Source organism: Chenopodium album, chromosome 8 (assembly GCF_948465745.1).
Source record: "Chenopodium album chromosome 8, dcCheAlbu1.1, whole genome shotgun sequence".
NCBI lineage: Eukaryota > Viridiplantae > Streptophyta > Magnoliopsida > Caryophyllales > Amaranthaceae > Chenopodium > Chenopodium album.
The window spans coordinates 23,152,498-23,224,586 of NC_137841.1; the positions used below are offsets into that span (position 1 = coordinate 23,152,498).

At 36.4% G+C, this 72,089-nt stretch overlaps 1 protein-coding gene and 1 non-coding gene across 5 annotated transcripts; both read right to left on the reverse strand.

Annotated features, from left to right (window-relative positions):
* Positions 1-26,144: 26,144 nt before the first annotated feature.
* On the reverse strand, positions 26,145-32,697 carry LOC145641766 (pentatricopeptide repeat-containing protein At3g29290-like). 4 transcript variants are annotated; one of them, XM_081692710.1, is made up of 6 exons: positions 32,560-32,697; positions 30,795-32,249; positions 30,328-30,515; positions 29,880-30,061; positions 26,789-27,036; positions 26,145-26,665 (listed from the first exon to the last, which is right to left on the reverse strand). In XM_081692710.1, the coding sequence occupies exons 2-4, from the start codon at positions 32,238-32,240 to the stop codon at positions 30,019-30,021; spliced, it is 1,677 nt and encodes a 558-aa protein (XP_081548836.1). In that variant the 5' UTR covers positions 32,241-32,249; positions 32,560-32,697; the 3' UTR covers positions 26,145-26,665; positions 26,789-27,036; positions 29,880-30,018. The 4 variants fall into 4 exon arrangements, with proteins under 4 accessions (XP_081548836.1, XP_081548837.1, XP_081548838.1 ...); XM_081692711.1 differs by lacking the exon at positions 32,560-32,697 and adding an exon at positions 27,473-27,591 and having other exon boundaries at positions 30,795-32,553; XM_081692712.1 differs by lacking the exon at positions 32,560-32,697 and having other exon boundaries at positions 26,145-26,662; positions 30,795-32,553.
* Positions 32,698-53,249: 20,552 nt separating this feature from the next.
* LOC145556962 (small nucleolar RNA R71) lies at positions 53,250-53,356 on the reverse strand. Its single transcript, XR_014092051.1, has one exon. It is a non-coding gene; the product is annotated as a small nucleolar RNA R71 (small nucleolar RNA).
* Positions 53,357-72,089: the final 18,733 nt, after the last annotated feature.

Consider the following 72,089-nt stretch of genomic DNA (forward strand, 5'->3'; position numbering starts at 1 on the left):
ATTATAAAGACTACAAAGATCAACTATCCTAATCTGAGAGACTTCATAATCTTCAAGTCTTGACGGCCTTCCTTGATAGAACATTCTGATACAGATTTCTTGAATGCTTTGATTCAAAAGAACTTCATATTGCCTCAAGTACTTGGGATAGCTGTTCCTGTTCAAAATGTCAGTTGATATAATATAAAACCAACAAGAACCAGCTAGTCAGCTGTTTGTCATCACTCAAAACCTTAAGTGACTCAACACCATCGCCCGATGGGTGAGGTGTGCGCGCAAGCCACGAGGAATCCTACGTTGATTATAACTCTTTCAATCGACCAATTATATCACGACTTATGTAATTGCTATTTTCTGATTTTATTTTATTTATTTATCTTTAGATTAGTTTTAGGATGATATAAATACTCGAAGGGATTTCATTTTCCCCTTATGCCTTTTGAGGCCTTTTTATACTTTTTATTTTACGTTCGTTTTCGTTTTCTCTCTAGCCCTAGTTTTTCCTGGACAACTCCATGGATTCCTCCATAGATTTGTCCTTGAATTTGTTACTTTAATTTATAGAGGTAATTTATTTCCTTACTTTTAATTATGCTTTCTTTATTATTTCTAGTTTTTATTATTTATTTCATGCTAGAGTAGTTTATTTCTAGGGTTTGGGAATCCATATTTATATTATGAATCTTGATTGATGTTTTTAATATTTTAATTATTGATTTCTCTAATTGATAGTGTTTTATTGTTAATCTTGCAACCTGATCAATTGTTTGGTTAATTATTGTTAATAACAGTTTGAATCGAAAGATCTTGCTTTTAGAGGCTTACCTACAATTAGCAATTTTGATTATGTTAGCGACCGAACTACATATGTTGAATTGAGAGCGTTAAGACCAGACCGTAGGCTTAGAAAATGCTCTAGATAATTGATTGATTGAATTGTTATTGATGTTTGATAGATTTAGAATTATAAGCATGGTGAACCTTAACCCTATGTCTTTTTATTAATTGTTTTAGGAAAATTTGTCAGAAAAAACCTTTTAAATGACTCATTTTGCAAGAAAAAACCTTATAAAGCATTCTTTGTAAAAAAAAACCACCACAACGACTTTTTTTGTATAATGAAACCTGGGCCCTCTGATAGGTTGTCGTACACTTGTCAAAAATAATTTCCTAACAAAACCAACTAATAATGTAGTAGGGTAAGTAGGGTCGAATCCACAGAGAGATGGCTATTCAATCTAGCTTTCAAGGTATGGAGAAACTAAACTATGTCGCGAAATTGGGATAAAAATATAGTCTAAATTAAAAGAGGGAAAAAATAATAAATAAAAAGACCTAGGGTTATGGTTTACCATGTTTATAGTTCTAAATCTATCAAATATCAATAACAATTCAATCAATCAATTATCTAGAGCAATTGCTAAGCCTACGTTCGGGTCTTAACGCTCTCAATTCAACATATGTAGTTCGGTCGCTAACATAATCAGAATTGCTAATTGTAGGTAAGCCTCTAAAAGTAAGATCTTTCGATTCAAACTCTTATTAACATGAATTAATCAAACAATTGATCAGGTTGCAGGATTAATAGTAAAACACTATCAATTAGAGAAATCAATAATCAAAATATCAATAATATCAAACAAGATTCATTATATAAACATGGATTTCCAAACCCTAAAAATAAACTAGTCTAGCATGAAATAAATAAATAAAACTAGATCTAAGAAATAAAACATAATTAAAAGCAAGAATATAGAAATAAAATACCTCAATGAATTAAAATAGTAAACCCAAGAATCATCCATGGAGGAATTCATGGAGATGCCATGAGAAACTAGGGTTCAAAAGAGAAAACTAAAAAGAACGTGATAAAAAGGCATAATATCCCTTGAGATATTTATAAACTTCCTAAATCTAATATAAAAATAAATAAAGAAAAGAAATAAGAAAATAATATTTACAAAAGTTGCAATGCTATTGGATTATAAAATATGACGTGGCACGAATAAGATCGATAAATCAAGGAACGAGTGAAGATGTGTAGAGACGAAGCCTCGTGGGCTGCCTTGGCTGCTCGGCAAAACCTGCGGCCGCAGGGTGGTGGCCGCGCCCTGGCAGTAGCAGCAGCGACCATCGGGTGGCCGCGGGATATGGTCGCAGGCTACATAGCTCGGATTAAAACGAACATAACTTTTTTTCTAGAAAGCTTCTTGGGGCGTATGACCTATCATTGGAAAGATCTTCAAGTCTAGTTTCCAACGCAATTTGAATCGCTTCAATCCGATCTCTAGAACTCAAGTTATGATCAAAAGAGTGATCAAAGGTCTGTTTTGCCACTTTACAAACCTTCGTTTTTCTTCGTTTCTAACTCAAATTCATTTCCGTAAAGTACATAACGACCCTTGTGAATGCTATATTCCTGTCTCATGCACATATTAATCAAAATCAACATCCACAAACATGGGATCTCCAATTAATAAACTCAATTCATCGGCTTCCATCCAAATATCATCCGAATCAACTCCAAACACTACGAAAGCGTCCAAATGTCTATCAAATCACCTGAAACATTAAGAAAAAAACAAACGGAGTGTAATAGAGTACAAAACAAACAACTTTTGTATTTACGACCTAAAAAGCGACTAAAAGACCTAAAAAGCAACTATAAACTTAGCATAAACGTGCCTATAAATCCTATATAAATGTGATTCATCAAATTCCCCCAAGCTAAACCGTTGCTTGTCCCCAAGCAACACTAGACTCAAGACGGAGAAACAAGACAAATAAGACTTCCAGGGAACCAGAATAAGACCGACCTGACTCTCGAGCAAACAATCAAACCAAAGTTATTAAGACCAAAATTTAGCTCGGATACAAATAGAACCACTTAACATCACGATCCACAATTGAAACCAAACTTGGCCACAAACGATTTCCCAATCAAGCTAGTTGTCGCCGCACACCTTGTAGAATATAAATATTTGATGCAACAAAGGGTAACTTGACGATAGCAAGAAATAACGTTCACTCAATCACAAAATACACATGCCGATCAAAAGGACTTTACAAGCTTGTAATAGGGCAAAGGTAAAGGGGTAGGATAATATTTAGGAAAATGTGAGTAAAGAGCCAACTTGAGGAGCAAAAACATAAACGCGATCAAATAATGATCTAACTCCAATTGACATCACCAACTTTCTCCAAACATAATAAAAAACCAAGATTGAAATCAACTATACATCGTCATGAATAATTTTTTCTTTCTTTTTCCTTTTTCTTTGCCTTTTTCTTTCATTTCTTCGGCTTTTTCAATGAAGTACACATAAACAAGATTTTTATTTTTATTTTTATTTTATTCTTTTTTTTTTCCTTCTTTCTTTTTTCCAAGTAACACTTCTCAACTATAGAAACAATTTTTTTTTTCAATATATATTCCACCATATTTTGCATAAATTAAAGCTTGACACTCAAACAACAACACCACATCAATAAGCTCCCCAAGCTAGCTAGACTTGGGAATAGTAACCAATGGGGCTAAAGTGGCTTGTAATGTAGCTATATATCAATAAATGGACAAGGCAACAACATGGGTGACCAAAGGGAACAAATGTATCTAAATATGATATGAAGGTTACCTAAAGAACATGACCTTTATCATGTGCGGCATGCGTGAATCATAATCAAATTACTAATAAATCTCAAGCCAAAGTCATTGAAATAAGAAATTGCATCAATCACACAAACACAAAGTAAGGTGACCTAGCAAGAGAATTGGCTAGCTATACTTGATATGGGACAACCAATCTTTCCACAAACCATTCAATTGATTCACATAATGTCAAGTAGTTAGCAATGTATAGCACAAACCGACTGAATTTTAGAATTATAACTAAGATCAAAAGAAGCTTAAGAGAGTCAAACCAAATCCGCACACGGTTCGAAGTCAAAAATATGAAAAATAGACACAAGTATGCACTATCAAAACAACTAAAAAAAACTAAGAAAGCAATACATTGTTTTTCGTTGTATGTAAACTCCCACTCCTAATGAATGGTACAAACCATACAACACCTAAAAAGCAATAAAAAAAATAAACTAAACACAACTAACATGCACAAAGTGATGATTATAATCATCCTCCCCCAAGCTAAACATCACATTGTCCTCAATGTGAACAAAGAGGAACTAAAGCATAAATAAGGGAGAGACACAACTCACAAAGGGGCGGGTAAGCGAAGGGAGCGTCAAAGGTATAGACACCTCCACCACAATTGGTAGTTGTAGTTGGGTAGCCGACGTAGCCAAGGAACTTAGCTATGTTTGTACCTAGAAAAAGACGTCATCACTAGAACATACATTAGCATTATTATTTAAATAATGAAAAAAAATTGAAATAAAAAAAAACAAAGAAAATTGGGTTGCTTCCCAATTAGCGCTGGTTTTTAAGGTCCCGCACGACCTTACTCAATTCGTCAATCGGAAGAATCCAATGCCTTGAGTAACTTATCATACGCCCCTGCAAACATATCATTGAGCACCACATATGGCTTGACTACAAGCACACAAAACTTGAAATACAGGGGGTTAGAAAAAATAAAAGAAAAATTATCGAAAGAAGAAAAGTTAAAATAATAAGAAAAAGGAGAGTATATACAACTTACCTTTGCTTGCTCCTTAGGCAATGGAGAAAGAAAAGCTAGGGTTCAACAATGGAGAGAAAAAAACTAAGAAGCATTTAATCTAGAAAATAAAGCATAAAAAGAGGAAAATAAAATCTAGGGTATATACAACTTACCTTTGCTTGCTCTTTATTTATTTTATTAATTATGAATTCAAGTTTATTTATCTCTTTTGTTTTGTTTATTTCAATTATGAGTGAGTATTCGTTTTTTAGGGTTAAGCGAGGGAAGCCATGTTTATACCATGATTATTTGTGCTTAATTATTTATAAATTTATGAATTAGGGTTTGAATAATTCCAATTGATTTGTGCTTTATTTTTTGATTCATGTAATTGACCAATATCATGAGTTAATTATTTAGCTAATAAAAATTAGAATTGAAAGATCATATTTTTAGAGGCTTAATTACAATTGGCGAATTTGATTATGTTAGCGACCGAACTACATATGTTAATTCGTAAGTGTTAATTCCCGATCGTAGGATTAACAAGTGCTTTAATTATTCGACCTAGTTTGTTTATTAATGGATTGTTTGCATTTCTTGGTTTGGTATAAGCATTGTGGACCGAACATATGCCCTAGACTTTAATTTATCTGTGAACAACCTTATTTTCATTATTGTCATTCTTTAGTTAATTAATCATCAAATCACTCTTCGTTTATTGAAACAGTTTATAATAATTAGGCAAAAACTAATATAACCTGTCTCCCTGTGGGATTCGACCCGTATTTGCTAAGTCTCTGCTAACAACAGACACCGTGCACTTGCGGTATAACTTTTTATTCATCAACCCTCTTCTTTCTTGACCTCCCTGGTCCTATTTTAATGGGAGGTGGGTCAAGGGGGCAGGCAATTTTAGGCCAATATCTTTCACCCTCTAAGGGTGGAATTGAACCTGGCCACATGTGTATACATTCAAATAAGCACATATAGTATAGAAAGTAACCAATTTATCACATACAACACATGTACAATAACTCAAGGAAGAGAAAGAAAGTATATATACCTGCATATGCTTTGAGATAATTATCTGTAGTGTAACAAGAGTCCACATACTCTTCAGCTTCTCTCTGTAAAAAGAAGATGACTGCACATGCATGGCAGTAGGGAATGCCCATCATGTCCTATTTCCTGCAGGTACAAGTCTTTGCATCCAAATTCACTACTACTTGATCAAGGCAGTAGGAGACATTGAAGAGAGTCTCTGAAGAAGGGAAGACCTCATAGTAAGCAACCTTATCTTTCTCCTTGTTTAACTTTGACTGTATTCTAGGGCAAAGAACAGAGTTGGACTTGAGCATTTCTTGCCTCTTCTTCACAAGACTTTGCATAAGACCACACCTTATCTCCTCAAGCATGTACAGAAGATGCTTGGTTCTAGCTTGAATAATGTAACCATTGAAGGTTTCAACAATGTTGGAGGTGATGGCATCTGTCTTGGTTTCAGCTTTAAGGTAAGCTCTACAAAAGGAGGGTGGGTTGTACTGCTTGAAAGCCTCTGCTGCATCAATGTACATTACAACCAACTCTGCTAAAGCAACCTCATAGGCTGCCTTATTATAACACTTGGCAATTTTCTAAAACTACAACTTGAACTCATCTCCCCTGTAGGTCTTGTGCCAGTGTGTAAACACATGCCTAGCACAATGCCTATGTTTTTCTTTTAGCAGAAAATTTAACACAACATTAAGGATGGCCTGTCACATTCAAAGTAAAACAACATCAACAAATAACATTAGGCTTCATCATCATCAACAACAACAACAACAACAAATAACATTATTAGTAACACAAAGGAGTATGACATACTTGGTGCCCATCAGAAATGATAGCAGCTCCATCTCCTTCTCCCAAGTCCAAGCATTGTTGAAGATGTTTGAAGAACCATTCCCAACTCAAGTTGTTTACTCCATCTACAGCAGCCTAAGCCACATGATACATTTGATCATTTGCATCCCTCCCAACAGCACAAAGAAGTTGGCCACCAAAAAATGTATTTAGGAAACAAGCATCCACAACCAAGAATCTTCCACAAACTTCCTTCCACCCTTTAGCTAGGCCCTCTAAACATATGAACAGTCTTTGGAGAATTGGAGGAGCAATCTTCCCATTACTGTGACTAGCTCAGTATGACTTCTGGGGCTGTTTTGTTTCAAACAAGCCAAGTAACCTCCTACCTTCTGATAATGCTCAAACATACTCCCATGAAGAAGTATGTGTGCTTCATACTTCACCTTGTATGAAAAAACCCTAGTCACTATAATCTTGTAAGCCCTCTTAATGCACTCTATAATCTCCTTGGCAGGCCAATGGGGTCTAGTTTTGATCACATCAATGAACTGTTAAGCCACCCATCTGGCTTTCAAATGCCTATTCTTTTGCATGTTTATATGACAAGTATGCTTATTACAAATTCTTTTGACTAGCAATGCAGCCTTCCCAGTATGCCAAGAAAAGTACACCCCTAAAAGGACAAATTTTTATGCATTTTGCTCCAATTCTCTAACCCTTCTCTTATTGTTGTCATTAATCACAAGATTCTTACCCTAGAACACTGCATACTTTGAAACTGCCTCCTTGAAGTCATCCCTTTTAGCAAATCTCAATCCCAATCTCCAATTGAATTGAGAAAAGTCTGTGTTTGGGCTAACTAACAACCCAGGTCTCCTAATCATGTTAGCCTCTACTCCTTCATCTTCTGTTGTTGGTGGAGTATCCTCCTCGTATGAACTATCTTTATCTTCTGAAACACTGTCACTCTCCTTTGCTTCCCCTACTTGATTCTCAAAACTCATCTTCCCTTCTACTGCTTCTTTAGCAAACTGAGCAGCTACTTGTACTACTTGTGTCGTGCAAGCCTTAACTATCTCTCTAACCTGAGTGTATTTCTCATCACTAATGTCAGAGTCATAAAGTTCCTCATCATCAACTATGGCCTGAGTATATACATCATCTAACTCAGCATCTAATCCCTCCAATCCTCCTACTAAATCTTCATCTTCTAACTCATCATCATCTCCATCAGTTGACTCATCAGTACAAACTCCCTGAAAGAAGTTTCTTTCACCAATACCCTTCTCCTTCTTACTACTCTCTATTAACACACCTTTCCCTTTATCTACTGCAGGGTTATAAGGGGGTCCTATTCATCACTTCTGTCACTATTATACCCATACAGAAGATCATCAAGCCTCAGAGGACTATTAGGTATATTATCAAACCACTCATAATCATCTGGCACAACATTTGTTTTTACCACAACAGTAGGTTGTGATTTAATGTTTTTTTGAGGAGTTGAGTGCTTTGCCTGGAAATGAAGTAGTATGGGAAATAATGGGTGAACTTGGGGCAGGTTTTTGTTTGGTTGATGTGGCAGATTTTTAATGGGCAGCTGCTGGTAAAGAGTATTTGGTTCTTTTATAATCAATGGTGGGCCATTGCTTTTTTTTAGTCCTAGGACTTGACCTTACTTGAGTAAATAAAGTTGGTGGTCCCCTCCTTGGTATAATTTTCTTTTATTTTTTTTAAATGTGTGTGGGGCAGCCTGTGAAACTTGTGTTAGCTGTTGGAAGTGTGTTTGAACAGGTGGGGGCTCTTTGGGTTTTAATTCTGGTAATTCCATACCATGGTGTATATATAGCTCCACACATCTATACTTAACACCCAAAGCTGCTACCTCTAAAGCATCTTCATCACCTTCCAACCTCCTCAATCCATTCACCATACTAAGCCTAGGAACCAAGAACAAAACACCTTTCACTTCTTTACTCCCACTAACCTCCTTGGCTAACTCAACAAGGTCAAAGAGTAACTAACTAAGTATGTATCAATGGCTTTAGTTCTGCCAACACCACCCTCATACACCAAATCACCATTGTTCATGGTTTTGAACAACCCACTATGCCAAAATTTCAAATTTATCATATCATCCATTGCAACCTAAAGTCTAAATGCAAACAAAACAACAATTACAAATCTAAAATCATGCTATCACTAGTAAAAGAGAGAATCAAACTGCAATCAAGAAAAATTAAACCCAGAAATTCGAGGAGGAAATTCAATTATTTCAAATTAAATCACAATAAAACACACACAATTCACACAATTCGACCATAATTCTAGGTTATTTACTAGTACATGATTAAATTACAAGAACAAAGATAAAAATTGCAACTTTATATGATTTAGGGTTTACCTTGTTCACCCAGTTAAGCTATAATGACGTGTTCAAGTACTTCCTTCACCGTCGTTTTTTTTTTCCCACAAATGGAAACCCGTTTTTATAGAAATTTTATAAAGTTTTTGGTAAAAAAATTATGGTTGAGAAGCTTTAATGGAAAAGAGGAAGCAATTATGGCGGGCTTCACTTTTTTGCAGAGAGTATTTGAATGAGTGAGAAAGAGAGGAACTTGGATATTTAGGAGGGAAAGGAATTAAAACACCTCAACTACTGTTTAATTCAAGTCAGACCCCACGTCATCATTTCATTAAAAAAAAAAATCAAAAGGTGACTTGTTTAATCGGTACCCAGTCAAGTAGGACTACTCTTGGTAAATACCCCCAATAATTAGGATTATTAGATAATAAAAATAGTTGGGCTTATTAAAAGTAAATCAGCAAAAGTTGGGATTAATAATGTGTATTTTTCCAAATTGAAATAATAAAATAAATTACTAAAATACCCTTTTTAGAAAATACTAATTAATTAATTAAAAAATATGTCTAAAAAATACGGGGCATTACAGAAAGTGTTATGCCTTGAGACCTCAACTTGGCTGAATTTTTTTTGGTGTGGTCAATGTCAAACAATTTAATTTTTCCTTTTTTGAACACTCTATTAATTAATTCATTATTGCTTATATTATTCGTTGATTTTTGCCATTATTTTTATGATTTTAACTATATCTAAATCCATGTTTATTATGCTAAAATGCTAATTTATAAGATATTTGTATGGTTAGGTATTAGATATTCTTTATAACATTGTTAAATGATTGAAAAATATACAGTGTAATCGAGAAAAAATTGCGTAAAACAAAGATAAGTATTAGATATTCTTTATAACATTGTTAAATGATTGAAAAATATACAGTGTAATCGAGAAAAAATTACGTAAAACAAAGATAAGTTCGATTTTAGTTGGAGAAAGAATGAGGTGAATAGATTTAGAAATCATATGTGTTTTTTTATTTTATTTTTTTAAAAATTTTTTTACGAGATTACAAATCAGATGTTAATTGGGGCATGTTAGCATTTTCTTAATTATGTTTTATTTTTATACAAATAACTTAAATATTAATGAAATTTGCCTATTTTGAAATATTTTAAATATATGCCTACAACATACAACATTGTTGTTATAAAGAGCAACTCGGATAAAATGGGCTCAAGAAGGCATATTTGAGAAAAACAAATATACTTTAATTGATATTACTAATTTGGTTAAGTGAAATTTATTCATTTGTTACCGATATTTGTGAGGTTTTTGAAAGAAAAATGATAGGACACCAATTAAGAGTGATAATATATTTTTATTTTTATTTATAAATGAAGTTAATGATAGAAGTAGATAATTGGTAATAAAAAATACTAGATTATAAAACCCGTAGATAATGTATGTAATTGACTTAGAGAAAATATTAATATCGTCAATATTAATATAGTTACCTTATTTATATACTACGTATATAGTGACTTCTGTGTAAATGTTGTCAAATTTGATATCATGATATGGTTACCTTTATATTTATATATAGTGACATCTGTGCAAACACCATCAAAATTGATATAGTTACCTTATTTCTATATATAGTGACCTTGGTGTAAATAACATCAAAATTAATAAAACTTGATATAGTTACCTAATTTTTGTATATAAGGACCTCTTTGTAGGTGTCAAAATAATATAATTACCTTTGTTTTACATATAGTGACCTTTGTATAAAAGTTGTCAAATTAATATAATTACCTTATTTTTGTATATAGTGACCTTTGTGTAAATGTTGTAAAATTGTCTCTATTTTTGTATATAGTGAGTTATATGTAATGTTACCATAATTTAAATAATTACCTTATCGTATAGGTTTTTTCTCACCATTAGATAATCTAATGAACATTCAACGGCTAAAATTGCTTGTTTTTAGTTTTCACCATAAGCTTTGTTTTCAGCGGAACCTCCCCAAATATATATATATATTAAACGATGATTCGAGTACAAGGTATTAAAAAGTTTATCTACCTTTCTCTATTTTTTTTTTTATATAAATTTAGTCTGTGATAATACAAGGTTAAAGATAATATAAAAAGAATAAGTAGTTTATTGATATACTTAATGTGACATTATAATGTGTACATATAGTTACATGTAATTTATTAATATTTAAATAATTTTAATAAAGTTTGTTTCATGTTGATTGATTAGTAACAAAAATGAGATACGTTATTTTTTATTACACTTTTAAAAAAATATAATAAGACATATTGTTAAAGTTCTAATTATATTATTGAAATGTAGGTATGATACCATTATCATGTAATTACATTTTATGTAATTAAGTATAGTATGAAAATTAATATATATCGTGTATAAAAGTCTATATTTTTTTCAAAATCTTATGAGCGACTCAATGCAAATATGACAGGAATTGATTATGTTTTAAATATGATGATAACATTTGTAAATTTTTGTTAATATGAAAGATTTAAACCTATGAAAATATATTTTATTATTTTCACAGCATTAATGTATCAGTGTAAAACAAATTATGAGAGAAAAAAAAAAGATAAGCTAGTTCCTCGAAACTTGTGTTATAAATCTAGATACATATGTTTTAACTTTCTTCTCAAATTGATAAATCAATGTTTGCTTGTAATTTAGTTTTGTGAAGAGCATCGCCAGGAAGAACTGGATCGATATTCGTATGCATGGGCACAACGATCTAATGAGGTACTGTCTTCCTGTCAATTTACACTTCCTGCACTTGAGCCTCACATCAGCCTTTAGCAGTGCATCCAAATATTTCTTGAAAAGCCGTGCATTGATAACCTTCCATTCATTGCCAAGAAATTGGTATGTCGGTAGCTGGTAAGCCGCAACTGAAAAATGAAAAATTAACAATTAGGTTGTTGTAGGAAATATTTCAAGCGTTAATCCCTTGCTTGAACCCCACTGTGATCATACACTACAGTACGGTGGCGTCCAAAGGGAAAGAAGATAGAGCAAAAGAGTCGCCAACAAGTTTTTTAGGAACTTGTAAACCGTTCACGAGGTGAAGGTTACACCCCTTAACGATCCAAGAGATCTTCAACTCCATAAGGTCTTGAACCATGACTGGTAGTTCGGGGATGAAGGTACAAATCCAACCTAATAGATATTGAACTTTCCCTAATAATAGGCCTCTACTTTATTTTGATCGTATTCATGTGCGCTTTCTGACTAACATGCAATCAATAGGTTTACCCTAAACCTGTTTATCTATGTTGTTTGAATATTAATGCACAAATAAAACTATTATTGGCGATCACTTGAGTTATAATCAAATTAACCCTAAACAAGATTATAAATTATCTTATTAAGCGTGATTACAAGTACCAATTCCCTTTAAACATGCATAAAAGGTGTGATCAAGCAATAACAATAAATAAACATCAAGCAACATAATAAATAATCATCAAGATAATAATCATAAATTATAAAAATCATAAATCATAAAAATAATCATAAAAAAGTTAAAGCATAATAATAGCAAGACCCTAGGCATGATACTAACAATATTAATAACAAACCCTAGCATGTCACTAAACAATAAAAATCAAAGTTTTAACCCTAACATGATACTAACATGAATATTAGGAAAGAAAATAGAAGGCATCATAACAATCATACTTAGTATTAAAGTTACCCTAGACGTGATACTAGGAATCAAAATAACAATCTAAGCATGATTTCTACATAATAACATCAATAAAACAATTAAAGCACTTACTTTGATGCGTCGTACCTCTTTCTAATAACAAAATACACACATTAGTAACTTCAAGGAAAATAATAATCAAACAATTAAATTAAATAATAATTGAAAGAGAGATTTGGGACCAAACCCTCATAAATTAAACCTTTCACGTCTAGAGTGAAGACAACTTCGAATATGGCTAGGTGTATCTAGATCTAATAATGAATGCGGAATTTTTATATTTGAGAAAAGACTAGTTTAGAAAAGAGAGAGAGAGAGTAATCAAGAAAATCTTGATGAGAGTTGGTGAGAATTGATGAAAATAAGAATTGATGAGAATTGGTTAAAATAAGAATTGATGAGAATTGATGAATCAAAACGGAGTTTTTACGAGAATATTTATAAAGAAAATCAACCAAAAAGATAAAATATCAAAATAGAGTTCTGACGCAAATAAAATTGGATTAGCGCCAACGCTGGCTATTGGCGCCAGACTCCAACATTAGCGCCAGGCGCTACAGCTGGCGTTTGGCGCTGATTCAGAAATTCACGCGTTTTTAAAATCAGATAGAAATTGCCGTACAGGAGGATAAAATCGTATTTTCCTCAAAAAACGTTCTTTAGTTTTAGTTAAAACTCTAAAAAGTCAACAAAAGTCAATTTATCAATGCTAATTGAATTAGGAATGAAAAGAACTTTCTAGAAGAATCTAGAAGACTAAAACCATTCCTAATTGCATTAGGAATGATAAATCCATATTAGGCCCTCCCCTAGATCATTGGGCCGCATATAAGGCTCAAACCGGGCCCAGTTCAGTAAATTGGCCATAACTTCCTCAATATTCATCGGAATTGGGCTTATAATATATCGTTGGAAAGCTCTTGTCAAGCCCCATCCAACTACACTACTATTGGACCCATATCATGGACCAACAAAACTGGATTGGCTGTTTTCTTAAAATAAGTTTTCAAAAACAGAGAGAAGAGAAAAGAAATTAAAACTATCCGCAACACCAGACTTTCCACACTTTTACTTTATTCGATTATGATTCGACGTGAAAGGTACTCATCACTGGGTTTGGTTTTGGGGAGACACAAATGGGTGTCTACAGTTGTCATTTCAGATAAACATCCAATAATTCTACATGCAATAAAAGGATTATGTTCTTGCTCTGTTTCTTTGGTTTTAAACATATTAGCTAGATAGACTACTATTGGTTAGCTTAGTTTTTTAAACAAAAAAAGCTCTCAAATAACAATTTTTTTTTGTTTTCTACTCCATCCTTCACTTCATTACATTATCTTTGTAATAAGTGCAAATAACTGATTCTAGTGGGTCATTTTCAATACTATCTTTCATTGTTAATCTGTTTTCTTATATTTCTTTCTTTTTCTCTATTTCAGATCATAAGCTTTGTTTTCTTATATTTCTCTATTATTATTATAAATTAGTCTGTCACTAATAGAAAAACATTTATTTGCAAAAAATGATTTAATTGCTGCGTTTTTGGAGTGGCAGCAAATGCTAGGGCAGCAAATAAATCAATTAATTTGCTATAGTTGGTTAATCGCATCAAATCAATTGATTTATTTGCAGCGGTTTTTGCCATTAACCTCCGCAAATAAATACTTTTTTAAAAAAATTATTTAAAATTGTATTCACTATGTTATTTTTGTCTAACCTGGTACTAATCTATTGTCCAACCAAAAAAGAACAAAAAACAAAACTTTTATTTGCACTAGTAGAAACTTAAAAATTGCACCTTACATTAACACACAAGAAAAGGATTTATATATATTGTATACAAACTTTGAATATTTCAAAATAAAAAATTGTTTTTATAAAATTTCATTAAAAAAAAAATACAATTGGACGCGTTGGACCTTTCAATGGCTTAACTCACTATAGTTAGAGCACATCAGCACCATATGGTAAGCAATAGAAACCAGTAACAGACTTTGTGATCTGATGATCAAAGAAGTAATAGAAGGCTTAAGGCAGCAACAACAACAGAAACATGGAGCCAAGTGAGCAGTAGCAGCACTGGCGTCAAGTGGGCTGTAGAACCAATACTGTCAAGCATGCAGGAGCACGAGCATCGTCCAGTAGGCAGCTAAAAATGATCCTCCATTAACAAACATTGCAAGAGACTAAATATCCATATCCTGCAAAAAAATGGCATGATCATAATACCAATGTAACCTAAATTTACTACAATATAAGCAGCGCATCTTTGCCTTGTTTTTGAACTTCTTTTTCTTGAGCCTTAGAGCAAACTTAGCCGCCTTGCAATAATAGGTTTTTTGGAGCTCTTGGACAACTTCCTTGTTTGTTCCGATTGTTGGTAAGTCGCATCTTAATTGCAACGTATTACGAGTGGAGTGAGCTTAAAAGCATATGAGCCGCTTGCTCATCCTCCACCGGTTTACCAATCAGTTTCAGATGGTTAAATAACCTTGTCATCTTTTGCGCATTAAGTCTTGCACTATAGACCCTAGCCCATACTTCTTGTCTTTCTTTGCTAAGACATCCATCTTACGGTGGCTTGATCGCGAAAACAACCCCGACCCAAAGAACCACTCGCAATTAATAAAACCATAAAGCATAAATAAATTAATCACAAGATTAAGACAAGATAATTACCTTTGGAGCGTGCTTCGCCCAAACGGAACGGACTCTTACTTGAAAGCTTTAGCCCTGCTAACACGAGAGCCTCCAACGAAAGTCCGCCCGCAACCCGACCACCGAAATTGGTCCAATGCCTTGGAGTTAGCAAGGCCCGACCAAAAACCCGAGTGATTAATGAGTTAAAAGGTTTTCACAATGGTGATGCCTTTTTCAACTCTCACTCAAGTGATTTTCCCAATACCCCAACTTGGGTATTTATAGGGAAAATAAGAGAGTGAAAAGCTCTCCCATCAATGTGGGAGAATTTGATTTTTTTCATTTTATTTTAAAGCTAAAATAAAAGTAATAATCAAACTAGTAATAAATCAACAAGTGGCAAGCTCATGTGAGAGGTTAGGTGAGGACCATTTGGAGGAAGGGGGACCAAACTTGCTCCCCACTCCCTCTCCAAAAATCGGCCAACATACCCTTTCAACCTCCTCTAAAATCGCGCCACATGGCACCCACACTTGGGCACCAAGGCACCCAAGGTGGGCTGCCTAGCCGCGGCTACCCAGCATGCCCAGCATGCCTAGCATAAAGCGTGCGGGCTGCTAGCGCTGCAAGCCAGCAAGCCCAGCAGCTTGTGCGGGCTGCTCGTGCTCTCAGCCAGCGAGCCACGCACCAAAGATGTGGGCTGCTGTTGAGAGCTGCTGCTGGCCTTGTGCCTTAGCCCAGCAGTGATGCGGTTGGCGCGGCTAGCCTTGCGATGCTAGCATTGGTGCGCTAGCATGCACCAGCCAGCGTAGGCTTGGCTTGGTGCGCATGCTAGCCACCATGCTAGGTCATATGCCCCTAGCACTTGGTTTGTTCGGGGCATCCCGATGCTAGGGGTATTTTGGTCTTTGTTGATTTATTATTATTTTCATGTCTCGTCTTTTACTATTTTTCGACTCAACTTCCGACGTTCGGTTTCGACGCTCTAAGCTTGAATTCCCGAAGTCTAAATATTAATTACTCGGTTGACTTATTAATTAATTCATAATTAATTAGTCGCTTCGATTCGTTAGTTGCTTGGGTGTGACCCGAAGGGTTCATTCAAGATTAAGTTGTAATATTAATTATGCATTAATGTAGACACCCAAATGTGTCTCCCCAAAACCAAACCTAGTGATGAATACCTTTCACGTCATTTGATTATCGAACAAAGCGAAAGTGTGAAAATTCTAGTGATGAGGATGTTTTTATTAAAATATCTCTTCTTTCTGTTTTTGAAAATATTTCTTTTTTTATCCTATTTTTGAAAAATGTGCATTCCAGTTTAGTTTGGTCCATGATAAGGGTCCAATAATGGTGTAGTTGGATGGGGCTTGAAAAGACCTTTCCAACGATATATTATAAGCCCAATTCCGATGAATAATGAGGAAGTTATGGCCAAAATACTAAACTGAGCCCAAACCGATTTTTACCTATGACCCAATGATCATGTGGAGGGTCCAAAGGTTTAATCTTATCCCTAAAATAATTAGGATTAGAGATGTCAATTCGGGTAAATGGGTCGGGTTTGAGTCGGGTTAGTGTGGGTCGGGTCATCTCGGGTTGGGTCAGTACGGATTAATGTCGGGACCTATGCGGGTCGGGTTCGGGTTGGGTCATGCTTGAGTCGGGTCACGTCGGGTCATACATCTTATCGGGTTTGTGTCGGGTTTAGGTCGAGTCAAAAAAAGGTCGGGTTACATTCGGGTCGGGTGAAAAACAGGTCGGGTTACATTCGGGTTTTTACGGGTTTAAACGAGTTAGGGTCCTGTTCGGGTTCGATTCGGGTTCGGTTCAAGTCAATTATTTGCGGGTTATAATCAGGTCGGGTCATTATCGGGTTCGAGTCGGGTTTGGTTCAAGTCAATAATTTGCGGGTTATAATCACGTCGGGTCATTTCCTAGTCGGGTCATTCTCGGGTTCGAGTCGGGTTCGGTTCAAGTCAATAAATTTTTTAAATTTTTTTTTTTTAAAGCTCCAAATCAAATTGCATAATTTAATTAAAACATTTAAAAAAATATTAAAATAAACAAGTGAATACTAACATTTGAAAAAAAGGATCAATAAAAGGATTATAAGTAGTTATATGGAAGTTTATTTTGAAGATAAATTTAGAAAAAAATAAATAAATCATTTGGCTGATTTAATTAGACAAAATCACTATCATCGATTCACCTCACTCACCTCATATAGCCTCAAATACGTTTGAATTCGGGTTAGTAATAGGTCGAGTTTAAATTCAGGTTAGTAATAGGTCGAGTTTAAATTCGGGTCGGGGCAATAACAAGTCGGGTTGAATTTGGGTCGGATCAATAACAAGTCGGATTGATTTCGGGTCGGGTTTGTAACAGGTCGGGTTTAAATTTGAGTCGGGTTAGGAACGGGTCGGGTTAGTAACAGGTCGGGTTGAATTCGGGTTTTGACGGGTTAAATCGGGATTGGGTCATTCTCGGGTTCGAGTCGGGTTCGGTTCAGGTCAATAGTTTACGGGTCACATTCGGGTCGGGTCCTCTCTAGGTCGGGTTATGGTCGGGTTCGGGTCTCAAATACTCGGGTCAACTCGGGTCTAGGATTGGTTTCAGGTCGGGTTAGGTCGGGTTCGGGTCACCATTTTTTTCGGGTTCAGACGGGTTAGGGTTAGGGTCGGTATTTCGGGTCGGGTCAGCTTTTGACAGCTCTATTTAGGATTAATTAGAAGCTTCTATAAGTTTCTAAAAGATCTTAATAACCTTTTTGAAAAGATAAGATTAAAGAATTTGAGTTAAATAAAAAACTTTCCTTTTTTAAAACTTTCTTTTTTTCTTAAATTCTAATTCTATTCGAATTTAAAGATGTTCAAAGACAGTCAAATTTTATTTTTGTGCCGCATAGTATTTATCCAAGTTTTATATGGTTGGATAGATCTTGAAATTATCTTTCTAATGATATATTAGAATATTAAATCCGATCTATAACGAAAAAGATATGAATGAGATATGAAACTCTATCCAAAACTGACACCGTCCTATTATTTCGGCCATATCTTTTTATTTACAAAATATTTTAATCTGATTCTAATTGTGATGTGAATTATTGATCCGAAAATCAACAAAACACAAGAGATATGTTTAAGTCTAATTCTATACAGGAAATCCACCAAGAATTAAACAAAAACTAAGATTAATCAATTAAGAATCCACCTAATTAATCAATCCAAACGAATGTTTTAACTAAAACAAGCAAAACAGCAATTGATCGCAATCAACCAAAACTCAAGTATGCAACTTAAGAAATAAATCTGAATATTAATCTATGTATCTTTATTTGTGTGTTTACAGCCCTATTTATAAGACTTAGTTTACCTAGGAAGATTAGGACAAGTCCCTAATTCAATCCTAATTAAACTAGAATTCTAACTTGCTTGAAGAGCAAGCACCTTGGCGCACAAGCATACACCAAACTGATTTATTTTGCTAACTAACTGATTTTTAAAGCAACTAAATAAATAAATAAAAATTAAAGAATTAAATAAAGATTAAAGATCCTAATGCTTGAACCAAGAAAAACCCTTTCAAGTGAAAGGTAAAAACTTGTAAGCAAAATCTAAGTAAAGAAAATTCAAGAAAGTTCAAGAAAGTGAACTAGACTCCAAGAAAAGCCACTAAGCAAACCGTGGCTTTGCTTTGATATCCAAGAAAGTGTCCATGCAATGCTTGGCTTGAATGAATGTTTAGGGACAAGTTATCTTGATGCATGATAAGCAAATCTTCGAAGTTCTCCATGCTTAGACTTGCATCAAATTGGGTTGGAAAGTAGAATTCAAGAGCTTTCCAACGACATATTATATGCCTTATTTGCACTTGTGGATCAAAAGATATGATAAAAACATAATCCGCAAAAACTGTTGTCCATCGAGTTCTATTTCGATTCGAATTCGGATTCTCTTCTTATTCTTCGACCCTCTTTTTTCTCTATAAATAGAGATCATATCTCCCCTTTTTCAATCATCAACTCTCATCAAGAATTTCTTGATTCTCTCTCTCTTTCTAGCCTAGCCTTTTACAAACACAATTCCTCATACATAGCACTAGACACACCTAGCATTGTTCGAAGTTGCCTTCGCCCTAGACGTGAAAGAAAGAGGTACGAGGCATCCAAGTAAGTGCTTTAATGGTTTTATTGATATTATGATTTAGAAATCATGTCTAGGTTTTTATTATGATTCCTAGTATCATGTTAGGGCATTTTGATCTTCCTAGTATCATGTTTAGGGTAACTTTAATATCAAATATGACAATTATGATTCCTACGATGATTCCTATTTTCTTTCCTAATATTCATGTTAGTATCATGTTAGGGCTATAGCTTTGATTCTTATTGTTCAGTGACATGCTAGGGTTTGTTATTAATCTTGTTGGTATCATGCCTAGGATCTTGCTATTATTATGCTTTATTTTTAACATGAACATGATTATGAATATTATTATTATTATTATTATTATTATTATTATTATTATTATTATTATTATTATTATTATTATTATTATTATTATTATTATTATTATTATTATTATTATTATTATTATTATTATTATTATTATTATTATTATTATTATTATTATTATTATTATTATTATTATTATTATTATTATTATTTATGATTATTATTATTGTTGCTTGATATTGTTATTACTTGATCACGCCTTTTATTGCATGTTTAAAGGGAATTTGTACTTGTAATCACGATTATAAGATAATTAATAATCTTGTTTAGGGTTAATTTGATTATTTTTTTTTTTTTTTTTTTGACAAAAGGGTTAATTTGATTATAATTCAAGTGATCACCAATAATAGTTTGTTTGTGCATTAATATTCAACCAACATAGATAAACAGGTTTAGGGTTAATCCTATTGATTGTATGTTAGTCAGAAAGCGCACATGAATACGATCAGAATAAAGTAGAGGCCTATTATTAGGGTAGGTTCAATCTCTTTTAGGTTGGATTTGTACCTTCATCCCCGAACTACCAGTCATGGTTCCAGACCTATTGGAGTTAACGATCTCTTGGATCGTTGAGGGGTGTAACCTTCACCTCGTGAACGGTTTACAAGTTTCTAAAACTTGTTGGCGACTCTTTTGCTCTATCTTCTTTCCCTTTGGACGCCACCGTACTTTAGTGTATGATCACAGTGGGGTTCAAGCTCGGGATAATGCTTAAAATATTCCCTACAATTAATATTACTGATCGGAAGCGGCCTCCACCCAGGCATTCCGATCACTTGACCTTATTGAATATATTAGCTTTCTAATAATTCTGAACCCACTAACGGAATAGTACACTTGTTCGAAGGACACCATTCCTTTCACTCAGGTATAATGTTATAAACATTTTAACTTTCACTTAGGTATGTGATACCAAATTGCAGTGCTTAACATTATTAATGTTGCGTAGGAACTGCAAACAAGTGAGGCTAGCATGGAGATGGAGCTTGAAGGTGCACTAGAAGTTTTGAGTGGCCAGAGATAGTTTCATAGTTTTGATTTCTGATTAGTTTATCATGACATTAGAAAAATTTCCGTTTTTAATGAGACAATATTTTGGTTTTCTTGTTTTGAATACTGAATTTGGTTTACTTGGATTGGACAAGTGTTGATCCATGACCAAGGTAGTAAATTATTTTCATTTTGCTAGATATGAGTTAATTTTGTTTTATGACATTAATATAAGTAGATCATAAAAGCAATTTAGATGATTTAAAATAAACTTGCTTACAACAAAGTAAGATTTGGTCACATAACCAATTTGCACATCCAAAGTTACATTGGACGGACTCTTATTCTAAATTGATTATGAATCACTTGGGAATTAGAAGTCATGCTTGATAAGGTGAAATGACCAAGTCACCTTTTAGTTGAAAGGGTGAAAGAGCTAACGACCTTTTGAAACTCATACATATGATGTGTGTGGACCATAGTTCAAGAATTAGCAAAGAGATTTAACTATTTCATTGTTTTTACTAACGATTTAAGTAACTATATTTATAATTAACTAATGAAGTAAAGCTTGGAATCATTGAAATGTTTAAAATTACAAAATAAAATGTAAAATCAGTGTGAGATAAACAATTTAACACCACAATATGATTGTTGCGAGAAATATTTAACTCAAAATCAATTATCATCTAAAGGAATTGTTGAATTAGTTCACAATCCAGAAACAATACAATTAAAATGTATGAAGAAGGAATCAAACTTTGCTTGCCATTGTTAGATCCAAGATTTAATGATTTACAAATATCGTTTTGAGGATATGCATTAGAACAACAACAATTGCGAATACACTAAACAGAAAACTTAACCAAAGCAGTAGAAAAGATGTCAAAAGAGTTATGTTTTGGAAATGTTCCAAAGTTATCTTTTCTAAACAGGATTAAGGGTTATGAAGTCAATGTAAAATGTTTACAAAGATGACATAATGCACCCTAAATCAGAAAAATGGTTCTTCATGGGTTTTCTCATGGAAACTGAGAGATATTATTCCTACAATCACATAGAAAACAAAATGTTTGTTGCTTGCGATAATGTCTTTATAGAAAGAAATCTCTTCCTACAAAGCCAAGTGAGAGTAAAGTTAGATCTCGATGAGATTCGAGACGAGCAAGACGAGCAACACATGGTTGTGAATAACACCACATTAGAGACAAAGGCATATGAAATCAGCTAATTTGATAAACCATATGTCGAAGCAAGCTAATTCCACTAGCAAGGCTTCTATCGTCCCACTTGAATGAAAGGCTTCAAATATTTGAAGAGAATAATTCTATTGTTGCTCATACCTATCGTAGGTTACTTGGGATCAAAACAAACAGTTTGTTGAAATTATGAGAAAATGTGGATTCTAAAATTTTCCTATTAGAATGGTTGGAATCCACGCCCTACAAGCAAGCTTTGGATAAGTGCCAACTCAAGAAATGGCTTAAAGCCATAAAATCTAGAATGGACTCCATGTCTGTAAAGATGTGCTAGCTTAGTCCATGATAGTTTTACAAATAGGGTCAAACCTATTAGATGCGTAAGCCTATTCGAATTCTTCTAGTGATTGCTGATTTCGATTATGAAGTTTAGCATTAGATATCAAAATCACCTTCGTGAAATGTTCTTGATGGGGGATATGTATATGATACAACCTAAGAGTTTTGAAATCCAGAAATCCTAGAGAGTTTTGCAAACTTCAGAAATTCATTTATGGATTAAATTAAACATCAGGGAGTTGGAACATTCGTTTCGATTAATCAAACAGTTTGATTTCCTTAAAGAGCGAAAAGGAATCTTGTAGAGACAAGAAGTTTAGTGGGAGCAATTGGTGTTCTTGGTCATGTATGTAGATGACATACAATTCATAGGAAATGACATATCAATGCTTGAATCGGTCAAGTAGTGGTTAAAGAGTTATTTCTATATGAAAGACTTAGGAGATGTTGAGTACATATTGGGAATCAAAGTCCATGAAGTGAATCTTGAAGAATGATTGGACTTAATCAAGAGACTTATGTTGATAAGATTTTTGACAAGTTCAAGATGCAAGACTCTAAGAAAGGATATCTTCCCATGTCTCATGATATTACACTCAGTAAAACTCATTGCTTTCAAAAGCTAATAGAGTTGAGTCGTATGGATAATGTACCTTATGCTTCTGCAAAAGGGTCCATTATATGTGCGATGAAATGTACAAAGCAAGTTGTTACATGTGACTTGTGCATATGTATCAGTTTTCAAGCAAATACAGAATAAACATACTAAAAGCTGTCAAGAACAAATCCTTGAGTACTTGAGAAGCACTAAAGGAATTTTTCTAATTTATGGTGTTAAAGGTAAACAAGTCAAAAGGTTGTATGGATGCAAGTTTTCCAAACAGGAAAGATAATTCTAAATGTTGATCTAGATGCATATTTGTGCCTGTATGGTGAAGTACAGTGAGCTCAAAAAGATCAAAGCCGAATGTTGTTGCATACTCAATATCAGAATATGTGTAGAGAGGGAGTTCAGATCAAATTGTCATGTGACTAAATGGATGCCTTTGCCAAAAAAAAAGGAGCTAGAGTCACATCATAAATCCAAACTAATAGATATGAGATATCACCTCAGTTATGAGATCAATGACAAGCGGGATGTCGTGATCTGCAAAGTTTTATTATGAGTGAGAAATCACTAAACCCCTTCCATAGACTAAGGTATGAAAGTCGTATTAAAGTCTTGGATTGAAGCAAGTTATGTAATTTAGGTTATGTATGTTTTAAGAAAACATATTACTTAAGTGATGCATCAATTTGCAGAATAATGTTTAAAACAGAAATTATTATTTCTCTTATTTAATCATGGTTTTGGAAATTAAATAAAATGTCCAAAATAATTATGAATTGATGGGCTCATCAGGTTGATGACCTGGTGAATGAAACCCCACAGTTGAACAAAATTCATATATTATTTAAGTTCCTAGTTCGAGATCATTAAAGTGGACATAAATGATTTCAATAAATGGACTAACATGTAAGATTGATTGGATAGCACAGTTTCATGTGCTATAGGGGCATAATGATGCTCGGCCAATCACTTGGATATGCATGAATGATGCATGATCGAACTATTGACCTACTTTGAAGTTCAAGTATAGAGCTTCCGGATATATCAGTGGATTCCTTTGACATGAGTGGATCATTGAGTTCATTCAATGGATGTTATGACCGTGGAACACTCAAACGTCTTGGCGTAACTGGAGATTATAAAGAGTGTTTCCTGGTTATTTCAAAAGTTGTGTGGGAGCCTTGTTGTCACAAGATTGAATACAGTCTACCTATTAAATTAGGAAATGTGTCATGGCTGCTTGAAGAGGGAGAATTCAGAAAATACGTGGCCGCGTTCAAATGCATTACTCAGTAATCATTTGGTTTTGTAATTCTAACTCAGATTTCAAGAAACGATTTGTAGATTAATATGATCTCGACATGTGATGCAATCATATTATCAAATCGACACATATTGACTTAAGGAATTTGAATATTGCACACTTGTCTTCGTCGTGTGCAATTACTAGATATATAAATAGATCAAATTATAGAGATAATTAAGTTCGTACATTTGGTTCGTCGTTTTATCATTGCTAGAGGTACTAACGATCTTTGGGCTAGTAAAATAGCCCAAAGCTCAATTGGACGGACCCTAAAAGGTCACACAAAGGGTCTAGATCGGGCATGAGAGGACAAGGCCCATGATGGGCCTCATCCTCTAGTATGGCCGGCCATGAGAGTAGGTTTGAGGATTTTGGGCTTCCTAACCCTAGTCTAATTATAATGTGATTATAAATAGACTAGGTGTCTAGGGTTTGCTACTAGTAAGTAAGCAATTCAGTGATCAGTAAGATCAAACCCGAATTAGCAAACACGAAATCAATCCCTCTCAAACTCTCCTCTCTCTCACGGCTCTCTCTCCTCCTTCGGCTCCAGTGTAGTGGTTCGTGGTGGTGGTGGTTCGTGGTGGTCGGCTTAGTCAATTAAAGGTGGTGATCGCGGTTTTCCTTAATCACTTGATCAATCTAGTATTGGTGGACGGCTCGTTCGAATCTCGTGGACTAAGTAGAGGAGCAACATTTAGAGCTCTATTCTCTCCCTGATTTGCTTGTCGAATAGCTACGTAGAATTCACGCTTCAAAGGTATGATTATGTGTCTTTGTGTGTTATGCATGTGATTCTTGGGATTAGGTGCTTTATTGAATATGATTCATATTATTTCCGCTGCGTAGTACCTATAAACTCCTACACGTTCTTCTGGAGGCTTCTTTTCTCTCTCTCTCTTTTTTTTTTTTTTTTGAAAACTTTGGTCGGGAAAAATGAAAAGTGGTAAAAACTTTTATTGGCCGACATTAGATGGTAAATCGGTCGGTATGTATTTAATTTGAAATGACCATTTTACCTACCGAATTTCTGTCGGTTATATTTAAAAACGGTCGGTAATTACCGACATACGGTCGGTAATATTTAAAAACGGTCGGTAATTACCGACATACTTAAAATCAGTTGGTACAATTTAAAATTACCGATTGATATTATTCGGTCGGTGATTTAGTCAATATAAACGCGATTTTTTTGTTGTGCACCACGCCCTTCGGCTTTCGATCTCCTTCTCCTTCGTCGCCACGTTCTCCTTCGGCACCACTTTCTTGGCCTTTTCCACCAATTTTCTTGGGCTTCTTCATCACTAATTGTTCAGAAACTCCACCTGATTCTATTTTATTCCTCTTGTTCACCTCCCTACGATCGTGATTCCCCCGAAACCAGCTCCCTCAGCCCTAAATGAAACCCCCTCCCCTAATCTCTGCCCTCAAATTCTTAATCTTTCCTCCCCAAACGAAATCAACTCATGGGAAAATTATAAATTGTCGCTTCTGCTGAATTTTGGTTCAAAATCTTCCTAATTTGATCCTCGAAATGGGATTTGCATGAGAGAATTGGGGAAATTTATAAGGGCTAGGGTTGGGGTAGAAATCTGGGAGTGGGAAAAGGGATGGGGAATCGGGGTGGATGAAATGGGAGAAGGTATGGTGACCGACAAGGGAGCAAGGCACCGCTGGCCCGAGGAGAGGCCAGGTGGTGGCTGTGTATGTGGGGGAGGGTAGGAGGGGGTTGGGTTTTTTTCTTAAAAAAAATTAATTTCAAAATCATTTTATTATTAAAAAAATAAATAATTTACCATGGTTAAATATTTTTATTAAAAATAACTATTATCTTTGGTCAGGATAATAAGAATTTTCAACATTCACCACTTAGAAAAATAAAACCATAGTGTTATCAAAGAGAGTTTAAAAAAAAAAATTAAAAATAAATAAAAATAAATAAATAAAACGTCAATTTCAATTATTTAAAGCTATTGCTGTAAAAATTGTCTTCCTCGTATAACTAGAGTATGTGTGCTTATCGACTCCCCTAGCCCAATACCAGTTTCTGCTACCATAATTGTGTTCAAATGGTAGTAGTTCATGCCAACAAGGTAGAGACATATTTGACAGTAAACTCACCAATTTGCATTATCAGATCTACATCCAAGGCAGACGCTATTGCATGAACTTTGATGAATTGATAAGGATCCAAAATCCCAAACTCTTTACGTACAACTGTTACAAGATCTATGAATGCCGCTCCTCATTTCTCAAGTTAGGAGTGCAGGTGATACATTATCAATAAAATCACTGCTCCTGTCATGCTACTTTAATTTCCTCAGAGACTTCATCCAACTTGATGGCTGAATCTTAGTTCTGACTCTCTTCCTGAGAAGGTGACTCCTCTTCTATCTTTATGTCTATTTGAACGGAAAGACATTGGAAACTTGTCTGCTCTGGAAGTGAGAATAGCTTCTTCTGGCCAATCAACAATAATGTCAATATCTCATGTAAATAATCACTTAGCAATTAGAGGCCTAATAAACAAAGTTAAACTGTTTTCCTTCATTTACGATCATACCAAGACAATTTATCATTTACCTTCATATGAGATGAAGATGATAGGTCTTTTTGGCCAATCAATACTTTGTCAATCCATCGATTATGACTTTCAATACTGTAATTCTAGTTCTTTGCATGCATGAAGGAGCTACCTAACTCCTTATATTCTCAATTTTGGTAACGTAAGATGTTTTGTCTACAGAAAGCATGACACTGGTTTATCAACAAGCAGAGCAGGTCCTTGGTCCTTCCCATCATTTGTCAACTGCGTATGATATATTCGTTCCCTACACAGATGCAAAATAACACATTAATTAAAAAACAGATAAAATAAAATAAAGTACAAAAAAAGACTTTAAAGTGTCAATAAGCTAAGCAGATGAGCAGAATACGTAGTATACTTAGTATACCAGTCATTTACTGCATTTAAAGGAAATCTGTTCTTATTCATTCAAATACCAAACATGAATTACATAGGAAAAGGATATGACAATAAAAGATCAAAGATCGATTTGTAACACGGAAACTCCTGAAAGTTCAAGTGTAGTTAAAAGATCAAAGATTGTTTTTTTGATGTATCAACCGAATTGTTTTCTATGGAACTTAAAAGAATCAATCGAAGACATGTTTAATACTTTTATTGATATCATTATAACACTAACTTCTCCTGGTAAGGATTAACTCTCCAAAGGCAACAGGTACAAAAGGTACTACATAACCTACCACAAATTGCTTGGTTGGCTATGTTGATAGCTTTATAAGAAACAAAGAGTTCAACTTGGAAGTTGGAGCAGCTTGCAGGTTCCTTAATGACTTGCAAACTTCACTTGGTTACCAAAATCCTGAATTTATTAAGAATAAAGTGATTGCACTTAAGGCTGAGGATGTTGAGGAGTCTGCACTCGTCATTCATATATTCAGAAAGATGTGCATGCATATTTAATAAAAAATTTCTAACCAAAAGTTTTATCCCAGTTGCAAAAAATGAAGACTGTAGAAGTCTTGAACACACAATTAAGGAATTTTTCACAAGATTGCTTTGTAAACACGAAGATCATGGTTTTGTAGACCACTTCATTTGCTAATTAGATGAGATTTAACGTCATGATTATCAATGATTTATACATAGCATCATAAACATAAGAAGTAACTGGACCAAAGCTCTAAAATTTTACAAAAAGTTATAAGATTTGAGATAAATGAAAAATCGATTGAAGCTTAACCCCTCTGTCAGGTCAAGTGATCTTTGCAGAACATAAAAACTAATGTCCTTTTGTAATTAGCTCTAGAGTATTGACTTCAGTTGGTTAGATCCTTAAACATAAGGTGCTATACAATATACTCAACTAGTATGCAAATATTGACCAAGAAAATGAATTGACTGCTAATTAGAAGTACTCACAGCTCACAGGAGAACATCTGAACATCTAGATAATCAATGTTCTATATTAACCTAAAGAAGCAATACTTGCAGCATATACTGCATCTACAGAATAATTGAGCTGAAAAACTGTTCAATTTTATTTACTTGTTTTATTTTTTATATTGAAGAATGAAACCAGAAAGAAGTGAACGATACAATTGAAACACACGTTGGAAATTGTTGATGTAAAACAAAGAATGAGAGAGAAAACAAAGTGAGAAAAAGTCCCACATTAAAAGAAAAAGAGAGAGTATTCTGACATTTATATATTGGAGTACTTTTAGTTTACTTAGTTGAAGAAGTGGGTGGTGGGTTTTTATACCACACACACGCGCGCTGGCCAGGCTAGGATCGGGACTTGGGTCTTGGGGAATGTGTGTGGTTTGGGGCCCTCTATCTTTTGGGTACGTTTATGGACTGCTCTTGTTGTTTGAATATTGTAACAGTTACAATATTTATTCTTTTGACTGATGTTACAATATTTTTTATATTCATCAATTGCCAGCTGTTAGTCTAAAGTCTAAACACACAGTCATACACACAAAATACTCCTCTCCAACTTAATCTTTCGTTTTTTTGGTAAGTGTTCGGAGTCGGGTTTGTGAGTGCACACAAGCTCTTGTATAACACATGTGACATGCCTCTAGAATTAGCCAAACATAAAATTGGCACTTGCAACTGTGACAAAATGAAAGTAAACACAACATTTCTCACAACCAACCACAAAAAGAGTTGAGTTTACTGACTCTAAAAATATTAGAGTTAATGAGAAAAGGCAAGTACCTCATAGCCTGACTAAAAACAGTTTTTGGTGATATAATCAACAAATGACTTTGTGAGGTAACAAAGCATAATCTAGGTCTTCTATTACTAGGACATCACCATTAACACTAGCGCTACTCCCGATCTGACCAGCTTTCTTGCAAAAATCACTAACTTCATTAATAACGCAAACCAAGAGTAAAAAACGCTTGATTCTTGATTCAAACTTAACAATTTTGGATGATCACTTCCTACCAAGAATCATTATCTTAAATGCATAAGGAGGATACCATTAACCTGTCCTTTGATAGGGCTAAGTAAGGCCAATGTCAATAAGGAACACCATTCCAGTCTATAAGACAAATTCTAGCTAGCAACATGAGAGGTTAATTGTTAAACTGAACTATGGTTCACTACTGCACTTTCACCAGGATCCAGGAAACATATATGCGGAACTAGAAGTTGTCTATAATGCAATGGAAATGACGTACTAAGAGTTTCACAAGCATGAAAGGTTTTGCCTGATTCATTCTGATAATATCTGCCTATCAGTCAACTTTCCTTCAGGCTGTGTAATAGTTTTCAACTAGGTGAGTAGGCCAAGGAGCACATTTAAAAATATAAATATATAAAAATAAAATATATGAAAAAAAAACAGATGTAGCTTAGTTAGGGCACAACGGCCTGACAGAGATTATCAAAGGAAACGATACTGCTTAGCATGCAAATGAATTCAAATCAGATTCATTATCTCATACCCAGTCACTAATGACCCATGAAAATTCTATAATACAAATAATAAGATTTGGGCGAATCAAAGAAATGGTGTCAGCAACTTATGCATGATAGGAGAACAGAAAGACAAAAGGAAACACATATAAGAGGATGAAATCAAGCAGTACGCAGATATTACTCATCAAAGCACTCAGAACAACAATTTTATACCTATAGACTTCTGCATTCTTGTCTGAAGAAGCCCTGCAGTTCATGAGCTAGCACTTGATAACATGGAACCACGTTACAGGGTCTTCTACAACTTCCAGTTGTAATTGGCTTAGAGGATGCATCTATTGGCTTGTTTTTCTTAACTTCTCCTCCTTCGCTGTCTTTTTGCAGGTACTGCCGACCTTTAAAGCAGAAAAGGATAAGTGGTCTTCGTATATACTGAAAGAAACAGTAACATGACTAATCTGATAGCAATTGCTGGCTTTTCTTTTCCAATCAAGAGATAGATGTAGAGTAAAGGAATTTTTAGTATTGAATATTTGTATAGCTAGATCTCAGTATTTTATTGATGCCCTTGATGGGTTTACTCTTTAGGACATCCCAAGATAATATATGTGAATACTATTTCTAGAAGAAGAGGACATATTAATAAACAAGTATTTTCTACCTGCTCTTTTTTAACTGCCTTGAGTTGACACGTTGCAGATATTGAAGCATCAATGCCCGTGTTTTCCCATCAGGTACAAGGCCAACGTCACGCAATTTCATGTATAGTCTCTTGGCTGACTCAATCCTCCCTCTAAGACACATTCCATGAATTGCAGCATTATAAAGAGATACATCAAGTGATGACTCCTGCCAAAGGGGACAGCAACGAATCTTGAAGCCAAACAATAAAAATAAAAAGGCAACAAAAAAACTGTCATAGAAGAAGATAAAGGAAAATTAACCAGTCAAAGAATCTGACACATTTAACATGGGCCAGTTCAAATAATTGTTTACATACTGGAGTTAATAGATATAGCATGCCAGCTTGACAAATAATACGGTTGGATTTTGCATGATACATAAGATCTATTTAAAATTAGTTGACATCCGGCAAAAATAGCCAACTTCAGAAAAGTATGAACTTACATTTAAAATGTCCTCCACTTCATCCCATAGATCTCCCCAAATGCAGCTTCTGATTAGAGACAAATGTGTGAAAGTATCTGGGGCACACTTCTTCTGATCCATGTGCTTATAAACCTGTAATGCAACTTTTGGTTTTCTAGCAACCTCACAAGCACCAATAACTATATTGTACGATGAAGTTGAAACTAACATTCCGGAATTTTCCATTTTCCAAAGAAACTGCAGAGCTTTCTCCCAAAAACCAAGCCTCTGGCAACACATTAAAGCAGTGTTGTATAGCTGTAAATTTGGTTCAAAGCTCCAATCTTTCTGTATGCTTTCAAAGAACTGGAGAGCAAAAGCGTATTGATTGGTCTTATAGAAAGCAGCTAGCAAGGCATTCCATGTGTACGTATCAGGTGTATGGCCCAAGGATTTCATATGTTTATAAACCTTAAATGCTTCTTTAAGCTTACCGGCTTTCCCTAGTGAGTTTATCAAAGAATTACAAGAAATTAGATTTGGCTTCAATCCACTATTTAGCATACTTTGGAACACATTTAAAGCTAAATCCCACTTCTCTTCTTTGGTGTAAGCACCTATGACAGCATGCATTGTATCACACCCAGGATTTAGTCCATTCTGAAGCATCTCAGCATAGGCCTGGATAGCCATCTCATACTGACCACAACGGACAAATGTACAAACAAGTAGACGATAAGTAACTTCCGTCCCAATAACCCCATTTCCCTTCATAGCATTCCATATCCTCTCCATTTGAACCCAATTATTCTCCTTAGCGCATATAGACATCATAGTATTATAAACAATCGCATCAAAACATTGCTTCATCTCACTTTCAATCTCCCATTGATAAAAAAATTCCAAGGCTATATCACTACCGCGATAACTTGCAACTGCTTTCAATACTAAACTACATGAATGCCCCGAAATTATCTTCTCACGTTTCATGAATGCAAACACTCTCAGCATATCATCCAACATCTTATTCCTCAAAAGACAAGCTAATAAAGAATTACAGGCATGTAAATCAGGCCGTAATCCAGCAAACTCCATCGACCTAAACAATTGCAAAGCACTCTTTCTCTTATTGGTTCGACTAAGACCCAAAATTCGTTTAGACAATTCCCCTTCATCCCTTTCCTCTAAATAGCAAAATTTCATCTCACCCCCTTTCGAACCCAACGTATGATACAATTGCTGTGCCACACCTTCATCTTCAATAAATGGAATCCCACCTTGCTGAGAAACCAACCTATTTTCAATACTACCAACCATAGTCTTAAAATTGACAGACTTTCGCCGTCTTTCGGACCAATTTAGCAAACAAACCCCCCATAATCTTGCTCCTATACCATGAAATTTAGTAATAGTATCAGGCCCGTCTCCGAGCGGGGGCAAGAGGGGTGGCCGCCCGGGGCCGAGGGAGAAAAGGTCCATTTTCATAGTTACTTCCTACAATAAAGGGCTATAATTAACAGCCTTACAATACATCAACAACCAAATTTTACTTTATTATCAAATTAAGCTCCAAAAATCACATTAACAATAAAATTTGACTCAATTATCAATTTAGTCTCTAAAAATAACATTAAATTCTTCTCCCTCAATTATATCAATGTAAATTGCACATAACAAAATTCTAGCAACAAAATTGATTGTTATAACCTTCCATAACTTCAGTAATTATGACCAGAAGTTCAATTACCAAATCAACGATAATATAATGACTTAATAAAGGATTAAAAAATAAAATACGTCTTACCTCAGAAGCTGCTGCAATGGAGAAGAGAGGGGGTGTACTGGTGTAGATAACGTAGGTGGATGATTAATGGCAACCGTCAGTTCAGCATAATTCAACGGTCATGATTTTATCTATAGATTGACCCGAGTAGAATTTGAAGAGGTTGCTCCAATTAATCTCCGTTGAAAATCGCTACTTTACAATTAAACCGTTACTTCATAAAAATAAAGTAGTCCCTCCGTCCCTAATTATTAGTCACTTTTGCTATAAAATCACGGGAATTAAGGAGAAATAAAGAAAGTACATTGAAAAAGTAAATTAAAGTACATGAAAAATTTAAATTCCATTGAGAGTAATTAAAGTATGTTAACATTTGCACAAATATTTTAATTACTTTAACATTTGCATGAAAGTAACAAAAATTCTCTAACAATTGCTCATATACCGTGAAAGTAATTAAAATACAAATTGTAATTAAAATACATGAAAAAGTTTAAATTTGTGCAAATGTTAAAGTAATTAAAATTTTGCAAATTAATTATGTCTCCACCTTCATCCCTTTCCTCTAACAATTCCCCTTCATCCATTTCCCATGTATTTTAAATTTGTGCAAATTAAAGTAGAAAGTAATTAAACATTTGCACAAATTTAAACTTTAACATTTGCTCCTATACCATTTGTTAGAGAATTAAAGTACATGGGAAAGTTAAATTTACAAAAATATTTTTACAAATGTATTAGAGAATTTTGGTAAAAAATATAATATTAATGGTACTTTTTTTTTTTTTTTGAGGGGATATTAATGGTACTTGAAAAAAGCAAATGTGACTAACATTTTAAGTCACCAAAATTGGCAAAAGTGACTATTAATCGGGGACGGAGGGAGTAATAAACTTGAATTTTCTCGAATAATGTTAGATGATTGAACAAGTATGTTAAACTATTATGGAACACTTTCCATTTAGCCTCTCTAATAAATAAGATTCGTTTATCATAAGACAAAATCGCTACTTCATAGTGATAAACTTGAATCTAATACTAGTATATAATTTTAGTGTCAATCAAAAACATAACTTTAGGAATAATCGATAGTTGGGATTAATTAGAGTAAATAATTTTAGGGTTTTGATAAAATTCAACACCCCTTGAACTTGGGATTATTAAGAAATAATCGATAGTTGGGATTATTTACAATAAATGACCAAAAAAAATTAGGAAATTTTGAAAAGAGTAATCCCATATTTGACACATCTTCTTAAAATTACCCCACATTTGCGTATTCCAGAAATAATTCCATCTTTGTTCCCCATATTCTCAAAATAATCCTTTTTACTTTTAACTTGTAAAACAGGTTAGATTTTTTTTTTTTTTTTTAAAAAAAAAAAAAAAAAAAAAAACCATTAATCTCTCTTCTCTCACCTCACCCCCTCCATCCCTGTCAACCACCTCCACACCACCACCACACACTAACTCTCACACAAACACCACCCCTGCTCCACCGTCCATAACAACAACCACAACTCACAAGCCACGGCTAATCCCCACCTTCTACAACCCCCATACTCAACCTCAACACAGATTTCCAACTCCCCTGCCCCTGCCTTCTCTTACCAATGCACATCAATTGCGAGCTCAACCACCACTAACCCCCAATCCTACGAGCTTAGCCACCGCTCAAAATCCTCTTTCTCTTTCTCCTCCTCCTTTGAAGCTCATCAAACCTCCTACCTTCGTCACTCCTTCAATGGCAGAATTGGGGCTTCAATTAATCTGAAATTGGGCTGAATTGGGGCTTCGATTAATCTGAAATTGGGCTGAATTAGGGCTTCAATTAATTTGAAATTGGGCTGAATTGAGGCTTCAATTAATCTGAAATCGGGCTAAATTGGCTAACCAAAAGTATAATGCGGCTGTTTTTGACCGATTTGATGTTATACGTGGCAGAAGAGGTGCTGCTGGAGGTGTTGGTTTGCGGCAATGGTAGTCTGGTAGCTGGTTGGCTGCGCTTTTGTTGTTGTCGATTTGGGTGAATGGTTTAGGTGGGGAGTGAGTGAGTGACGGGGAAGGGAAGTTAATGTTTGGGTTTTTTTCCGGTGTGTGGGTGGTTGGATGTGGTGGTGGTGGTGGTGAATTAGGTGGGAGGGAATCAAGGAGGTCGGCTGTGGTTGGGTCTGATTGGCCGGCTTTTGGCTGTTTCGGCGGGCAGCTGATCTGACGAGGGAGGGGTGGCTCTAGTAGGGTAGCAGAGTAGGGATGGCAATGGGTCGGATCTGGACCGGGTCCGGATGGATCCGGATCTAGATCTGTTTTTGTAACAAGGATCCAGATCCGACCCGGATCCGTCCGGTCTCGAAAATTGAGACCCGAATCCAGATCCGACGGGTCCAATGGATCCGAGTTTGAATCTGGGTAACAAGGATCCAGATTCGACCCAAGACTGTCGGGTATTGAAAATGGAGACCTGGATCCAGATCCGACTGGTCCAATGGATCTGGGTCCAATATATCTTACCTAATTTTTTGCAATAAATGTAATGTTTGGGTCAAGAAATGCATTTCAAACTTTCGTCGGGTTATTAAGTTCAACCTGTAGACATCTACTTTTGGCCTCCTGTCCCGACAGGAAGTGTAATGACGATAAATAAAGGCATCTTCGTGTTGGATCAAAGTGAAGAATACTTATGGATAACTGGTTAAGCCACAAAACACAAAAGACTAGCCCAAATTAATGAAAAGCCAAAACAAGTTCCAATTAACTAAACCAGATCATAATTAGGCTTAAGCCCGTGCTTAAACCCTAATAATGACGGATTTAGGAGCGCCTAGGTTAAAACTTAGTGCTGCCGCAGAAAAAGCCGCGCGCATCTCACAAAGTTGCGCTGGGCTGCCGCGCGCAACTATTTCAGTTGATTTGTAATTATTCGGAAATTATACGGAAAATATAAAATCGAATCTTACCATAAAGCCGCGCGCAAGACAAATAGTTGCGCTGCACATATATAGCAGCGCAACACTATAACTTGCGCTGGGTTGCCGCACGCAACTTCATCTGTTGCGCGCGACACCTGCTGCGGCAGATTGCTCGAAACCCTAAACCTAATCCTTCTCTATAAATACGAGCTTAAACCAAGGCTTCAACAGACAGAAATTAACCTAAAAACTCTAGCGAAATAACTTGTGAACTTGTGTAACCTAGCCCTCTTGTCCTAAACACTCACCCTTTCGATACTTTGTTAATACGGTGGAGGTTCCCCAACAAGAAGGTGTCCATAAGTGTTCTAAACGGAGATATAGCAAAGAGAAGGGGTAAATTCCCGAGCACTTAGTTAAATCACCTTTATTTTCTTGTTTAAAAGGACTTTAATTAATTAATTAGTGTTGTTTGATCACTTTTAAAGTAATTAATTAATCAATTCCACATAGTTTCTTGCGTTAAATAAAGACTAGAATTGAATTAAATAATTGTTGGTTGATCACCTAAGCCAAGGCGAATCTTGTTTATTTATTGTTCTTTCACGAATATTATTAAATAAGAATAACGACCTTGCAATGTAATTCCTACGTGAACTAATGCTTGTAAATAAAATCAACTAACATAGTTTTAGGTATCGCGTTGCATATATTGTTTGGTGATGAAATTGTAAAAAAGGAAGAGCTAGTAGAGGTCGTACTAGGGCTAGGATGACGATTCCCCTCTAAAAGGAACGTTATCTTAGTACCCTCGCTCCCGAACTCATTTCTGGTTTATAGACCAATTTGGGCATGGGTAAACTTATGATTTGTGCTAATTATTCCATGAACTCCACATGGAAGAAAGGCATGAACGAGGTTTATGAGTTTTTCCTAAAACTCATTGGCAATTCCTACTTGTTTCTTATAAAAAAGCGTGATGATGGAATCAATTCTAATTCAAGGTCCCCTAAACAGTCAGGAATTCAAATCCTACTACACCCTAACAAGTGTAAAGTCCTAGGCTTTTAAGTGGCCAAGGGCATTTAAGGAGAGTACCCCTTACGATGGGATCACCCTCCTTACAGTGGCGACTCTACTGGGGATTTAGAGGTTACATGAATAATTCGTAGTTATGGTCCAAGGTATCCAACACTAGGTTGCCTATGGGTTGTAACGAGAATTAACTTGGATAATCTCTAGTTAGAGAGCGAGACTTGAACGCATAATATCTTCATTTTGCACAAAAGTAAAAACCAAATAAGCAACATTGCATCATGCATAAGCATAGCACACTTAAACCATTGGGGATTAGCTCATTGACTAGGGGTCGCCAACACTAGGCGTCTATCCCAAAATCAATAACAATCATCCCACCCATATCACCAACAAAATGTTGGGAGGGCGATGCCATGGGTCAACACGTTGAGTGATTGATTTATGCGTCGTTTCTTAAGGTATGCTATGGTACCTTTGGACACTCAAGCCTTTTTTGACCTTAGAATGACATTGTGTGAATCTTGACTTATAACATGCTTATGTGATTATGTGACTATGTGCAACGTGTTAGGATAGTCTTCTTTTTCTTTTTTTACTTTGGTCTAGGTTCCCAATTACGAAGTTGTCTCTTTGTGATTTAGCGTCATATTCAAAGGATAACATAAAAAAATAAAAAAAATAAAAAAGAGGTCAAATGAAAAAAATTCGATTAAAAAAAACGCTCCAATAAAAAAAAATACTACGAGCAGGTCGCGCGCGCAACTCACGAAGTTGCGCGACCCCTCCCAGCGCAAGTCATTTTGTTGCGCGTGACAACCGCGCGCAACTTAGTAACTTGCACGCGCCCACTGGACGAGCCAGTTTTGATTTCTCAAAAAAAAAAAACAAATTGACTCGTCCGAATAATATCTTCATTGAAGAATTGTTAAGGGCGATGTTATCCGTTTGAGTATATTTTGCGTCTTTTTTTTTTTTTTCTTCAAAAGCAAGCGCATCGATTTACTTATCCTTTCGTACTCCTTTAGGGCTGGTTTTCAAGCTTGGGAAAGAGGACCCCCGGGCACTCGCATTCTACGTTTACCACCCTAAGATCAACCCCTTTCAAACCGCTTTCATTCGACAACTAATCCTAGTCCAACAACAATGACAACCGTCGAAGAACTTCAACAAGAGATTCTTCGTATGAGAGAGGAAAAGGCTCAAGAGGCCGAGGAGTGGAGAATTAAGAAGATGGAAAATGCTGAAAAGAAAAAAGTTGAAGCATTAGCCTTACAAGAAAAGATGGAGCAACTATCCATCAAAGAAAAGTCGTTAGAGAAGCTAGTTCTTCGTTCTACAATGGGGAACAAGTACTTTGATGCAGAAAAGTTTGTTCCTCCCCCACGACTTGCTTTACCAGAAAAGTTCGTAGCTACGAACTTGCCAATATTTAAGGTGACCAATAATCCACAAAATCACTTAATGTGTTTTACTAGCACTATGGCACTAAAGGGAGTTGATCCTAAGCTTTATGCTTTGACTTTCCCTTTATCACTGGACCCAACCGCGAGAGAGTGGTACTATGGGCTAGATCCAAAATTCAAAGCAACATGGGAAGATGTAGTTTCGTCTTTCATCACCCAATACGAAAGTAACGTAGAGTTCAAGTCAACTTTACGTGAACTCGAGATGCTTAAGCAAGGAGACGATGAAGGTTTCCTTGCTTTCTATGGTAGATGGCGAGAAAAGGCGGCCCACCTTGCCCAAAGGCCTCCTGAACTCGAGTTAGTACAAAAATTCATTGACAATTGTCATGAAAGGTACAATAAACATCTACGTTACCTTGGTCTAGACACTTTTTAAAAGGTCTATTATGTGGCTACTAGGATTGAAGATGATCTTGCTAAGGAAAAATCAAACAAACCTCATTATCATCATCAACCTAAGAATAACTACAAAAAGGGGAATGATAATGCATCATCCTTTATTGACGTATTTGCGACTTCCACGCAATATAATAACACTAATCAATATGATGATCCTGGGAAAAGATGGACAAAAGAGAGAAAATTTACTCCATTTCCTATAAGCTATAAAGAATTGCTAGAAAAACTAAATGAAAAAGGCTTACTTGCCCCAACAGGGCCAACACCACCCACTCCACCAGTAAAGAGGTTTCCTCAATGGAATGGTAGTGCTTATTGTGCTTATCATAGGGGTGTTGGACACGATACTGAACGTTGCTATGTTTTAAAGCAAAAAATACAAGATTTAGTAGACGATGGGAGAATCCCACGCCTAAACCTAACAATAATGCATCCCCCTTAGGGGTGTTTCACATCGAGGAAGACCATATGGGAAGCGACACCTTCAATCCTTTGGACTATATCACACCCATAGGAGAACCTCTATCCACAATACTCATAGGGGTAACTAATGAAGTATGTGGACTATGGGACGACGACTTTCAAGACTTATATGTCTCTAAGTATGTCGCCGTCCCACCTCCATCTTGTTTGCAAAATGAAACAAATGGAGCGCTTGATTGGGATCATTTCTTGGGGAAATCGCAAGACTTATCGAATCTCTCCTTGGATGAACAATGGCATCAAGAACAACTCATGGAGCATCTTGAAATGGAGGCACATCCAAAGCCTCTAGAAGAAAGTTGGTTTATGAGTCCTATGACTAACCAAAATGAGATAGATCATTTAACTCGTTCTGGGCGAGTCTACCAAGCACCACCACCAAATGGACCTTCGACCACACAAAATCAAACTCAAGGTCAAACACAAAATACAATACCACCTTCACTTGAGGTGGAAGATCCATTGGTCAAACAACTTCGCCAATCCAAGGAGAATGTTAGCATTTGGGAACTCCTAAGTACTTCTAAAGAACATAGGAATTCTCTCATGAACGCTCTAACGACTTTGTTTGTAAGTATGGACACAACCCCTTAGGATCTCGTTAGCTTTCTTATTAGCGAAAAATCCGACAAGTCAATCGTTTTCACTAATGATAATTTGCCTGTAAAGGACAATACCCACAACAATGTGTTATACTTAACTGTGGGATGCAAGGGATACAACATCCCTCTAACTTTGGTAGACAATGGGTCGGCTGTAAACGTATGCCCATTACGAACGGCAAAATACTTAGGCCTAAATCCAGAAAAAGATTTCCAATCAACAAAACAAAGCATAAGGGCCTATGACAATTCGAGAAGATCGGTGTGTGGAATTGTTAAGCTACCAATTACCACAGGCCCAATTCAAAAGATGGTTGAATTCCATGTTATGGACATAAAACCTACATTCAACCTTTTACTTGGACGTCCTTGGATACACGAGCTTGGTGCAATACCATCCTCACTTCATTAAATGATTAGGTTGAACTATCAAGGGCTTCCTATGACTATACATGCTTCTCCACTCAAAATAGCAATAAATGATCAATCACTCTTAGAAATAAACCATGATAATGATGAAGAGGACATGTGGGGATTTGCCGTGGAGCCAATCTTCACAATCGAAATGGAAGAAGACTTGGAAGAACCATTCAAGCTTGATCCATATTCAACTCGGATAGTAAACAACATCTTGCTCAAGAGTAGTTACTTTCCTGGGATGCCTTTGGGAATAGGAATGAAGAAATCTCTCTTACTTCCTATCCTAAAGAAAAGCTTCTCCTTTGGATTGGGATATAAACCAACCAAAGAAGAATTGGAGTCTCACGATGCCAAAAACAAAGCACGTAGAGACAATAATAAGAAAGGGATAATCACTTTACTCCCATCCTATCAACGAACCCTTAATGGACAACTCATTAGGGAGGGAGAAGATTACCCATGCTACGACTTTCCGGAACCCTTAGTTTTGGAAGGAATCAAGAATCCTGGATTTGAGATATTTCATGATTGCTACTTCTTGGATGAGGATCTTAGTATCGTTAAATCAAAACACCCAACTCTAGGGTGCTATGATGGGCAAGCATTTAACTTGCTATTTGGACTAGAACAAAATTATGTCGCAACAATGACCAATCAAAATATCATTCAAGATGAAGCCTTTGACCCAACCTTGTTGATCACCCCTTCAAACAAAACTTTTGAGCATGGATGGAGGAAATCTTTCAAATGGATCAATCACAAAGGCGATAAACTGGAGATCGTCACGAGCGAAGGGAAGATGTTTGAAGAATCGGACGATGAATCCATTGTAGACTCTATGGAAGCTGAAAATCTAGGGCTTGTGGCCATTACTGAGTCTTTATTTTCTAGTTCTAAGGACGAAGATCCCAAAAAGGATTCTTCTCTTGATGTACTCTCTTTTGATTTTAATAATATGAGCTCTATTTCCGAGTATATGCCTTCTCTTGAATCTTTCGAATGCTCTAACAATCAATCTAATGAAGATGATAACATTAATAAATTGGTTGAATTAGTGAATGAACGAGAACAAAAGAACCCTATTGTTGAAGAAACTGAAATAGTTAATATAGGAACTAACGAAAATAAGAGAGAAGTCAAAATTGGATTAACTCTAAATCCGGAAGAGCGATCAACCCTCATATCGACGCTCAAAGAATTCGAAGACGTGTTTGCTTGGTCATACAAGGACATGCCTGGAATAGATAGGGAAATCGCGGAACATACCATTCCCTTGAACCCTACTTCTAAACCAGTAAAACAAAAACTTCGACGAATGAAACCTGATGTCGCATTAAAAATAAAAGAAAAAGTACAAAAACAGTTGGACGCCGGTTTTATTCGCGTATGTAATTACCCAGAATGGGTAGCGAACATCGTTCCAGTCCCTAAAAAGGATGGACGAGTTCGTGTGTGTGTCGATTTTAGGGATCTTAATAAAGCTAGCCCTAAAGACGATTTTCCTCTACCACATATTGATATATTGGTAGATAACACGGCTGAACATGCGATGTTATCCTTTATGGATAGATACGCAGGTTACAACCAAATTTTAATGGCAAAAGAAGATGAAGAAAACACATGCTTTATTACCCCTTGGGGTACGTATTGCTACACGGTTATGCCATTTGGTTTGAAAAATGCAGGAGCTACGTACCAAAGAACGGCTACGACTCTCTTGCATGATATGATGCATAAAGAAATAGAAGTGTATGTGGATATTATGATAGTGAAGTCCAAATATAGACTGGGACATGTAAAATCTTTACCCAAATTTTTCACTCGCATAAAAGAATATAAAATGCGGTGGAATCCACAAAAATGCGCCTTCGGAGTCACTTCTGGTAAGTTACTCGAATACGTAGTTAGCACACGTGGCATCGAGATCGATCCCTCTAAAATAAAGGCAATTGTTGACATGCCTCCCCCTCAAACAGAAAAAGAAATTAGGGGATTCCTTGGCAAGTTACAATATATTAGTCGATTTATCAACAAATTGACTATGACTTGTGAGCCAATATTTAAAAAAATTGAAAAAAGAGGAGAAACATGAATGGGACGATCAATGCCAAAAGGCCTTTGAGAAAATCAAAGAATATCTCAAAAGTCCACCAATTTTAGCACCACCAGTACCCAAACTACCTCTTAGGCTATACATTACAGTTACAGACACAGCCACAGGCGCCATGTTAGCACAAGAGGTAGAAAAAGTCGAACGTGCAATATATTATATAAACAAAAAATTCATCCAATACGAAACAAAATATAGCACTTTGGAAAAGACAAGCCTAGAATTAGTGTGGGCAACCAAAAAGTTACGACATTATATGTTACCACACACTACTCATGTGATTTCTCAACAAAATCCGATAAAGTATTTGTTTAAACAACCACCCATACAAGGAAGGATATCTAAGTGGTTGGTGATGTTGGCCAAATTTAAGCTAAAATATATTCCTGAAAAATCAATGAAAGGAAAAGTAATTTCCGACTTCTTGGCACAACATCCAATTCAAACAAGTCATGCAGAAACTACTCATCTTCCGGATGAAGAGATTCTCATGACACAAGATGACAAATGGGTAATGTACTTCGACGGTGCGTCCAATCAAAAAGGATGTGGCGTAGGAGTGTTACTCATAAGTCCAGAGGGAGCTTATACTCCAATCTCCATTAAATTAGACTTTGAGGTTACTAATAATGCCGCAGAATGTGAAGTGTGCATTATTGGATTAGAAGCAGCAGCTAGCATAGGTGTGCAAAAATTAGAGGTATATGGAGACTCCAGTTTGATTATAAATCATATATTAAAAAAATGGAAAATAAAGAACTCCACAATGATATCATACCAAGCACACTTAGAGCAACTCATCGAGCATTTTGAACATATTGATTTTAAATATATCCCAAGGGATGGCAATCAATTTGCCGATGCGCTAGCAAAATTAGCCTCAATGATCAACATTCTAGATCACTTAAATATGATGTCATTATGCGTTGACAGAAGAGAAAAACCAGCGTATTGTAACGCAATAGAGGAAATAAATGACATTGAAGAAGACAATCCTTGGTCTGATCATATCCTCCAATATATTACTCATGGCACGTATCCCGAAAATACTTCATCGAAAGACCAACAAGCCTTACGAACACTTGCGGCCCAATATGGTCTAATAAATGGTCAATTATGCAAAAAAAGACCTAATGGTCAAAGCTTACTGTGTATAGGCCAACCGAAAGCCACACGCCTTATGGAAAATACTCACAAAGGTGTTTATGGACCTCACATGAATGGTAAAATGCTTTCAAAAATAATTTCACGGCAAGAGTACTATTGATCCACTATGGAACATGATTGCATACAATATGTTAAAAAATGTCCACAGTGCCAAATGTTTGCTAATTTACAACACCTTCCACCATCCGAACTATACAATCTCACTTCCCCTTGGCGTTTTTCGACTTGGGGAATTGACATAATTGGAAAAGTCTCTCCAACAGGATCAGGAGGGCACGAGTACGTATTAGTTGCCATTGATTACTTTACTAAGTGGATTGAGGCTGCTTCTTACGTGAATTTCACTTCTAAACATGTCGAAAGTTTCTCGAACGAAACATCTTTTGTAGATATGGAGTCCCACATGAACTAATTAGTGATCTGGGATCTCAGTTCAAAGCTAAAGTCAAGACCCTCTTAACTCGTTATAAAGTAAAACATCATCACTCATCCCCATACAAACCTCAAATGAATGGAGCTATAGAGTCGGCAAATAAAAATATAACAATCATCATTAAGAAAATGACAGAAAATTACAAATACTGGCAGAATAAACTACACTTCGCATTATGGGGTTATAGAACATCTATACGAACGTCAATAGGGGTAACTACATACTCCTTAGTTTTCGGAATGGACGCAGTTCAATAAGTCAAACTGGAAATACCATCCATACGCATCGTACTCGAAAGTAAGCTACCGGAAGCTGAATGGGTAAGAGCGAGGTATGAAGAGCTTTTATTCCTCGATGAGCGATGATTAAGAGCTTTGCATCATGTACAAGTCTACCAAAGTCGCATTGCGCGTCATTTTAATAAAAGGGTAAAGCCTAGAAATATAAAATAAGGTGACTTTGTACTAAAGGAGGTTAGGGGTCCACCAACCGATCCAAGAGGGAAATTCAAACCTAATTGGATAGGTCCCTATCGCGTAATTGAAATCCTATCAGGAGGATCCGTCAGATTAATGGATATTGGAGGAGATGAAATTCGCCAATTAATAAACATTGATTGCCTTAAGAAATATTACATATGAAATTTGAATAAAACACGTTCATTCATACAACCAACTTTAATTAGCATTCGATTGAAAGATTCTAAGTGTTATGCATTTTACCGAATAACACGGTAAAATACATAACACTTGGGGGGGGGTAATTTAGAAATAATAAACCGTTCTAAGTGTTCAAATTTTTTCGAACATTACGAAAAAAATCTTCACACTTAGGGGGGTAATAATACGAATTTTTTAAAATAAATTTTTTTGAGACATTCGTAGCACCGGTGTCGCGCGCAACTAATTTCGTTTCGCGCGACAGGCACGCGCAACTCCAGAAGTTGCGCGCGCCACCTGATGACGAATTGCGAACCCGATTTTTTGCGTTTGAATGAAGTTACGATTTCTACTTACGATAAAAAGAGGGTGTTCCTTAAATATAACATATACTCGGAAAATAAAATTAAACTTTGATTTAATTCTTTTAAACAAGGTTTGATTAATGTTTTTCATTTAATTTCTATCTAAGAGATTAAAGAAAAAAAATGCATAATAATATAAAAAAAATTAGAACTACGCAAAGACCTGATTTTGCAAAGCGAATACGTAGGCAATCTTTATGATTCGGACATATCAAAATATAAAAATATGAAGCTCATTTTATTTCATTCAAACACTACTACAAAAAAGGGCAAAGAGACCCGTTAAAATATGCATAAGACACCTCATTTGGACGGGTCTCTATCTCAGGGGTCTCTTTGATAAAAAGACCCGTCAATAGAAGGGGTCTGTTTAGTAGAACAACGAGACCCGTCGTTAGAGATAAGGGGTCTGTTAGGTAAGGCATGAAATTAATATTTTAGAAGGCAAACAAACCCGTTATCGGAGATAGGGGGTCTCTTTAGTGGTATTAGTGAAACCTGTTATGTTAAATAACCGGTCTCTTTGTTGTATTTTTGAAAAATAAAAAAAAAATTTAGGAAAAAACTGCTTTTCATATGTACTACGATTCACATTTGAAATTTGAAAGCATTTGAAATTTGTATTTTTATTAGGAATTCAAATTGGCGGAAAATTTCTAAAGTAACTTCTAGAGTTCAAGACCAAACAAAATACCATTGGACTAAATAGAATTCATAATATACAATAAAAATCAACAAAAAAAGTAAATAAAACAATATAAAAAAATTAAAATCCAATACAATAAAATAAATAAAAATACAATACACAAAAATAAAATAAAAATACAAAACTCTATAAATGATAAATTCAGGTTCCTGATCTTCTAGATGATAACTTGTAGAAATCTTTACCTGTAACCACAAATATGTAAAACCAAACAAAAATTAGTCTCCAATATAATAAATCAGAAACTTTGTCAAAAAAAAAAATCAGAAAAATTATACCAACATAATTAAAAAAAAAAAAAAAAAAATCAAAACACAGAAAATTACGGAAACTTGACCAAAAAAACCAAAAAAGTAATTTAAAACATATGAAAAACAAACAAAAACAAAGATCTAAAAATTGAAAAGAAAAAATTCATAACTGATGAAATATGGGATGTAAACTAAAATTTTTTGTTAAATGGCAATCTTTAAACACAATAAGAAAAAATAAAATCAAAACTTGTAAAAATAATTTTAACTAATTTAAAAAACGAGCAAAAAGAATGATTGGCAGGAAAAATTAAAAAGATAAATCTTAAAAACGAAAAAAAAATCTAGCACTTAAATTTGAAGAAATAAAAAAAAACGATATTGAAAATGAAAATGAAAGAAATACATCAACATATCAGATCTGGCTATCATTAAAGAAGAATAAAACTAAAAATAATATTAAAAAGAGTGAACGAAAAATCAATTAAACTAGATCTAACACTACAGAAGATCTAAGGGAAAGAATTGTAAAAAAAAAAAAAAAAGGAAGAAAACTAAATGAAAAATCTATTATCATAAGTAATGAAGAATTGTAGTATAAACAAAATTTTAAAAACAAAGGTTGTAATCAATTATAAGATAGTCAGATTTGTTTTAAAGACAACGAAAAAATGAAGATCTACACTTAAAAACGGGAAAAGAAAAATACAAACTCGCCTTGACAGTTTCGAAGGAGGAGAACGAAGCATGAAGCGATTATTTGAGCTTTGATTGATGGTGATGAAATTACACGAGGAGGCGTTGAGGAGGAGTGGAAGGGACCATCGACGCTAAGAAGGAGGCCGGCGGAAGCAGCAGTTTATGCTCAAGAGAAAGAAAAAAAATAGAGGAGAGAGAAAGAGAAAAGGAAAGAGGCGTGAATAATGGAGGATGAATAGTGATGGGAAATGGGGAATATGAAGATAAAGAAATAGAGTTTTGCTATCAATCTTAAGTGGTGGGCCCTTACACATATAAGAGACCCGTTAAGTCAATTAAGGGTCTCTTATTTTTTTCCCACCATCTTTTGGTGGGCCCTTACACATATAAGAGACCCGTTAAGTTAATTAAGGGTCTCTTATTTTTTTCCCACCATCTTTTGGTGGGCCCTTACACATATAAGAGACCCGTTAAGTCAATTAAGGGTCTCTTATTTTTTTCCCTCCATCTTTTGGTGGGCCCTTTGATATATAAGATACCCGTTATCTCTAATATCAGATCTATTATATTAAAGAGAGCCGTTGAATTAATTAACGGTCTTTTATTATAGGTTCCTTTGACCATTTTTGTAGTAGTGAAAATTCAAAAGAGAGACATTATTGAACTAGGTAGTAAAAAAAAAAAAACATAGTAGTGATTACACTTTATTCGAAAAAAAACTAATGGTAAAATTGTGTAACACTCTAAGGTTTTACTATGTCCTCGATTGTCACAGATGATGGTGGAGTAGTTTCCATCGCAACATTTTGAGAATCCTTGGAGCTTTCCCCTACACTTTTCTTTTTCACCCAAACATTGTTTTTCAATGTTGGGATTGGGGCCTTTGCAACCTGTTTTCCTTACCCTTTGACTATTAGAGCTTTCTTGTGAGTATTTGGTGAAGGTTCTTTAATTTTCACACCTTGTTGCGCGAGTTTGGAAGGAGTCTAACTTTGTTCTCACTCCTTTGTTTTGACCACTAGGAGTAGTAGTAGTGTTTGAATGCATCAAAGGTTTAGGTGGATTGCGAGCGGTGGCGGCTTGAAGTTGAGATCGAGCCTTGTTTAACTCACCCTTATCCGCCGCATTTATCCAAGCCGTATAAAAGGAAGATAATGTGATACTCGCAGGAGGATTTTGTATTACCCATTTAGGAAGACTTGACCAATATTCCATCCAACGAGCAATCCTTTCGGGTTTAAAAGTCACATCTTTAGGGGCATCACAATCTTGCGGAGGAATATATTGCCTCATCCCATATTGTCTCATCACCTTACAAGGAAAAATATAAGTAGTACTAGATAGGCCTAAAAGCCTAATGTAAGGGCAATTGAGACTATTCCCAATCATACTATTTATGTTCCACCAAGGAATCACAAACCGTATGTTAGGAACTCCATGATAGAAAAACGACGTCCATTCCTCTTCATTCTTATGTTTATAAAGGATTCGACGTCCAGGAAAGGTCTTTGCTCCATTAGCCTCAAGGTTTTGAGGCTGACCAACAATTCGCAAATGCTCCATGAGCCAAATCTGAAAAAGACACAAAAAAAAAAAAATTATTTTGCAATTTATCACACGATCAGGTGGCGCGCGCAACTTAATTAGTTGAGCGCACCCTCCGCGCGCAACTTTGAAGATTGCGCTGGTTAAGCCAACGCAACTTCTTTACTTGCGCTTATAAACACTGGAAAAAAAACGTACGTGTAATAGGAGTGGACTTCCCGTGAAACCGTTTTCGTTAGGATCTCCTCTAAGGCGATTCAAGCACAACACGATTTCCGCCAAAACCAAAGGAGGGGCTCTATTTGCTCTACTATGGACACCATTGAATAATCTCCGTATTCTTTGCCGGTCCTAAGTAAACAATTAACAACAAGACAATAACATAAAGCACGAATTTTAAAGCGTTGTTTAGTCATGTTGTCACGAGGGGCGATGAAGTGTTCAATAAATTGAATTAAGTTCACGCCTTCTTCAGTTCCTATGTTGGTCATATCATTGTCGGACAAACCAAAAAATCTTTGGAATATAGGTTTGGGATCCGACAAGGTAGGCGAATAAGTCACGGGGAGAGTGTTGTAGGGAAGCCTAGCAAGGCTTCGAACTCACCAGGAAGGGGGACAATTTCATCCCCTCTAAACAAGAAAAGATGGTGGTTAGAGTCCGAATGGTTGACGGCGGCATGAAGAAAATCAAAGTTAACCACTAGTTGCATGTAATTCAATAAAGGGTCTAAGTGGTAAATTCTGAAAGCTAGTTTGTCCTCGGTTGAAAGGGAGGTGACCCATTGCTTCAAACGTTGTTCAAAGGTCTTCACCATTGTTCAAAAAAAAGAAAGAGAATAAGATTTTAGAGAGATTAGTTCTTTTTAATTTCTTATGTTACTAAGCGAATGAATGTGAGATGATCAAAAGCCTACACAAAACCACGTTTAAATAGACCCAAGAGTGGAAAATTTTCGGCAAATTCGGGTTAAAGGAAAGTTCACTGACAGGTGGCGCGCGCAACTTCTGAGTTGTGCACGACACCCGCGCGCAACAAAATTACATGCGCGCGACAGCCGCGCACAACTCACAAAGTTGCGCGCGACTCCCCTGATGCGACATGTAATTATGGTTAAATTTCGTATTTTGGCTCATATAATGACGGAATCTTCACGAAATCTTAAGACGAATCATACGCTTGCCTTCTAACACTTTGTGCCCCTTTTCTTGCCTACTTTTTTATTTTCTTATTTTCTTGTTTTCTTTTTATTTTTCTTTTTTCCATTGTTTTCCTACTTTCTTTTTCTATTTTCCTACTTTTATTTTTCCTTTTTCTTTTTCCTTCTTTTTGCCTTCTTTTTTTTTGGAGTTTGTTTATTTTTTCGAGGGGGGTAAGTCGGGAACCCTTTCCCTCCCTCGAAAATTTTTCGCATTAATGTACACATAAAAAAATGACATATATACAAATGTGTCATATATATACAAAAAAATATAGGTCCATCCCAATGTCATGATTATATGGATGGCCTAAACGATAGCAAGTCATTAGAACTACCCCAAAATGAGGGCTCCAAGACTTGTGAGATAGCAAGAATGCGCATAACCCGAGACATGGGGGCTCCAATATCAATAAATAAAAACAAAATGAGATATTCATTCCATTCGAGCTACTTTCGAGAATTTTACGTAGATCTCGAGCCTTACAATTTTCAAATGTATCACAATGATTTAATAATCATGTTGTTCCTTTGAAAACGAAGTTTGCAGCTAAAATTGGCCATTAAACATGTTACATACTCAAACCATTTTCAAGTGCAACTTCAGAAACTAATCTTAGTGCATAATTGTTGCTTCAATACTTTAATTTACTCTAGAGATTAGAGAGTATGACTAGTGTAGAGCAATAAGACATACTTGCTCATACGAAAGTTTAGTACTCAATCATTCATCATGAAAATTGTATCAAGACACATTATTTCATGGGTTAGAATGTAAACAAAAGATTCCTAAATTCTAAATTAAGGAGTCTTCATTATTCTCCATTGTTCCACACATTGGAATTTCACAAGGAGGATAAAACCTACTCAAAAGAAAGGATTCAAAAGTAGCAACAATAGACGAAAAATTGGAACAAAATTTCATTGTTCCCTTACTTGTTCTAGTGAATGACCAATATTACTAGAATTAGCAAATTTCTTTGTTAAAACTATCAATGGTAAAAAAAAAACGGTTTAAACACACTAGTTTAATCGTTTCCAAGATCCTAGTTGTTATCATAATAAGACGAAACACGGGAATTGTAGACCCATTTCAAAGCAACATGAAAGGGTCTAATTACTGACAACAGGCAAATCATCGAAATCACCCAACACTGGGGGCTACAACATTCGAAAATGTAAAATGGGGGCTTATGAACCCGAAACATAACCAAGCTACAACAGTTCGATGATCTCTTCAAGAATTTCCTAAACTAACTAGTTTTGTGCAAATCTTGAAATCACAGTTTTATAAATGAAAAATAATAACCATCGGTTATTTTTATCATTGATAAAACCAATTTTGCAACTTACGCATGAAAAAAAAAAATAATAATAATAAACATGAGTCGCAAAAACAAATTAATGCTATTATAAAAGTTCAAAATTTCATTGATAATTCTAATGCATAATTGTTGTTCTAAACACTTCAATTTACATTAAAATTAACAAGTATAGTCTATGTGAGCAAAACAAAAGAGAAATAAAGTTCAAGCACAAAGTCAAAATTAGAATGAAAAAAAACACATATATGCTTGACATGCTCATACAGGATCAATACTTTATCACTTCACATGAAATTTGTTGCAATATATTTCTTAAACATGTCAACGACAAACAAACAAATTCATGAAAACAAATCGAATAAAAAACCCCCAAATTCAAAATTTGGGGTTTAGCGGTTCGAAAATCGCCCAAATTAAGTCAAGAATGAACGAATTATGGCGAATATGAATAAGGGACAAGATCTACTTCCTCTAGCTTCGAAAAACAAAAAAATCCGGGCTCTTTAGAGAGAAAAAAAAAACGAAAATCATGAAGGAAGGAGAGAGAAAGCAAAATGAAAAATCGCGCTCAGCGATTCTCTTTTTGCTGACTTAAATGTCGCGCGCAAATGAATTAGCTGCGCGTGACAGACCAACGCAACTCAGATAGATGCGCGCGCCTGGCCAGCGCGACCTACTGAGTTATGCGCAGATACTGGTCACTAAAATCACCGGTATCCAGATTTTGATCCATTTAATCATTTTTCAATGGTTTTTGCTCGTTATTAGACGTAATGGCGCGCAAATTATCAAAATCTTTTTAAATTTCTTCGCATATTGTAGTTTGTTTTCTTCTTTGTTAGTTTTTTTGCATCATATTGACGTGTCTATTTTATATAGTATTTTACCCCCGTCCCTTGGTCATAATTAGTAGTGTTTTTGGCTCTTTAGAGCCACTTTTATTACTAATTGGTGTTTTCTAGTGTTTTCGTAGATTTGGTTGACTTTTGTAGGGATTTGCACTTTTGGAGCATTTTCCCGAGATATTATGGAGCAATTACGAGCATTGGAGAAGCACGATCAAATTCTATAGCCCAGGGTCGGTTAGAGCCATCGAACCGGTGATTAAGGGCTCGGTATATGATACCGGGGCATTTCGACCGAGTATTCAGGACCCGAAGAGGAAATCCAAATTGGCCCAAAGAATTGGAGCCCAATCGTAGTCCAAATAGTGGCCCAAGAGAGTCGCCTGGCCAAAGAGGCTGGCGCCCGGAGGCGCGCTCGGCCGGGCGAGGGAAGCAAAGGCTGACGCCCGAACTCGCGCCCGGCCGGGCGCGAGAAATGTACCTGATGGAAAAAGGCGCGGAGTTAATTATTCGACGTTTAAGTTTGTTTTAGTTTAGGATTCTCACGGAGTATAAATATTTCTCCGTAAAACGAGTTTAGGACCTTCTTTTACTTTTTCTTAATTATTTTCTTAGATTTTCTCTCTTTACTTAGCTTGTAGATTAGTTTCTCTCTCTTATACTTTGTTCTTAACTTTATTCTTAATTCCAGATTTTATTTGGTAACGATTTCTCTTCTCTTAATCTTAGTCATTTATTTTATTTCTTTGATCATGTCTTGTTTTATTGCTTTGATTAGTTTAGATTTAATTATGTGTGAGTAGTTCTATTTCTAGGGTTTATGGGGATCCATAAATAATATGAAGGGGTAATTTATGGTTGTTAATTGTCAATGCTAGATTAATTTCCTATTGATTGATTTAATGCTCTGTGACTAGATTTGCGCAGATCTTTTATGCATGAGTTTAACAATATTGATTCGAGATTCGACATATGCGAATTAATGTTTAGGTCTAGTTTCAATAGGCAGGTTAATTTATAAATGGTTAAGTCGAGATTCGAGAGATGAGATTTAATACCGGTAGATTAATTGTGTGATTGTAATACGTAGCGAAAGCCCTTTATGATCTGATTAATGTATGCATTGATGATTGATTATTATGTTTTACCTTGGAATAATATTTATTGGTGAACCTATGCCCTAGATCCTTTTATTCATTGTTTTCTCCTTATTCTTAATCTTCGTTGTTTAGTTTCTTTTGATTATATTATATTGGTTACTTTATAATCTAGATTATATTAGTTAATTAGGAATAGAAAGACTCGTTTCTCTGTGGATTCGACCCTACTTCCCTATCTACATTAGTTAGAGGATTTAGGAATTACTTTTGATTAGGGGATACGACTTTACCCTGTAAAAAATTGGCACCGTTGCCGGGGAAACGGTTTTATTTTTATTTTTGATTATTTTTGTAGTCTAGGTTATTTCTTTTTGTCTCAGAGAACGTTAGTTCTTTGAGGCAAGTCTCATATTTGCTTTTAGTTTTTTTTGTTTATGCCCAGGTGTTCCAGATCAGGGTACGTCCCATTCGATCCTGAGATCGAACGATCCTTCTATAGACAGAAGAATCTTTACAAGAAAATTCTGTCGGATTTCGGTGATAATAATAATCACCGGGACCCTCCAGCTGATTCTAGCAATTTGGAGGTATCATCAGATCTAGAATCAGAGATGACGGCTCCAAAGAAGCTTAGTGATTACTCACAACCAAAGCTTACAGATTTTCCACATCTCACTCCCACTCCGGCTCTTGATGGGGTACAATTTGAGATTAAACCTCAATTTATAACGATGATAGAGAGGAAGCAATTTAGTGGAGTTAAGGGTGAAGACCCAAATCTTCACATTGCAGACTATTGTCAGTATTGTAATACCATCAGGCAAGCCGGGGTCACACAAGACCAAATCAGGGAGATTCTCTTCCCTTTTCTTTAACCGGAAAATCCAAATTATGGTTTAATGGCTTAAATAGAACTTCACTTGGTATAACTGACTGGGAAAATCTTGTTTTGAATTTTTATAACAAGTATTATCCTGCAGAGAGAACAGCCATACTACGGAGTGCAATTCAGAACTTTTCCCAAGAAGCCGATGAAACTTTATATGAGGCTTGGGAGAGGTTCAAGGACCTACAAAGAGAATGCCCCCGCCATAATTTAGCCCAATGGCAGTTAATCCAAGCTTTTTACAATGGCATTGGAAATTCATCTAGAATAATTTTAGACTCTGTAGCTAGTGGGAGGTTTATGAATCTTAATGTTGATGATGCAGGTCAGGTTATTGAAGATATGGCGATACATAATTCCCAATATGGGAATCCTAGAGGCTTTGCTAACAAGGGGAAGCATAGTGTTGACTCTGTATCCTTTTTGCAAGCTTAATTAACTTCTATCTGCCAGAAATTAGATAATCTTAGCACTGCTAATGTAGCTAATGTTTTTGCAATTAATAATAATGCTAATGAGGCTTTTTGTGAAAATTGTGGAATTTTAGGTCATTGGGAACAAGATTGCAGGAGTTCCGTGGAGCAAGTTAATGCCTTTCAAGCTTATAGGCAAAACAACCCATACTCCAACACCTACAATCCTGGGTACCGGAATCATTCGTACCTTTCCTACCGGAGTACTAATGTTCATAATCCACCACCATAAGAACCACAGGCGCCACAACAACAACAACAGAAATATTACCACCCTAATGCTTGCCAGAAGAACCAACCACAACAACCCTCCTCATCTTCCGACCCTGCTTTGGTAGAAATTAGAGCGATGTTGGTTAATATGCAGAAGCACATGGAGAGTAGAGATGCCCAAATTGATTCAATTCTAGCACATAATAAATGTAGATAATCAAATTGCGCAACTTTCCGCTACTCTACAAGCCCGCCAACAAGGAGCTTTGCCAGCATAGCCGACCAGGCCTACGGATCAAGCTTATGCAATTACTCTAAGGAGTGGTTCAAACTATGAAGGGCCCCCTATGCCCAGAGTTGATGAACCTGTTTTAATAAATAATGCTAATATTGATTCCGTTAAACCAGACAATGTAGCTAATAGCCCTGCAGGGCTAAAGCATAGTACTAATATATCTAATTCTACATTGCAGGGTACGACCCCAGAGAAGGTGGCCACTCTAGATAAGAGCAATAATGCTCTAAAGCCAGTTATCAAACTTCCATTCCCCAATCGTCACTTGAAAACAAATTTGGATAAGCAGTTTGGTAAGTTCCTGGAGACGATAAAAGATTTGAAGGTAACAGTCCCCTTCACTGAATTAATCACACAAATTCCTGCTTATGCAAAATTTATGAAAGAAATATTGACGACAAAAAGGTCTTTTAGTGAGGTAGAGACAGTAGCTTTCACTACAGAGTGTAGTGCCGTACTTCAGAATAAATCTCCACCTAAATTAAAAGATCCGGGCAGTTTTTCTATCCCTTGTCATATTGGCAATCTAATGATTGATAATGCATTGTGTGATTTGGGTGCTAGCGTTAGTGTTATGCCATTATATGTGTGTTCCAAGTTGAATATGGGTAGATTAAAAGCTACTAATATTACTCTACAAATGGCCGACCGTTCTTTCAAATACCCCTTAGGTGTTTTAGAGGATGTTCCCGTTAGAGTAGGTAAATTTTATATACCCGTTGATTTTGTTGTTCTTGATAAGGCCGAGGATATGTAAACCCCAATCATTTTGGGTAGACCATTCCTTAACACTGCAGGAGCAATTATATAAGTGAGAAGTGGTAAATTAACACTATCAGTAGGGGACGATAAAATTATTTTTAATCTTAATAATACCCCTAAAAGCCCCATGACAGAGGAGAAGTGCTTTAGTGTTAATGTGGTTCACATTTATTCTAACAAGCCCCAAGCTCTTGAAAAATAGCCCTTGGAGGCGGTATCTTGTGTTGCATCCCTTTCAGATGAGATAGACAAATGGCAGAAGGAAGTTGATGTAATAGAAAGAGCCCTCTACACTGTCGGTCTTGGTTTTGAGGACGAAAAGGTGGAATCAATCAAGCAAGTTGTGGAAATTGAGCCTACGGTGAGTGTTCCGCTAGATCGAGTTGCAAGTGTTAAATGCAATGACAATTTGAAGCAATCCTCGATAAAAGAGGGATCTTTAGTGCGTAGCATTGAAGAACCCCCAATCCAAGTCAAGGAGGATCCACCAGATAAGGTGAATTGGCGTCCCACAGGGTATGTCAGGAAGCCACGTCGTAGCCTAAACACCGCTCGACCGGGTGAGAAACCGCCCGACCAAGCGTTAGGCCAAGGGTCCTAGTTCTTGTACTTGGTAAGAAGGTTGTGCGGGATCTAGATAAACCAGCGCTTTGCGGGAGGCAACCCGTATTTTAATGCTTTTTAGACTAGTTTTTCTTTCTTTTTCTTATGAGAGGAGAGATGAGGGAATTTAATGAGTTTTATGAGTTTTTGTACAGGTTTGAATGAAAAGAGTTAGCCAAAAATTGAAGAAAAGAAGAAAGTAAAGATTTCGTCAAATTAGCCTCGGGCCCGACCATGCGAAGCTCGCCCGATCGGGCGCGAGAGCTGGGTTAAAAAAATCAGGTCTTTTCGCTTGACCGGGCGAAGGGCGCCCGACCGGGCGCGAAACTCGTCATATACGGACATCTTCGATCGCCCGATTGGTCAAATCTCGCCCGACCGGGCGCGAGAAGAGACGAAAATTTCAGCATCAGATCGCCGGATCGGGCGAAGGGCGCCTGACCGGGCGCGAGAGTAGACAAATCCGGTCACTTAGATCGCCCGACCGGGCGAAGTGCCGCCCGACCGGGCGCGAGAGCATAGTAGAAAAATAATTTTAAATCGCCCGATCGGGCGAACACCCGCCCGACCTTCTTCTTCTTTTTCTTTTTTCGTTCTTTTCTCATTTATTCTCTTTCCTCCATAACTTTCTCTCTCTAAAACCTTAAATCCTCTACCTTCTCTCTAAGATTCTCTCTTCATTTCTCACCCAAATCCAAATATTTTTACATTTTATTAACCCTCTCTTCATCCTCTACAATTCTATACATAAATTTTCGAATTTCATTCAAATTAATTTTCATACCCATTTTTACCATGGCTTCAAAGAGGGCTCGATCTATTTTCGGTAGGAGTTCTAGCTCGAGGGAGGAGTACGACCCGGATTTACAACTCCCTACTAGCCGACGATCCGTATTGCTAGCCTGGAGAAAAAGGAGCGGCTAGAACACCTAGTCGGGCGCGAGGTAATTCCTTCACGGTGGTTACACCGCCCTACTTTAGAAACTTATGGTTTGTTGATTTTGTTAAACGATTTTTGAATGACATAGGGATGAGAAAATTCGTTGATATGCATTATCCTACATATCGTGAATTAACTTGTGAATTCTTGTCTTCTTTGGAAGTTGTAAATAGTAGAAATGGACCGAATTTATTTTTTAGATTGAACAATAGAAATATTAGTTTAACATATGTGGAATTTTGTAAATTGTTTGAATTAAATTCTTAATTACCATACCAATGGCATGCTGATTACAAAATGGGTGACATTTATCATGCTCTTACTGGTTTGCCTACCCCCTACCCCCAACATGCTAGTACAAACCTATTCATCACCCTATCCCAAAAATCTGGCAAAGATTTGCGGGTTTGTGTTTTTTAGGTAGGAATGAGCCCCATAACGCCCAAACCAATGAAATAGTTGTTATAAGACACTATGTGTTTGGATTTGGGAAACTGAACATGGGTAGGTACATCATCCACCATTTGAGCAGACATGCCACAGCCAGTACCCAGTCTCGCACCCCCATTCGTATAGGAGTTCTTATCACTAGAATAGCAGTGAAAAAGGTCGGTTTTGTTGAGGGTGGACCCCACCAACTGACCAACTGTGGACCGGATACCTGTATGACTGCTAGGTATTTTGAGGAGTTGGGGTGGGTACGATTGGATAGTGATCAGACACCCTACTGGTGTATTAGGACTGGGACCGAGTAGCCTTTGCCCATCTTTTCCCTACCTAGTCCTGACTTGACCGCTTTTCCCCCCGAGCAACCATCCTACACGTATGACCTTTTAGTTGCCAACGCTAGGGGGCAAGCACCACCAGTACCACCACCAGTTCCACCACCCCAGCCTCAACCTGAGGTAGCGTTTTCTCCACCTCGCATGTCTCACTCCGTCCCCCATGTTGGCTCTGACCCAGTTTGGGACCTTCATAGTATAGGTCAGGCTTTAAGCCGTATCGAGCATTCCCACACTGACCTTAGGAGGATGGTAGGCTCTATAGACCAGAGGTTAGAGTACCTAGAGAGGAACTAGGGTAGAGCTCTCTACCCTATGTACTGTGATTATGCTCGTCGGGGCAACATTCCCGATGATGCTATTTACCCTAACTGGTTTCAGCCTCCACCCCAGGGATACGATAGGGATCCCACTGCCCATGGCATTTATACTGACTATTCTGCCTTCCATGGGTACGGCCAGGACATTCCTTTCGGGGGACCGGCGGGGGGGGGGGGGAGTTTTCATGCTGATTATTTTGGTGGTAGCTCTTCTGGTGCAGGTGGTGCAGGTGGCAGTGGAGGTGCAGGGTTCGGCTCCATGGATGAGGATGATCAGGACTTGCTATGTTGGGCTAGTTCCCGAGCCAATGAGGACATTGTTTGATTCTGGCTTGGGGGAGATTTTGGATTTGGTATCTTTCTTTTTCTCTTTTCTTTTATTTTTGGTGTGTTTTCTTAGTTTAGATTTATTGCTTTCTAGGTTAGTTTTATTGCTTTCTTATATATGAAAAAATACAAAAAAAATTAAAAAAAAAAAAAAAATCAAAAATACGTTCCAATTAATTATAAATTATGCTTCTATGTGCCCCATACTTGAGAAAAATTGTTTTGATTCTTGGGTATATGATGATAAATATTGTGGATTAGTTGATCATGATTTGATGTTTGATTGTCTTGAAACCTTAACATTAGTCAATTTTGCCCAACCACTTGTGAATATAGAGCTTGACTAGTTGATTTGGTTAGGAATGTGTGATAGTTCCTGGTATGTCAATGAATTTGAGTATTGGTTTGCAACTATAAGTAATGTTTATATGATTCATTATTATGCACATTGTGGAGGACGAAGGCGTTCATTCTTTTAGGTGGCCTCCAGATGATTGTAGATACATTTGTTCCCTTCTTACTACCCATGTTGTTGCCTTGACTTTTTGTTGTCTATTATCCACATTACAAGCCTATTTTTCCCCATTGGTTACTAGTCCCAAGCTTGGCTTGGGGGAGCTATTAGTGAGTGAGGTGAGGGAGTTTGTAGTGTGCTTATTATTTGCACAATTTGGGTGGAATTTGAGAAGTTGTTTTGTTTTTTATCATGTTTATTTTTTATGAGTTTGAAAGTTATATTTTCTTGGAAAAAATAAAGCATGATGTTATGAAAAAAAAAGAGAGAAGTTCAAGAAAAAAAAAGTGAAAAAATATAAGTGAACTTCAAAAGAAAAAAAAATCAAAAGAAAAAAAAAAGTGTTCAATGTTCAAATGTTCTAGTTGGAGGTTTATCAAAAGGAAGAAAAAAAATAGAGCTTCTATGAAAAATTCAAGTTTGGAAAATAAAGTTTGTTTATTCACTCCACTTCTTCATTATTATATTTACGAGTGAAATTGTAAGTGTTGGGATTGTTTATTATGATTGGAGTATATTTGGTGGATTTTTGTTAGAGTTGGTTATGTAGGAGATGTTGATCATTATTTATTTTGATCATGTGTTTTACTAGTATTTGCTCCCTTAAGCATAGCTTTTCTCTCACTTGTTCCCAAATGATTCCTACCCTTTACCCTAGCAATACATTACAAGCTTTAAAGACCTTCCGACCTTTGTGCATAGAATTGTATGAATGTGAAAGTGTTGTTTATCAATGCAAGTTATGATTTGACATATTTCGAGTCGACTAGTAGGTTGAGCGTTCATTGCTTTATACACACGAGAGTGTAAGTTGGGAGGGCATTGTTCACATTAAAAGGGTTGGATGGAGAGCGATCGAGTACATCTTTTACCCGCCACATAAATGAGAGTTGAGTGTGTGAGCACTAGTCTTGAATTCTATATGCTCTTGTGGTTTGATCTATTTGACAATTGTTAGGGAAGAAGGGCAATTGGATGGATTTGATTGGTTGATTTTGAAGAATGTTTATTTGATTTACCCTGAATTGTTTGTGCTTGGTTTTTACTTTTTGGGGTGAAGCATATTTATTTATTCATTGATGAGATCTTTTCTTAGGGACAAGCAAAGGTTTGGCTTGGGGGAGTTTGATGTGTCTATTTTATATAGTATTTTACCCCCGTCCCTTGGTCATAATTAGTAGTGTTTTTGGCTTTTTAGAGCCACTTTTATTACTAATTGGTGTTTTCTAGTGTTTTCGTAGATTTGGTTGACTTTTGCAGGGATTTGCACTTTTGGAGCATCATCCCGAGACATTATGGAGCAATTACGAGCATTGGAGAAGCACGACCAGATTCTATAGCCCAGGGCCGGTTAGAGCCATCGAACCGGTGATTAAAGGCTCGGTATATATGATAACAGGGCATTTGGACCGAGTATTCAGGACCCGAAGAGGAAATCCAGATTGGCCCGAAGAATTGGAGCCCAATCGTAGTCCAAATAGTGGCCCAAGAGAGCCGCCCGGCCAAAGAGGCTGGCGCCCGGAGGCGTGCCCGTCCGGGCGAGGGAAGCAAAGGCTGACGCCCGAACTCGCGCCCGGCCGGGCGCAAGAAATGTACCTGATGGAAAAAGGCGCGGAGTTAATTATTCGACGTTTAAGTTTGTTTTAGTTTAGGATTCTCACGGAGTATAAACATTTCTCCGTAAAACGAGTTTAGGACCTTCTTTTACTTTTTCTTAATTATTTTCTTAGATTTTCTCTCTTTACTTAGCTTGTAGATTAGTTTCTCTCTCTTATACTTTGTTCTTAACTTTATTCTTAATTCCAGATTTTATTTGGTAACGATTTCTCTTCTCTTAATCTTAGTCATTTATTTTATTTCTTTGATCATGTATTGTTTTATTGCTTTGATTAGTTTAGATTTAATTATGTGTGAGTAGTTCTATTTCTAGGGTTTATGGGGATCCATAAATAATCTGAAGGGGTAATTTATGGTTGTTAATTGTCAATGCTAGATTAATTTCCTATTGATTGATTTAATGCTCTGTGACTAGATTTGCGCAGATCTTTTATGCATGAGTTTAACAATATTGATTCGAGATTCGACATATGAGAATTAATGTTTAGGTTTAGTTTCAATAGGCAGGTTAATTTATAAATGGTTAAGTCGAGATTCGAGAGATGAGATTTAATACCGGTAGATTAATTGTGTGATTGTAATACGTAGCAAAAGCCCTTTATGATCTGATTAATGTATGCATTGATGATTGATTATTATGTTTTACCTTGGAATATTATTTATTGGTGAACCTATGCCCTAGATCCTTTTATTCATTTTTTTCTCCTTATTCTTAATCTTCGTAGTTTAGTTCCTTTTGATTATAATATATTGGTTACTTCATAATCTAGATTATATTAGTTAATTAGGAATTGAAAGACTCGTTTCTCTGTGGATTCGACCTTACTTCCATATCTACATTAGTTAGAGGATTTAGGAATTACTTTTGATTAGGGGTGTAGACACCCATTTGTGTCTCCCCAAAACCAAACCTTGTGATGGGTACCTTTCACGTCGAATCATAATCGAATGAAGTGAAAGTGTGGAAAGTTTAGTGTTGCGGATAGTTTTAATTTCTTTTCTCTTCTCTCTGTTTTTGAAAACTTATTTTAAGAAAACAGCCAATCCAGTTTGGTTGGTCCATGACATGGGTCCAATAATAGTGTATTTGGATGGGGCTTGACAAGAGCTTTCCAACGATATATTATAAGCCCAATTCCGATGAATATTGAGGAAGTTATGGCCAATTTACTAAACTGGGCCCGGTTTGAGCCTTATATACGGCCCAATGATCTAGGGGAGGGCCTAATATGATTTATCATTCCTAATGCAATTAGGAATGGTTTTAGTCTTCTAGATTCTTCTAGAAGGTTCTTTACATTCCTAATTCAATTAGCATTGATAAATTGACTTTTTGTTGACTTTTCAAAGTTTTAATTAAAATCAAATAGCATTTTTGAGGAAAATATACGATTTTATCCTCCAGTACGACAAACTTATCTGATTTTCGAAAACGCGTCAAAAACAGGCCTGGCGCCTGACTCCATGCATTGGCGCCTGGAACCAGGCCTGGCGCCAGCCATTGGCGCCTGGTGCTAGCCATTGGCGCCTGCCGCCAATAAGCTGGTGCTGGCGCCAGCTCTGTTTTGCATGCGCCAATCTCGTTTTACGTGCGCCAAGTGCTCTGTTTTGATATTTTATCTTTTTGGTTGATTTTCTCTATAAATAACGTATTAAAAACTCCGTTTTCATTCACCAATTCTCACCTACAATCAGTTTTTCATTCGCAATCATTAATTCTCTAATTCTCTCTTAATCATTCACCAATTCTCATCAAGTTTTCTTGATTATTCCATCTCTCTCTCTCTCTCTTCTAAACTTTGTTTTTACATACAAAATTCCGCATTCGCAAGATCTAGAAACACCTAGCCATATTCGAAGTTGCCTTCGCCCTAGACGTGAAAGGTTTAATTTCTTAGGGTTTGGTCCCAAATCTCTATTTCAATTATTTAATTTAGATGTTTAGATTATTATTTTCCTTGAAGTTACTAACGTGTGTATTTTTTTATTAGAAAGAGGTACGAGGCATCAAAGTAAGTGCTTTAATGTTTTATTGATATTATGATGTAGAAATCATGTTAAATTGTTATTATGATTCCTAGTATCATGTCTAGGGTAATTTTAATATTAAATATGATTGTTACGATGCTTCCTATTTTCTTCCTAATATCTATGATTGTTAGTATCATGTTAGGGTTAAAGATTTGATTTTTATTGCTTAGTGACATGCTAGGGTTTGTTATTAATCTTCTTAGTATCATGCCTAGGATCTTGCTATTATTATTATGCTTTAACATGATTATTATTATAATTATTATTATGATTATTATTATGATTAATATGATTATTATAATTATGATTATTATTTTTATTATTATTATGTTGCTTGATATTATTTATTGTTATTGCTTCATCACACCTTTTGTGCATGTTTAAAGGGAATTTGGTACTTGTAATCACGCTTAATAAGATAATTAGTAATCTTGTTAGGTTTAATTTGATTATAATTTCACGTGATCGCCAATATATAATAGTTTATTTGTGCATTAAATTCAACCAACATAGATAAACAGGTTTAGGTTAATCCTATTGATTGCATGTTAATTAGAAAGCGCACATGAATACGATCAGAATAAAGTAGAGGCCTATTATTAGGGCAGGTTCAATCTCTTTTAGGTTGGATTTGTACCTTCATCCCCGAACCCTTATTTTGTTCAAGACCTTATGGAGTTGACGATCTCTTGGATCGTTAAGGGGTGTAACCTTCACCCTGTGAATGGTTTACAAGTTCCTAAAACTTGTTGGCGACTCTTTTGCTCTATATTCCTTCCCTTTGGACGCCACCGTACTTTAGTGTATGATCACAATGGGGTTCAAGCTAGGGGATTAACGCTTGAAATCTATTCCCTACGTTTTTTGGCGACTCCGCTGGGGAGGATTTCTATTTTAATTCCTGAATTTGTTTCGGCAATGATTTAGAATGAGTGGATGAGACTCGAAACGTTCTAAGTATTTCATGTGCGTAATTTTGATTAACATTATTGTCATATGCATAAAAAAGATCTTATTGGAAAGACCATTCGTAATGAGTTAAAAACATAGGATTTTACAAGTAGGAAATTTGAGAAATATCTTTCACAACTAGGACCGAAATAACACCGCGCGAAACTGGAAAATTTTATCGAGCACAGAAAGCTGCTGAGACATGTTGGAAGTAGCGCCAATGACCAGAGCATTGGCGCCATCATTTTAACCGTAGCGCCAGACGCCATCATTGGCGCCAGGCGCTACAGCTAAAAGCTAGTGTCAGTCTCTGATTGTTGGCGCCAATTTCCCCCAATACCGAGCCAGAAATATGCGTTCTAATTTCGACCGGTTTTTCGTATTGTTTGCTCGATCCTACTTCCTGATTGAATTTTTTCTCACTTTTCTGAAACCCATATGTGTTCTACATATGGACATAACCCTCTGGGAATTCATGCTCCATCTACCCGATTGAACGCTCCGTGCAACAAAGGGTACATCCGAGATGTTGAATTCACCAAACCATGGAAGCGAGTTTTTTTCTAAAACTCGCGGTGTCCCATCCACTCGCGCCAACCCTTCACGGTTAGGCTTCCGCGCGGTGCATCTAGAAAATTAACCATGGACCCTCTATTGACTAAACCATATCCCGAACTTTAGAGAACTAGAGCCATGGTTAGGTTGCAAACTCATTGCATCATATTGTGCCTACTTGACTAATTGTGCATTATTTGTTGTGCATATATATTATGATTTCTCTTAACCGTTTGTTGACTTGTGTTGAGATTAAATAAATTAATGACCTAAAGAACTTTGCCTAATTAATTAATTAATTAGAGTAAATAAAGTCTAATATTTTAATCGGAATTGACCTAGTACGACTTTAGGCATACCCCAGTTGACTAATAACACCGAAAACAGTCCCAGACTGAGGCTCCAACATTGGCGCCAAAGCCTGAGCTGTAGCGCCACACTGTGGAGTGTGGCGCCTGACGACAGCTCTGTCGTCTGGCGCCAAGCTCCACAGTGCGACGCCAGTCCTGTCGTTTGGCCGACAGTTCGGATTATGGGTTGAGTCGTCACCTAGTGCATAATTAATCAGTTTGCTAATTAATTCGGTTAAGTTTTGCTGTCAATAGTACTTTGTCGAGTCATTAATTGTGTCTAGTCACATAGTCTAGCCGCATGGTAAAGACACGAGTTTTAACATGTCACCTACACGCACTAGTCCTAGCACACACTTTGAGTACACATGTCACCATGACCATGTCTTAGGTCCATGCATGAGTCGGTCGTTCCATCATTTGAGTTGGGGGGTACATTCTACTCCTAATTCTTCATATCCCTCCACCTCCATCATTCTTCTTTCACATTCTATACCATCTTTCTTCACTTCCTCCATCCATTGCATGTTGAATAAAGTTTGAGTCAAATAATTAACAATAAGTATCCCCAAATTCCTTTTCCACAGTACTTGGTCGAGGAGAGAAGGGCGATTAATTAAGGACAACCTCTTTATTCAAGTCTCGCTTTTTGATAAACCGATTCGTCAAAAGAGGAAGGCTAAAAAGATAATGGCAAGTCAAGAAGAAGTCAATGAGCTTAGGAACCAATTGGTTACCGTGACTGAGACACTGAAGCTACTCACACTCAAGATCGATGATCCCGTGAAGCAACAACAGATGAACCTCATGCAAGAGAGTCTAAGCAAGCTATCTAGTGACTATAAATTTCAGGGCATGAGTTCACAAGGGGTCTCGCTGGACAAGGAACTTCTTCCACATAAGTTCAACGCCACTGACATCCCTAAATTCAAGGCAACAGATAACCCTTACTTCCATCTAAGAGCTTTCGAAACCATAATGAACATTAAGGGTATCGATAAGAAGGTTTTCCCCTCTCTATTCTCACTATCTCTTGAAACCGTTTGCCAACAATGGTACTTCTCCCTTGACAAAGAGAAAATCTCTACATGGGAATCGATAGTAAACGCTTTCATTGATAGGTACAAGTGCAATATTCAAGTTGAAACCGACCATAAACAACTTGAGATGCTAAGACAAAAAGAGAATGAAGGTTTTACTTCTTTCTTTAAAAAGTGGAGGGAAACTTCCGCCAAGATGATTGAGGTCCCCACCGAAAAGGAGTCTGTGAGGATGTTTATCAAGAATCTTAAAGAAAAGTATTCAAATCACTTAAAATATCAACACAACTTGAATACTTTCAGAGCCGTCTATGACATAGGTATCGAGATCAAAGACGACCTCGCAAAGAAAAAAGCTACTAACAATAGTAACCACGGTGGCTGGAAAGGAAAGAAGAACGACAATCCTTCTTCTTCCGAAAACGCCCACTCTAGTAATAATGTTAGTACCTTTGACCATAATGGTGTCTTATCCATGGACAATCAAGGATCTAAAAGGAAACCCAGGCGAGAGTTCACACCCATTGGAATGACCTACGATGTTGCTTTCGACCGTCTCTACGATCGAGGATTAATCAAACCTATTGGCCCTACCGAGGATCCAACACCAGAAAATCGTTCTTCGAGATGGAATCCAAACTCCTATTGCAAGTACCATCGAGGAAACGGTCATACTACTGATGAATGCTACAGGTTTCAAAATCTCATTCAAGATCTCATAGAAGCAAACAAGATCCCATTACCTCTAGCTAGCGAGAAGACTGGGTGATGATGAAGCGAATGACACAAGACAAGAGGCGAGCTTCAACGACAAGATTTCGTGACCTCTTTTTTTCTATTTCTTTTTCATTCTTTCCTTTCCCCAATAAGTCTAGCATAGGCACCTTTTCCTTTCCCTTATATTAATTTTGTAGATTCTTTCTTTTCCCTTTTCTTTTAATAAAAATGAGCATTTATTTCCTTATATATGACCATTTCATTATATTGAATTAAAAAAAAAAAAAAAACCATGTCGAATTGAGCACAAGGTATACCAATGATTTAAGGCACCCCTTGTAGCCACATTATATTACCTTTCACCCTTCAATTATACATCCTTTTTTGGTAAACCACTTTGAGCCTCGTCTAACGATAGACCTTTATTTTTTCAACCTACATCTACCTAACCTTGGGATGGGATGGTGTGCAAGTGTGCAACTTATGCAATTCTAAAGAAAGCTTGAACAAATTCAAAAAATTAAAATAGCAAAAAGAAGTAAAAGCAAAAAATAAATAAAAGTGTACAAAAGGGCAAGTGTTCTAATGTCTTTGATATGAAAATATCTTCGATAAGAACACGTCTCAGATTGCGTCTCTTATCGAGTGCTCGGTACCGTGCCTGAGAAACATGAATGCCAAGTGAGTGATACACCACATGATCGGGATTGCCCACACTTATGAAAATAAAATAGATGCTAAAGAAAAAGAAAGAGCTAAAAAAGAGTAGAAAACCTCAAGCATGAAAATACAAATATTCAATAGCAAAGTTGCACACCTTGGGGGCTTATCGAGGGTCTTGAGAATTTTATCCCCTTCTTCAATAACCTTTAGCCTAACCACGTTAAAACCCTTAAAAAGACCTTTTTGAGGTATACACACACTTGTGCGAGGTTCGGCTAGAGCTACGTTCGGCCCGATTCCTAACGGATACGTAGGCAACCTCCCATCGAGGTGCGGCCGTAATAAATATGCATTCATATTCACATTCACACACTTGCACCATGATCATATAAATGGATCTCTAATGCTCATCCCTATTCACTTAGAGCTAGACTTGGGGGCTTGATCCCTACATCATTAGCTTACCTAGCCTAAGAGTCACCACCATTTGACTCTTTTAACAAATAATATTTTCCCACACACTTAGCTCTTGTGGCCTAGCTTTAGTGTCACTATCACACACATCATAGATACATAACCAAATATACTTCCCTTAGGAACCCTTTGTCATGAAATCTTAATACACCGTTGAAGCATGCCTTGTCATATCAACACCACTCATCATTGCATCACAAAGTACGAAGTGCTTAGCCTCCGTGCCTAAGTTACCGAAATACTTTTATCATGGAGTCAACAATTGAGATAGCCTAGGATGGATTAATCCTTTCACCTTGAGAGATAGTATCAAACAACATTTGACTAAGCTCATTCAACATGCATCTTCAAACACTTCGATTCTTTTTCGCGTCTTTCTTTTTCAGGAGAAAGTCGGTACCCTCCACAAAAATGACGGAAAATTTTTGCTTTTTTGCATTTTCGAGTCGCATAATCAACACTATGCACACACGGGTCATGAGTCACATGTGTCATTTCACTTTGAGTCGAGTCAACCTCGAGTCAGTCAATCATATCGAGTCAAGTTTATACCTTGAGTCGTGTCAAGTCGATGAGTCAAGCAACATTAAACCGTAGGTCAACCCTAAGATAATTTTAAGTCTTAGGTCAACCCTAAGATAATTAAAGAGATTGGCAAAGTTCTATAGTAAAAAATAAATACAGGTGCAGCAGAATAGGGAAGACCCTATTCCAATTTTTGGCGCCAGAGATATTTCAATAGCGACAGAGATCGAAGCCTTTCAGAAAGGAGATTTCGGCCTCATACAGCAATTTCGGGTTCCTTGGTACGGCAGTTAGCCCCTATAAGAAATTTGACATGATTAAGTAGTCAGTTTGATTACAATCACAATAAGTGGTCGACCTGATGAAAGATCGTCTCACTTAGCTTAAAGCGCCTAATCAAGGAGACACCGACATACTGGTTTTAGCGGAAATAAAGTTCAGGCGAGCTTTAGAGATCGACAAACGTTGGTCTTCGAAAATTTTTTCTTCAAGACATTATCGCAACAAACGTTCAAGTACCGAAGCTCTATTGTTTAGAGACGCGTGAACATTTCCATCAAGCTCTTTTGCTCCAGAGACGCGTGGGCATATCATTCAAAAGCTCTTTTGCTCCAGCGACGCGTGGACATTTCATTCAAGCTCTATTGTCCAGAGACGCGTGGGCATATCAATCAAGCTCTTTTGTTCAAAGACGCGTGGACAATCCTTTTCAAGCTCTTTTGTTCAGAGAAGCGTGGACATTTCCTACAAGCTCTTTTGCTCAGAGACGCGTGGGCATACTATTATCAAGCTCTTCTTTCAGAGACGCGTGGACACATCATTTAGAATTTCATATTAAAAAAGAATATAATAAAGAAGCTCTTTGTTCAGAGACGCGTGAACATATCAAAAAGAAGCTCTTTGTTCAGAGGCGAGTGAACATCGAAACAGCAAGGTGGCGTTCCCTAGATTGTGGAAAGTTGTCACAAACAACTGAGGATTGTTTCAAGAGAAGCAATCTTCGATAGTATTCCTTGGACGTGGAATATTATCAAAGCGGAGGAGGATCGTTTCAGGCGAAACAATCTTCTAATTTGGGAGCAGTTACAAGCGTAGCGGTTTTCAAGCGGGATGGCATTCTCTAGCTTGTAGGAGGTCATCAAAACAGTGAAGCGGCAGCAAATCGGTTACTTTCAGAGACGTGTGCTCGACGGTGCAAGATACGCGTTTCTTAACTCTCTTATCTGTTTAACTAACGCTAGTTTGCAAGTATCGGCGTTACAAGAGTGGTTTAGGATCGCAGAACGTTCTGAATCATTCTCCGTCCCTATCGATACTTTGACTTTTGTTTTCGAAACTTGCGTTTCTCCAAGCTCAGTCAAAGTGGGGGCTTCTGTAGACACCCATTTGTGTCTCCCCAAAACCAAACCCAGTGATGAGTACCTTTCACGTCGAATCATAATCGAATGAAGTGAAAGTGTGGAAAGTTTAGTGTTGCGGATAGTTTTAATTTCTTTTCTCTTCTCTCTGTTTTTGAAAACTTATTTTAAGAAAACAGCCAATCCAGTTTGGTTGATCCATGACATGGGTCCAATAATAGTGTAGTTGGATGGGGCTTGACAAGAGCTTTCCAACGATATATTATAAGCCCAATTCCGATGAATATTGAGGAAGTTATGGCCAATTTACTAAACTGGGCCCGGTTTGAGCCTTATATACGGCCCAATGATCAGGGGGAGGGCCTAATATGATTTATCATTCCTAATGCAATTAGGAATGATTTTAGTCTTCTAGATTCTTCTAGAAGGTTCTTTACATTCCTAATTCAATTAGCATTGATAAATTGACTTTTTGTTGACTTTTCAAAGTTTTAATTAAAATCAAATAGCATTTTTGAGGAAAATATAAGATTTTATCCTCCAGTACAACAAACTTATCTGATTTTCGAAAACGCGTCAAAAACAGGCCTGGCGCCTGACTCCATGCATTGGCGCCTGGAACCAGGCCTGGCGCCAGCCATTGGCGCCTGGTGCTAGCCATTGGCGCCTGCCGCCAATAAGCTGGTGCTGGCGCCAGCTCTGTTTTGCGTGCGCCAATCTCGTTTTACGTGCGCCAAGTGCTCTGTTTTGATATTTTATCTTTTTGGCTGATTTTCTCTATAAATAACGTATTAAAAACTCCGTTTTCATTCACTAGTTCTCATCAACAGTCAGTTTTTCATTCGCAATCATTAATTCTCTAATTCTCTCTTAATCATTCACCAATTCTCATCAAGTTTTCTTGATTATTCCATCTCTCTCTCTCTCTTCTAAACTTTGTTTTTACATACAAAATTCCGCATTCGCAAGATCTAGAAACACCTAGCCATATTCGAAGTTGCCTTCGCCCTAGACGTGAAAGGTTTAATTTCTGAGGGTTTGGTCCCAAATATCTATTTCAATTATTTAATTTAATTGTTTTGATTATTATTTTCCTTGAAGTTACTAACGTGTGTATTTTGTTATTAGAAAGAGGTAAGAGGCATCAAAGTAAGTGCTTAAATTGATTTTTATTGATATTATGATGTAGAAATCATGTTTACATTGTTATTATGATATTCCTAGTATTATGTCTAGGGTAATTTTAATATTAAATATGATTGCTACGATGCTTTCTATGTTCTTCCTAATATTTATGATTGTTAGTATCATGTTAGGGCTAAAGATTTGATTTTTATTGTTTAGTGACATGCTAGGGTTTGTTATTAATCTTGTTAGTATCATGCCTAGGATCTTGCTATTATTATTATGCTTTAACATGATTATTATTATAATTATTATTATGATTATTATTATGATTAATATGATTATTATAATTATGATTATTATTTTTATTATTATTATGTTTCTTGATATTATTTATTGTTATTGCTTGATCACACCTTTTGTGCATGTTTAAAGGGAATTTGGTACTTGTAATCACGCTTAATAAGATAATTAGTAATCTTGTTAGGTTTAATTTGATTATAATTTCAAGTGATCGCCAATATATAATAGTTTATTTGTGCATTAAATTCAACCAACATAGATAAACAGGTTTAGACTAATCCTATTGATTGCATGTTAATTAGAAAGCGCACATGAATACGATCAGAATAAAGTAGAGGCCTATTATTAGGGCAGGTTCAATCTCTTTTAGGTTGGATTTGTACCTTCATCCCCGAACCCTTATTTGGTTCAAGACCTTATGGAGTTGACGATCTCTTGGATCGTCAAGGGGTGTAACCTTCACCCTGTGAATGGTTTACAAGTTCTTAAAACTTGTTGGCGACTCTTTTGCTCTATATTCCTTCCCTTTGGACGCCACCGTACTTTAGTGTATGATCACAGTGGGGTTCAAGCTAGGGGATTAACGCTTGAAATCTATTCCCTACAAGGGGATACGATTTTACCCTGTCACATATTGCATGCACACCGTGATTTGTGCCTTCCCCAAGCATACAATTTGAACGTTTTTCATAAAAGTGCCTTAAGACGTTCCGTGGTGGTGCTTTACGTAAAAGCACCTATAGACAGGTTTGTCATTTTACTGTACTAACGTTAGAAATGTCCGGGTTTTCTTCTTTTTTCACGTCCGAAGCAAAAAGGAAGGCGTTTTCATGTAGCGTAAAATGCAAATGGCGTATCGTACGACGCAAAATTGTACGGCGTAGGTGATGCGTAAAATTTCACTCAGCCCAAGTTTTGCGAGATCTACCTCTTGAAACTAATAGGTAGAGAATAACTGTAGGTGTCAGCTTAACTCGTCGACAGGCGCGCCGAACCTTCAAGAACAGGCACTTCTTGAATGGGAGCAAATACGGTAGTTAGTGCGCTTACTAACTTACCGGACAGTTAGGGTGTCGAATCCGCCCCCCGTATAAAGAAGCGACGAGACGATGCCACGCCTATGTAGTCACGTGCCCCCAGCCCTGAGACACGTGTACTCATCTTGTTGAAAAAACTGATGAGAGAGTTGCTGACTTTCTTCCCTCTCACTGAATTTGGATATATGCCTCCAGTCCCGAGACATGTATTTCTATCTTGTGGACGTCCGACTCGAATACCGGACCCGACTCGAATACCGGACCATTTCGGCTCGAATACCGAAAATCCTTTTTCATCTTTTACTTTGTTAAAGTCAGGCTAAAGTTCCAATGACATATCAAGGGACTTTAGACCAACGATGACACGATTGAGAGGAAATCCTCCCCTTTTATCCATTTAAAACCGATTTCTTTTCATGACCTGACATCACCGTGAATAATTTTACTTGTAAGATCATTCTACAATTGCAAAGGATCAATCTAGATTCTTTAGCGCGTTAAGACTAGGAAGGTCTTTTTCTAGCCTTAATAGCTACTTGTTTTAAACACTTAGTGAATCAAGGATTGTTTCGACATCCTTAAACATTACTGAAAGATTCTCTATCCTTAGAGAACTTCGCAGAATGAGTCTCGGATTTATTTTCTTGACTACTTTGATCATCATCTATTCTAGAATCGATCAAATTGGGGGCTAACTGTAGACATCTACTTTTGGCCTCCTGTCCCGACAGGAAGTGCAATGACGATAAATAAAGCCATCTTCGTGTTGGATCAAAGTGAAGAATTGTAGATACCTAAAAATATCTCCCCAAAACCAAACCCGATGATGAACAACCTTTCACTGTCACTATTGGTCGGGTTCAGTATTTAATTCCGAGAGTGCTTAAAAAATCGTATTTAATTAAATTCAATTTTTGAATAGTCCATGGATCAGTCTTGATGTTTAGTCAAAGCATAGTTTTAATTCTAG

What these genes read in the sequence shown, in the direction of transcription:
- LOC145641766 (XM_081692710.1), bottom strand. Translation starts at nt 32,240, where the DNA reads ATGAAAATGGACCTTTTCTCCCTCGGCCCCGGGCGGCCACCCCTCTTG. An exon ending in AAGTGGAGGACATTTTAAAT is followed by an intron (nt 30,516 to 30,794) that starts GTAAGTTCATAC and finishes CCCCTTTGGCAG; the next exon opens with GAGTCATCACTTGATGTATC. An exon ending in AGGCAGTTAAAAAAGAGCAG is followed by an intron (nt 30,062 to 30,327) that starts GTAGAAAATACT and finishes TCTGCTTTAAAG; the next exon opens with GTCGGCAGTACCTGCAAAAA.